The 72,089-nt window shown below is 46.8% G+C and overlaps 2 protein-coding genes across 2 annotated transcripts in view; both read right to left on the bottom strand.

The window, feature by feature from the left end:
• Positions 1–17,394: 17,394 nt before the first annotated feature.
• On the bottom strand, positions 17,395–59,442 carry Efnb2 (ephrin B2). Its single transcript, XM_021644822.2, has 5 exons — positions 58,675–59,442; positions 38,094–38,377; positions 23,017–23,109; positions 22,199–22,312; positions 17,395–20,907 (listed from the first exon to the last, which is right to left on the bottom strand). Exons 1-5 carry the CDS (start codon positions 58,797–58,799, stop codon positions 20,519–20,521), a joined length of 1,005 nt encoding a protein of 334 aa, XP_021500497.1. The 5' UTR covers positions 58,800–59,442; the 3' UTR covers positions 17,395–20,518.
• A 5,464-nt stretch (positions 59,443–64,906) lies between these two features.
• The window catches only part of Arglu1 (arginine and glutamate rich 1), a 16,890-nt gene continuing 9,707 nt past the window's right edge, over positions 64,907–72,089 (bottom strand). The window contains exon 4 of the mRNA XM_021644823.2: positions 64,907–65,756. Coding sequence (XP_021500498.1) covers positions 65,592–65,756 — 165 coding nt within the window. The 3' untranslated portion in view covers positions 64,907–65,591. The remainder of the gene's footprint in view (positions 65,757–72,089) is intronic.

Below are 72,089 nucleotides of genomic sequence, written 5' to 3' on the forward strand. Positions count from 1 at the left end.
GGCAGAGGTAGGCGGATCTCTGTGAGTTCAAGGCCAGCTTGCTCTACAAAGGGAGTCCAGGACAGCCAGGGCTCTGTTATACAGAGAAATCTTGTCTCAAAAAAAAAATCATTTAATTTAGTCTATGCGTGTGTGTGCATGCACATATATATACATGTGTGTGTGTGTGTGTGTGTGTAGATGTGTTGAATGTATATATGTGCAAGTGTGGATATATGTATGTGTGCACGAACCCTGTTATTGTTTATCATTAACGCGTGCTCATTAAAACTTTAAAGTTATCCTAACATATACATCACAGCCGTGCATCCCCAGCCTCGGCCTGGGGCAAAGAACTTTGAGCACCGTTCCTTATCATGATGAAGGAAAAAACAACCTTCCAGATTCAAGGGAAGGAGCATTTCCCACAGGCATGCAGGCCACACTCACGGGTGACTCTGGGACCTAATTCAGACATCAGGCTTTGTCCTTGTTGGTGCCAGCTCTTCACTGAGGCCCACCCACAGAAGGAATTACACACTGGGCACCACCCAGAGATTGTCACAGCCAGGACATGGGAGAAGTCACAGCCACTGAGCCACAAAGCAGCGTGGGGGCCTGGCCCAGGGAAGACACGGAGGCAGAACTCCGTCACCTCTCCAAGGACCTGCTGACACACAAGGCCAGCGGCAGAGTGGAGGTGACGGGGTAAGAGTGGGCAAGCAGCTGGGCCCTGCTCTCTGTGGCTCTTGCTGTCGTGCTGTGCGTGAATCTTATTTGGCTTGTAGACTGGAGAACTGGAACACGATACGATCAGAGAGGCCTGTCTCTGTCAGCCAGAGGCAAGCTTCCAGGGTCTCCCGGTGGGGTTGGAAGGGACTCAGGAGGAACCTCCCATGGAGTAAGGAGGGGAGAGTTCTGTCTTCAAGGGTACATTGGAAGCCATATGGCCTTATTGCTAGATGGCTTGTTCAGTCCAGATAAGAATTCTATCTAAGGCAGTGTGGTAGCACACCTTTGATTCCAGCACTTGGAAGGCAGAGGCAGGAAGCCTTCCCTGAGTTTGAGGGCAGCCTGGTCTACACAGTAAGTTCCAGATAAACCAGGGCTACATGAAAGAAAAAAAAATCCTATCTACCACAAAAACAATTTTTTAAAAGAGTGACAACATTGTCCCACAGCTCCTGGGTCCATCCCTGCATCCCAACAGTACTGTTGGTTTCAGATGGGTTATCCTCAAGGACCTCAGACAGAGAAGCACCTGATGTAAGAATTCTAACTATGTTCACTGCCACTTCCTGCACCCTGCTATTTTTAATCTCAACAGCTTCCCTTTCCTTCTGGTGTGCCAAAGATGGCTGCGCTCTCTCTCTCTCTCTCTCTCTCTCTCTCTCTCTCTCTCTCTCTCTCTCTCTCTCTCTCTCTCTGTTTGGTTTTATCTCATGTCAGCCCCAAACAATCCATCACTTTCCCAGGTTGTGTGCCAAAGTTCTTTAAGGTTTAGCAAGGAGTCGAGGCCCCTTTTAGCAAGGCCCTTGCTGCCTGTGTTCTCCTGCTCTATCTACAAGTGTTTTAACAGCGTGGTTATAGCCATTGACACAGGGTCGAGGGCTGGGGATTGAACATAGGGCCTCACACGTGCCGGCGAGCGTTCGACCACCGACGGACCTCACAGTCCTCTACTCTCCGTTATGAGGCATGTTTTTGCTTAGTTGGCCAGGCTGACCTTAAACCTAACTGATCCTCCCACACAGCCAGGATGATAGGTCAGGACCACCAGGCGTAGCCTCGCAAAAACATCGAAGCAAGACGCAAACCCTCAGTTTCTAGTCCGTCAGCCCTGTGCACTCAGCCACAGTAACACAGAGTGAGCCCTGTGCACTCAGTAAGTGAAATGGTGGAAACTTTCAGGTCCACAGTGGGCCACAGCCTTGGGGCACGGCGCATCCCGACAGTAGGAGGAGGGGATCGACAGAGGAAAGCAGGGTGGGTGAGGGAGCTGTAGAGGCCCAGGCACGTGTTCCACAGTCTGACACGCTTCCTCATCCCGGACGGCAACTTGAAAATCCCACCGCTTGGCCTGAATTGCTACATCAGCAGCATCAACGACTGCTTCCTTAGTCTCCACCACTGCCCCCCGCCCCCCAATGGCACGAGCACACTGCTATTTCCTGGCCGACTCACCAGAGGCATTACGTTTGTTTGTAACATGGATGCCACTTGATCACAACAGATCAAGACTTTGGCAAAACTTTGGAATGTCCCTGTAGGATGGGGCTGTAGCTCTGCAGTATGTCACCCGCGCAGCATCCACGAGGCCCTGCATTCTGTATCTGCCAGCACAATAAAAAAGAAACCCAGCAAGCAGAGAAGCAGCCCGCTGTGCTCACCGCTACTACACCGAAGAACATCTGGCTGAGTGAGTGGGAAAGAGGCAAGGGTCTTACATTACCACAAATATAGTATTTGATAAGCATGTTCGGGATAATTGGTTTTCTTTGAGAACAGTTTCAACATAGTTGGCTTTGGAATGTGCTATGCACTTGATTTCATGGATTTTAAGATATTATCTCCAGGAGGGAGGGGTCTACCCAAACTGCCGAGATGGTCCTTGACTGCCAAATGTATCAAGGGTTCCTTCTTGGCTGACTCACTGTGACACACTTTTCATAGAAGTAGCAAATGCTTCTACTTCCTAAAGGAGGATTGCCTCATTGAGCAGACACAGTTGCTCTTGAGGCTGAGGGTGGGTCCTGTAGTTCCTGGGGCAGCTTGGGTTCAACAGGCAGGCAGCCCTGCCAAGCTCTGAGTCATGTGTGCCCCAGGAGCTGGAAGGAGCAGGCGGGGCAGCCAGACCTACCTAGCGCACCGTGTGGGCTCCAGGCCAGCCCCACTCTCTCACCCTGGACTTTCATCCCTGCTCTGACTCAGCTTCCTGGGGTAACATGCCCACCCCCAGGCTCTTCTCCAGGAGCCACCTGGTTGACCAAACCCACTTGTCCTCACTTCCCAGTATCTTGACACAATCACACCCTCCCTGAGTCAGGTGGACTCAACGTGGGCTCCTTTGAAGCCACTGAAAACAACCTTGCTTCTACTCAGAGTAGGGCGTATCCGGTAGGATATTCTCAGGACAAGGCTGAGTGGCCATCTTTCCTCTTCTTGGCCGTAGGGGCTGTAGTCCAGGTGGCTAAGTCTGGGGAGTTACAGTTGGGACCCAGGCAGAGACACCCTTGTGACTGTGCGGTCACTATGGCTGCTGCCCAGGTTGGCCTAGTTGCTGCCAATATTCTTTGCACTGGCAGATTATGCAGGTAATAAACTGTCACCTGGGTCCTGGCGAAGATTAAGCTGAACTCCACCAGGGCCAATAACTTTTATATATTTGAATAATAATTTTTCATCCTGTCATGAAATGGCAGGTGAGAGCAAGCATCCATCTTCAGGTGTGGTTTTTAAACTTAAACAATCATATTTTAAAGCTATATATTTATGCAGTAACTAGCTCAGCTGCATGGGAAAGCTGTGACAATGGCAGGCACACAAGCCAACCACAGGCACTTTCGAACTTTTTTTTTAATACAGGGTTTCTCTGTGTACCCCTGGCTGTCCTGGACTCGCTCTGTAGACCAGGCTGGCCTTGAACTCACAGAGATCGGCCTGCCTCTGCCTCCCTAGGCTGGGATTAAAGGTGTGTGGAATTTGACCCACGGAGCCCCTGTCAACCCGGTAAGACTGGAACATTGTTCCTTTTATATTTATATGGACACAGCTGGATCAGAAGCTGGGATTTGCTATGACTGCAGAGTTGTTATATTTAGTTACTGCTTTATGTGCTTGTAGCAATGGTGACCACTGAAGCCCCTGTGGAAGTCAGAGCACACTTAAGGAAGTCCATCCTCTCCTTCCACCCTGTGTGTTCCAGGAATCAAACCCAGGTCGTCAGGCTTAGAGCATCACCTTTTCCCACTGAACCACCCAGCTGGCCCACAGGTTCTGACTTTAACAGGACAAAAACATGTTAAGTTTTTTTTAAAAGAGGATCTTAATAAAAGAGAGGCTTGGTGGCAGCTGTAGTCCCGGCACCTGAGTTAGCTTAAAGCTTGTCACCAATGGAGTGGCAATGTTTTCCGCTGCCAGGTGACACCTGATAGCGCGGCTCCGATCGAGAAGCCTGCAGCCGCTCTGCAGGGCCTCAGACTGCGGGTTCCAGCCTGCTGGAAAGGGGAGATCACTGTGAAATAAGTAAGTGCAATGGCTGGCTTAAAACACACAGACAGCAATCATTTATCGCGACTACACAAAGTACTGGATTATGCCACCCATATAACAATGTTTCATGCAGCTTTGGTTTCGGGTGCATGGTGTGTGTGTGTGTGTGTGTGTGTGTGTGTGTGTGTGTGTGTCCCATGCACACTGTATAAGACACAGTTAGGTTGTAATCATAACACGTGGTTGGGCTGTAATCACAGGAATTCTGCAAACATCTCCCCACCCGGCTGGGCAGGGCTGCATAGCTTTGGGCTTGGGTTAACTGACCCCACTGGACAATGAGGAACTGGTCCCTTAACCTTATCTAGAATAAATCTTATCTCCTAGCCTTTGAGCACAATGACAACCTGAAGCCAGGCTCCCTCCTGGTGCAATGTTGTCTTCCTGGCCAGACTAAAGCACAGACAAGGAGACCTGTAGCCCTCCCCTGGAACTGTGGACAGGAAGAGGAGGGCAGTAGCCCTCCCCTCCCCCTCCTGCACCCCTCCTTTGGGGCTCCACAGGCATCCATCTGGCCAGGAGTGACTTACCCTAACCCAGCTAAGAGGCACGGGCTGGCGGCGGCAGGCCTTCCCCTCCTCCTCTTGGGTTAGAATTCGAACATCTAGGGCTGGAGAGATGGCTCAGAGGTTAAGAGCACTGACTGCTCTTCCAAAGGTCCTGAGTTCAATTCCCAGCAACCACATGGTGGCTCACAACCATCCATAATGAGATCTGGTGCCCTCTTCTGTCATGCAGGTATACATGCAGGCAGAACTCTGTATACATAATAAATAAATAAATACATAAATAAACAAATAAATAGATAAATAAATAAATAAATCGAACACCTAGAGGGCTGGGCCGACCACCTCCCTATCTTTGTATCATTCACGACCAAATGTAGATCAGTAAACACTTGTGACATTTAAGAGACATTGCTTTGGTATGTACAGACATTTTCACATGCATTGTGTTTTATAGAGATGTGTTTTGACTAATACATAAAAGCATCAAAATTGTGAGTCTATATGAGGCAACAGGACATTTAGATGCTTAGATGCAGGCAAACATTGTATACTGGAAATAGTAACACACCAGGGGTACTTTGAATGAAATATAGTTTGAACAGAACCATAAAAAATAAAATTCTGTTACAGTTTCTTCATAGAAATGTACTAGAGGTTGGTACGTGTGTGAGCACAAAAGTGGTCTGAGGGAAAGAGACGCCTGCCAGTCAAGCCTCCTCTCAGTCTCACGTTGCAATGTGACCCTGATACTTTCTCCGGATCCGGAGACTTCTCAGGCTGTGCTGGACCCAGCAGGTGCCTGCCTGACCTCCAGCCCCAACCCTCTGTGCAAATAACTGGTTGACTGTGCGGTTTTGTTACCTATTATCATACAGTTTGGAATCATGACTCATTGGCAGAAAGTGTTCAAGGAAGCTGGGAGATAGGAGTTCCACTCCTGGTTACTGTACCACTGGCTGTTCAGAGTTCTTTCTAGAACCAAATTGCTGATGACACTCAACAGTCCCTGTGGGCACTAGTTTGTCTTTGCTGCACCACTCACCCTCACCAAATCTCTGCCATCGCTCTTGCCCTCACGCGAGTAACGGCTCTCCTTTAATCAGCCTGCGCTCTGTGAGGAGTCTACAACCACAAATTTGGGGAATTTGGGGATCAGTTTGCAAGGGCTGATTTATCAGAGCTGCTTTACAAGGAACTGGTTCCTTGGGAGTTGATGGAGAGTCTCTTCCTGGCTTGTAGAAGACTTCCTTCTGCCCTTTCTTTCTTCAGTCTCAGGAGGCACAGACTACCACCAACCCCACTTGGCACAGAAAATATTTAGCCTCCATGGTCTGGGAGAAAGCCCAAGGCCATGTAGCAAGATGGTCAGGTCAGAAGCTGTTTAACCTGCGGCTGTCACCTCTGAGCTACGCTGTCGGTCTAAGCTCTCCGGTCACCCAGAAGTCCAGAGCAGAGCCACTGTCTGCCAGCCCCACTTGAGAGCAGACTGTCCCCAGCCTCACACATGGGCTTCTCGTGTGCTCATACGACACATCAGCTACTGTTTTATTCTGCCCTCAGTGTCATCCTTTTGCACGGTGCTAAAGGATGATTTCCCAAATAGGATGGGATCGTGACCGTCATGCCAATGAGAAAAGGGGTTCTACTCAACTTTCATTGTGGTGCTGGAGATGGAAGCGAGGGCCTTATGAGCACCCTAGGGAAACCAGCCTGAGCTCTACCTCCAGCCCTACCTCAGTCTTCAATGACCGAACTAGTTAAATGCAACAACCAGTTTAAAGGAAGATACAACCAGGTGCATGCCTGTAATCCCAGCCCTCAGGAGGCTGAAGCAGAAGGATGGCTGTGAGTATGAGGCCAAACCAGGCTCCATCTAGAGACACTGTCTCAAAATAAATAAATAATAATGAGCGAGCGTGAAGGCCAGGCATATTTTTATATTAAGCACAGGGAAAAGAAAGCGGGGACACGAACACGGACACCCAGCTTTATCCACAGTGGGAGCAGGTCTGCCGAGTGCCTCCCTTGGATAAAGCCACTGCTAGCCTCAGACCCTGCTGTCGGGGGCTTACAGACTTTAGAGTTCTCAATAAAAAGTCACAGAATACATGAGCCATGTAGTCTGGAAGACCTGAGCCTGGGGATGACCCCTGAGTTTCCATCAGGAGAGCGGGACCCTGCTCCAAGCCGTTTACTCATGGGCTTGGTCAGCCACCACTCCAGCACCAAGTTGGAGCAATCCCTGGAGACTGCTGGCCCACAGGCTCCACCTGCATCTTACCTGGCCCTGGGTGAAGAGCTCTGACTTCCCTCTGCTAATGCCCAGCTTTCTACAGAAACACAAAATTCTCCTCCTACCAAAAGAACTGCTTGGAGTTTCGTGTGCTGTGTAAACAGGTGTGGAGCACATAAGGGGTCCATTTTAGGATAACAAGTGAAGGGAATCTGGGGAGCAGTTTGCAAGGGCTGATCTATCAGAGCCGCTTTACAAGGGAACTGGTTCCTTGGGAGTTGATGGCGAGTCTCTTCCTGGCTTGTAGAAGACTTCCTTCTGCCCTTTCTTTCTTTCTTTCTTTCTTTCTTTCTTTCTTTCTTTCTTTCTTTCTTTCTTTCTTTCTTTCTTTTTCTTCCTTTCTTCCTTTCTTTCTCCCTCCCTCCCTCCCTCCCTCCCTCCCACCCTTCCTTTCTTCTTTCTTTTGCATGTTTCATTTTTGTTACTGTTCTTGTTCGGGACAAAGTCTCACTCTGCAACTCAAGCTAGCTTGGAACTCACTGAAAGGCCTTACTGAACTCACTGAAACTCATCCAGAAAGGCCTCAGATTTGCAACAATCCTCCTGCCTCAGGCTCGACGTGTGGCCCGAGACAATTCTTTTTCATCTAGTATGGTGGCAGGAGGCACCACTCCCCACTTCCTGTCTGCCCTCCTGTGTCCTCACTTGTTCTCACTGTGTCAGGGTCTGCTCTAGAAGCTTCATTTCACCCCAGCGTCTTTGTAAATGCTCTGTGGATAACCAACCACGCTCTGGAAGCGCTCGGGGTCTGCTCAGATTTGAACATCTGAATTCGGGGTACACAGTCCAGCCCATAATTTGGTACAGGAGAATTTGCATACTCACTATTCTGTGAAGACGGCCAACTCTCTACTCACCTGTCAGGACAATCCTACCTTGGCTGTCACCAAAACAGATACACTGGCATTCACTACGGCTGGAAGCGGGTGGCTGTTGGTGGGCAGCTGGAGCCCTACCCTTAGCCTTTGTGCGTCACGCTCTCTTGCAACTGCTGACCTGTCTGCTGTACTCCCCAGGTGTGTGTCTTTACACTGTCATAGCTACTGTATCTACTGGTTTATTGTGCCAAACCAGGAAAAACCAGATCTTAGCGTGGGTGTGAGTCAGAGGCTTGTGAGTGTGGAGGAAATATTGGCACCAGCAGTCAGGAGTGTGGGAACACTTGCCCTTTCCACCCTGGGAAAGAAAAGCGAGAGTTGTTCCCCTGTCATGCAGCGTGTCAGAAGATTGTGTGTACAAATCACCATGCTGTCACTGAAGTCCACATGTCCACCAGACACATGAGGCTGTAAGAATCTACCTGCAACAACTGGCTGTCAAGAGTAAGGTCCCTTGTCAAGCCTGGCCTTGGGGTAAGCCTCTGGCCAGAAGGCCTTACGAGCTACTCTCTGGCTTGCTGGTTACCCGCGCTGTTATACTGACCTCTCAACAGCTCTTCAAGGTGGGTGTTGATGGGCCTAATTTCTCTCCCTGAAGAAAGCAAGGCTCCAACAGGTAAAATGGCTTTCTCGAGACATTATAACTAGTAAGTGCAGGCCAGAGCTTCTTCCTGAATCATTATCAACAGAAAAGGACCTTGGGGCCCTGGGTAGATGCTCTGTGGGCAAAATGACTGTTGATAAGCATCAAGGCTTGAGTTTAGAGCCCAGGACCCAAGGAAAAGCAGCATGTGGATGCTTGCACTTGTAAGCCCCAGTACAGGGGAGGCCCAGACAGCTGCATTCCTGGAGCTTATTAGCATATTAGCTGTCCAGCCTAGCCCGGCTCCAAGTTCAGTAGGACTTAGAGCTGTCTCAAAAAATAAAGAAAAATGGAAGACACGAGATAGGGAAAATCACTTGCGGAGACCTGAGGCCTTCACACACACGTACACACATGTACAGACACATTTAAAGACACGTGAACACATACACACAAGTATGCGCCACAGGGCATACATGTGAACACACACAATCATCCTGGGTGTGTCAGGAAAAGTGTCCCAGGGTGTCTCTGCTTTCCTTATGGAAGTCCTTCCCCTGTCAGATGCCCCAGCTTGGAGAAGGCTCTCCCGTGCAGCCTACTCACTAGAGATGCCTGAGAGGGGTGGGGCTGTACAGCCCTCAGGGGGCGGCATACCTCTAGATGCCTAGCACAGGGGGAGCCTGTGCTGGAGGGCCAAGGCTGCTCTTCCTCACAACAGGATTTTCCCCTAATGTGTTTGCACAGCACGCTGTGGAAGCCTCCTGCAGCTCACACCACAGAGAACCAGCCCTATGAGCTATCTCCCCACTGGTGGAAACTGCCAGGGAAGAAAGCAAAAGAGTCTGAGAGCAAACAGACACACTCTCCTCTCCCCTCCCTTATCATGAGCTGTTGATGGCCTGTGTTTGCCGAAATAATCAAAAGCTGCACCCACTTTCTCAAATCCTGTAAGGGAAAGAGGAAGAAAGAAAGAAGAAAGGAGGGGGATGGAGGACAGAATGGGGAGGGGGGAGGAATGTTCATGGTATGGAAATAAGAAAAGAAATGTTGCTTCTACTTCCTGTCCTCGGGAGCCATGGCCAAAGCTAGTCCAACATCTGGACAGATGAACAGAGCTCAAATGTTAGAGAGGTTTTACTGGCCAAAAGGCATATTTCTGTATTGACTTGCTATGAGCTGCTTTAGAAAGAACAAGAAAAACAGGGTGTTTAATTCCAGCTCAGTAAATTTCCTGAGTCACCTTTGCAAGCGTCCATCTCATTAGACAGATTCAGAGATGGTGGACCTGAGATAGCAACCAGGAAACCCAGGACAAAGCAACGTGTGAGAGATAGGGAAGGCGGGGAGGAGGTGGGGAGGAATAGAAGTTCCCAGGCGCTTAGGGACCCAGACGCTCCTGAGGCTGGGAGCATGGAAGAAAGCACCATGCTCCCTAGAGCAGCCCCTCTGCCTATGCCTGCCTGTTGAAGTCGTATTTATGTCTTGATGTCTCTTCTCAGGCCATTTGAAGTCTGAATTCATAAGCCAGGCCCCAGAGGCCAGTGAAACACAGAGCCAGAGCGTGTGGGTGTAAACAAAGTCAGGGTAAGGGTTAGGGTTGGGCTTGCGACTGGCCCAGGTTTGCCCCTGACAACATGGGAGAGTGTGTGCAGGGCAGTGTGGAAGGAGGGTGAAGTTCAAGTTCAGCCTCAGATCTGAATGGCTTGGAAAGACTATGATGGAATGTACAAACACATGTGTCCTTAACCCTGTTCCTCCTCCCAGCTGCTAAGTGAAATTATGTTAGCTCTTAAATCCTTTAATTGAAGAGATTGAGCCTTATTGAAAAGGAAACTATTCTCATGGGAGAAAAATCTCCAAGCTGTTATGGGTGGTTTATATGCCAACAACCTTCTATGGTTACTGGGGAAAAGCGCTGTGCCACACCCAGCCCAACCGAGCCAGAACCTGGCTCTCTCTCTCTCCCTCTCCCCCTTTCTCCAATTCTCCCTCTCTCTCTCCCCCCCTCTCTCTCTTTCTATTTTTCTTAGAAGCTTATAGCCAGTTATAATTCTTGGTCATTTATTTTCCTAAAATTTAATTTTTCCTAATAAAGAAAATTTATTACCAGGCTTGATGGCTTATACCTATAATTCCAGTACTCAGGTGGCTCAGGCAGGGAGACTGCACAAGTTCAAGGCCAGCCTGGGATACACAGTAAGTTCTAAGTCATCCTGGGCTTCATTCTATGGGAGGCACTGTCTCTAAAAACCAAACCACAGAATATTTTCCTTGGCTGGATATTCCTTTAGAAAATATCCCTACACGTTGCACAGCCTGATTCCTGCTTACACTGCAGCTCTGTCTTCTGGGCTCCCTGAGGCTCCCTGTCAGCTTCCTGCCATGTGTGGCAGAGACACACAACCAGTGATGACACAGTGGTGCCCCATGATCATCGTGGGCCTCTTGGCTTCTGGTGTAGCTGTTAACCTCTTTTTCTGGTTCCAGGTGTTGGTTCACATGGATTGAATCCCCACAAAGATGCGCTGAATGTGTGTAGAGTTGCCTGTGTGCATAGGATTTTGACCATTTGGGATTAGATAATACGTTAGGATTTCATCCCTGGGGAAGACTGGTTCTCCCTCTCTCATCTCACCAGAACTTCGTTGCCTGGAATTCTTTATCTGGGGTCAGGGCCCAGTGACCTCCTCCTTTTGTCAGCATGTCCTTTGGGATTGTCCTTGTTCAGGTCTTATTTAGGCAGGCTTATTGTTGAGGTATCTCAGGAGTAGCTTCTCTGTCCCTTCTAGAAAACACAATCTCACAGCAGATTTTTACAGAAAAAAATTTACTACCAAAATGAGTTTCATAGACTCAGTAGTTGTTCATATTATGAAATACATTTGGATGTCGGCCAGGTATAACTGACTTTGTGGTCCTTTGGGAACATTCCTTCTTCTGAGATACTAGAATGAGGGAAGAGTCAAAGTCTGGGTGTAAAACATGTAAGTGCACACACCTTACGTAAGTGTGCTAGAACACAGGCTATGCATTCATGCTTCATTGGTTATTGACGCAGTGAGTTGGTATTTAGACTTTTTTTTTACTTTTTCTTTTATTTGAAAGTTTTCAAAGTAAAGATAGAGAAACAGAGGCTAAATAACACAGGTCTAGGGTCATGGATAGCATCTTTCTACCATGCTGCCGGGGAGAGTCCAGAAACAGCCGTATTCCAGTGCCAGCACTGGATGCCTACAGCCAAAATCTCGAAGCACCCTAGCATACCCTGCTGACAGAGCTGCTGGAGGAATCTTTCAGGAAGGTGTTTGCTTCTTGCTTTAAGAAGTTGGGAGGCCCAGCTGGTCAACACACAGAGAATAATTGTCACCTCAGCCCCAAATGAAACCTCTATGTCATACTTTCCACAAGTCTCAAACATCAGGAAAGGTGGGGTGGAAAGATGACAAGAGCCACAGGTCAGAGAGGACTGGACTGGACCGGTGCCTTCCAGACACGACAGGATCTTTACATTCATGAACCTGAAGCAGCCATCATTGCCTACACAAGACCTGAACAGCATGCAGCCAATCAGCATCCTAGCATGGAGGGGAAAGCACTCACACACCCCCGTGCACCCCGGTCCCCTTTAATGAGGAACTGTTGACAGTTGGCGACTTTTGGGGAAAGGACCCTCCCACACTCCAGTGGATGCTCCCCAAGGGTATATCTGGAGCACAGGTTGAGCTCTGTGGAAGAGGGAGGGTGCTGGATCTGAGGAGTGCTGGACAAGAACAGAATACACTGTACATGGTTCTCAAAGAACTCAGGAAAACACGAGCAAAGCGAGAACTGATTGCACCACCAGGGCAGGTTTCTCCCATGGCTCCATCACGACCATCATCCCCACATCATCCCACATCATCCCACCATCCCAACCACAACCGCCACCACCATCCCCACCATCCTCACCACCATCTCCACCACCATTACCACCATCATCCCCACCACCGTCACCACCAGCACCACCACCGTCACCACCACCAATCACCATCATTACCACCATATCTGAATTGCTGGTGGTGTCACTTAAACAATTCGATAGTCATGTTTCACATATTTGTTTTTCTAGAATCTGTTCTTAGAGCTAAAGTGAGTCTGTAAAACATTGCAGTGAAAAGTCAAGTGACTTATCCACTCTCTCTGGGTCTTTGAGGAGATAGGTGAGTCAAGGCCAAAGTATGCTTCTGTCTGTTGCTTTCCCAGAAGACCCTCCAGGGAACAGCGGTCCCTCCCATTCGATAATGATCAGAGCATCTATGAGCGTGTTCACCATGTTTTACACAAACCCTTAATGTCTCCCTCTCTTTCAGCAAGTCCTACGGGGAGACCCTGAAGTATGGCTCAAGAGATGGATAAATCACAGCATCAGGGAGACGTGTCATACAGAGTTGGGTGTACCTTCCTCCTTGGAGGTGGTGGTCAGGCCTTCTCCCCCAAACAGGAAACAGTCTGTACAAATTCACTGTATATTCACTGCATAAATTCACTGCACAGTAACTATGATAAGCACCCTGAGCCCCTGGAAAATGGGTTGTCCTTGTCTTTTCCTCACACTGAGCAGTCTGTGTATGACTGAAGTTGTAATGAACACAGCCATTATTTTATTTAGGAATCGGTAGGTAATCCTGGTCTCTCCAGCTCTGCCTACCAGGAGAGAGGTATCACAGGGAGGAGCTTAGTAGGAGTAGTCACCCGGCTGCAAAGCTGGGTGGTCCAGGGCCAGGGAGCCACTGGGACACATCCCAGGTCTGTCTGTCTGTCTGTCTATCATCCCTCAATCTATCTATGCATCCATCCATCTATTCATTTATTTATTCTCTCTCTCTTTCTCACTCTTTTGAGCTTGGTACTATCGGTAGCAGACAGAACACTCTGTAGCCCTTTCCTCAGAACCAAGAAAATCCCAAGTGTAGCCAAGAAACACCCTTCTACATTCAGATCCACATTTATCATAGGCTGGAAATCAACTGCAAACTTTCTTATTTGCCCTTTAAGGCCAGAGGCAGGCTCTTAAGGCATACTCCTAAGACGTTTGAAAGAACAGAACAGCTGGACTAAATTTAGCATACTAACAGCCAGTTGGCATACATGTAATGAAAGATTTAAAAGGAAGGAGATCCAGCCACAGACAGAGAAGGAAGGGATGGATGGCAAGGAAGGCACTAATAGACAAATTCATTTTTTAAAGGATGCTGAAGGAATGTAAACACAGTGGTTACCAGCCTTCTCATTTCCTTTCTTTCCAGCATCTCGGATGCCTGATTGTTATTCATGGAAGTTGCTGACTGAACTTTGAATTGCCTAAGAGGAGGACGCCTGTCCTCATGTTGCATAGCCAGTATTCTGCACACTGCTGAGCGTATGATAAGGGTGATGAGTGCATGTTGTATGAGTGAACAGATTGGTGAGAGAGAGAGAGAGAGAGAGAGAGAGGGAGCGGTCACCATGCACAGGCTCCTAGACTTGGAGATAAGCAAAGGTCCACCACGTGGGTGGGTTAGTTTCCAGCGTCCTGGGACAGCTGACATGTATTCATCTGAGGATGAGCAAAGTGCTCCCCGCTAACCTGTTTCTACCTGTGCGCTAACAGCGCTGCTTTGTTTTTATTGTTTCATCAACTACCCCTCGAGTTAGGGTGTACCCTAGGCAGTCTCAGTGTGGGCACGAAAGAGCACATGACAGAGGCAGTCAGCCTCAGTGTGAGAGCAGCCAGAGCCGGGTCACACGACAGGGTTGCAGACATGGCTGGGGTCCAGCTTCGGAAAGTCTTCCCTCTCCAGCGTCAAGCCAGGCTTCCCCAAGGGTTATGAGTAAATCAGAGAAATGTGTGGTAATGGTCGGCATCTCACATCGTAAAGCATTACTATCATTATGATGTGTGTGTGTGTGTGTGTGCGCGCTTACGCTGTGTGCATGCTTCACTGCATGTGTGTGTGGAGGTCAGAAGATAACCTGTAGGAGTGAGTTCTCTCCTCCTACCTTGTGGGTTCTGGGGATCAAATTCAGGCCCTCAGTCTTGGCAAGTGCTGTTCCCCGCTGAGCTGTCTCACAGATTAACAGCTGAACACCTAAAAGAGCAAACATCGTCGTACCTGGGGACCCAGACAGTGCAGACCCATGGAGCTGGAGCCCTTCCCTCCATCCTTCTTTGTCCACTCCATGGACCCTAGAGTTACACAGTAATTCCAGCTCCTTAACTTCCTTCAATGGTGTTGCCTGGGTAAAGCCACCAAGCAGAAATAACAGGCCTGAAGAGAATTTTGTAGAGTTTAAAGATCCCAGTTGGTTTGAAGCAATTTTCTTTGAAGACATCTATCTCCTTAACTATTCTGGGACTTAGAAAAACAAAACAAAACAAAAACAGAGTTCTTATGCCTCTAACAATAAACACACACATATATCCAGACCTTCTAATCTCTTTATTTAAGAGTGAGTGGTGCTTAGGCAGCCAATAACAGCTCTGGTATTGACTAAATTGTCAGTGACACTGTTCTCTGTCGCAGACCGCAAACCAGAAGTACAAATAACAGAGCAGGTAAAGGGTGTGTTTTGGATACCATCATGAGAAGAAACAGTGAATTGAGCTCAGGTCTGCGAGGAGGAGATGGATCATGGTAGAAGTGACCACCACCACACCCTAAGGCTCGCAAAGCACCCTTCACCAAACAAGTGTGTTGCAGAAGGTCCCAAGGCATGGAGATGCAGCTTAGAGGCAGAGCATTTCCACACATTAAGTTTTGTGCCGATGGGGCAAGCTTTGTCTCTTGTGAGCCACCAGAATACCTTTTTGATAACCCAACCAAGAAGTCAGGCAGTTGTCCATTTTTTTTCACATGGCTGAAGTGACCACTCTGGATTTTATTACTGTTATTATTATGAATTATTATTTTTTCTGTTGCTAACTCTTTCAGCTGGCTCTGGAATCTGACAGAGCTGACCAGCATTTTCTCAAGAACCTTTGTCCGTTTCATTGAAAACCTCACCAGTGTTTGACTGAGAATCTCAGGTTTAAAAAAAAAAAAAAGAGAGAGAGAGAAAGAAAGAAAGAAAGAGTTGATAATGGTGATAGCTACTCTGAAAGCAGCCGCAGGCTGGGAGGTGGCTGGGGTTTTCAGACAGGGCAGAGAACACTGGCCTGTACCATTCTGTAAGATGCTCCTCAGAGCACAGCCTTCTCTCCAGCATAAGAGAGAAGCACACGGACTCCTCTCTTCACTGACCTGGCTAACTCAATGTGGAAAAACAGACAATAAATTGTCACTCGATTCCACTGTTTAGAAGCAAAGACTGCACACATTATAAAATTTATTTCTGTTTTAAAAGTTTGAAAATAACCTGAGATATCCCCTTCTCAGCGTCAAGAACGGAACGGCACGAAGTTCATGACATTCTTGAGCTGCTTCCTTCAATCTTTCTCACATTTGTTTCAGTTTTTCTAGGGGTTTTGACTTGAATGATTGTTATGTCACAACTTATTAATATATATCTTCTCTTCAACAGTCATTAAAATAACTAGAATTAAAAAAGGAGCGGGGAGCAACAACATTGTGGAGACTCCACATGGGCAGAGAGAGCCAAGTTGGAGAAGTGCTGTCATGAAACTTGCAACTAAGGAGCGGCAGGAGGAATCGACTAAGACCATGTGCCCCTGAGCGCTTTCTGCTGGTCTGTAACCCAGAACGTTTATTCACTTTGCATTCACTGCTGCCAGGCCTGGCCGGCCTGAAGGTTCACACTGGGTTTCCTTTGCTACCTCTTCAGGGGCTTTCACAACCTGGGGCTTTTCCCCTGCTGGGGCTGTGATCAGGAACACAGCAGTCAGGTCTGGGAAATCCTCTGGCTTCTTGATTCGCCTCAGGGAAACTTTCCTTTTCTTTTCTTTTTCCTCATCAAATTATGCCATTCGTTGGGCCAAGGATTAACTGAAGTGAGTTGGATATCAACTGATTTTAGCAATGGTGCTGACCCCTGTGGATTGGACTCCTGCTGCTTAAAAAGTTTTCATGGAGTGCAAAGCTTAAGATCCCAAAGCCCACAATAAGCCTGGGAAATACTCACGTGGTTGGAGGAGCATGTTAGGAATGTGTTATATGTGCTTTGTAAGTGTAGCTGTGTGTGTTTACTGTGTAGATGGCCATGTAGCCAGAGGCTGGCACCAGCTGCCTTCACGACTCACCACCTTTAGTTTTTGAAACAGGGTCTCTCACTGGACCCGAGGATCATTTATTTCATTAAACTGATTGCACAGTCTTTCCCCAGGAGGTTACAGGCCAACACAATCTGCTTTTACGTGGGTACCAAGGTACAGGGCATCAGATCTCATGTTTGTATGGCAGGGACATTCCTGGCGGGGATATCTCCCCAGACTCACGTTTTTAATCTCATTGCTGGCCTCTGGCTTGCCTTAATCCAGTTTTACAACACATGTTTTCCTCGAGGTAAAATTTTATGAAGAACATTAGACTTCCATGGTTATCTTGGGGTTACCCTGCCAAAGTGGTTGGCTGACATAAAAACGTAATCTACTTGCAATTAAGTCACAGAAAACATTACCCCTGTTTCCCAGGGTTCACTGTGTGGCTGGCCCTTCCCACTGCACAACACAGCTGCAGCCAGAGGCCTTTCCTGCATGGGATGTCGGGGCTCTATTCAATCTTTACTTGTAATGCAAGCATGACTTGTCTTGAGAAACAGGCATAAAAGGATCCAGGAGCAGAAATCTCTGCATAATTCTGAGTTTGGAAATAATAAAAGTGAGGAAATCAAAATACAGAACAGAAAATGAAAGAAAATAAAAGAAAAAAAAATAAAAAGGAAAGGAAAATACGTTGAAGGCGCTTTTTCCATAGGAAAAAAATATTTTATTTTATTTTTTTAAAGAACAAATTCAGTTTGAAACAGACGTGGAATGTGACTGCTCGGATCTCATTTTCTGGGGCTAACTGTCATGTGGAACTGAAGCAGATTAAAAACCTATGACAGGCTATTAAAATAAAACAAAGAAAAAAATATTTATAACTCAAGCATAATACTGTGTTACTTACAAACTGGACAATGAAATTAAATAAATATTCATGGTACATAATTACGGCACAAATATGCAGCAATTTGGCAACCTTTTATACCATTTTTTCCTCATTACAGTGCAAAGGGGGACGACACTGCCATTAAACAGGCTGTAGCTAAATACATTGCAAAATTCAGATTTTATACAAAACATCTTGCTTAGACTTTATAAAAAACCAACATTGCTCTATGTACACAATCTGGGTAAGAAAAGCCATTTCTGTCTTGTTTTTCATGTGTATTTTTATTAAAAAGGTGAATAAGGCTACTGTAACACCCCGAATCCATAGACAGTAAGATCTGAACCTATTTACAGAATCTTCACTTCAACATGATGGTGTGAGCTCCGAAGTCAGGTGACTAGGGACGATAATACAAGCAAGGCATTTACAGTAACTTTCCAAAGCTGAACCAACTCCAAATAAGGGGACAGTTGGTAGATTGTCATTTTCTGCACCAGACACAAAACAGACGCACAGGACACCTCTCGGTGGTTGCAGGTAACTCTTCATCCATTCATCTGATTTTTCACAGTTTAGCATAGAACCAAAATGTAGCCAGCTGATGACACAGACATTTGATTTCATTAAAATCAGATGGTTTCCCAGTCTCCCCTCCTCGTTCCTCTCCCCTTCCTAGAGTTAACTTTTGATGGCTTACAAGAAAATCTTGTATGAATGCACAGGAGAGGTTGGGGTGATGGAGAGAATTACATATGTACTGTGGCTGATCACCATGGCAACCCTCCACAGAAATATGATATAGATATATATAATATATATTGGAGATATATATTATACATATATGTACACACATGTACCACACACCCACTCACACATACACACATGTCGAACCAACATCATTTTCAGGTTTGGAGAGTAGGGAATAATTTCTGTGACAACTCAGTTTTGCAGGAACTCACTGGAGGTCTGAGAACCTTCAAATGATGTCGTTACAATTTTTTCCTCCTAATTCAAAAAGCAAAATGTTACCATAGTAACAGGACTCTGTTAAGGATGTCTATTTTGCATAGCACATAAAAAAAAAAGTAGGCTTCCTGCTTCCTGTTTATTCTTCTGGAAGGGCAGAGATGGGGCAGGAGAGGAGGAGGGACCTACAGCCTGACTTTCAGCTGTAACCCCTCAGTGTGGCCTGCGGGATTCTAGAGAACACTTCAGCCCATAAGGCAAGGGAACACCCAACACAGAAAATAAATGCCAGCACATCTTGTCACTGTCTAAACAGGCACAGTCACATTGATTTCCTGGTGTTTGGGGGCTGGCATTCCTAGTCTCAGTTCTGTGAGATGGCTGTGGGACCTTGTTATTTTCACCATTTGCTCTCATTCCTGATGCTATCCTCATTATTGGTACTTCTGGGAAGTAGCTATCCAATCTTTTACTTTTGAAAGCACTAAGCGCTGGGATCACGTTAATAGCCACAACAAATGAATTCCACATCTTCTGGTGTGTATTGTGTGTAATCTTAAAATATATATTAGTAAAAATCTTTCATTTTATATCCCTTGTGGTCTATACACCTATTATAAATATGTCCTATCTTCCTCCTTCCCTTGGACATCATAACTTACTTCCATCTTAAGGACTCTAAAAGGTGGGCCACATGTGCTCTGCTTTGACATGGAGCCGGGCGACAGCCTCCACGCCCGGACAGCACGGCCATAAACCAAAACCAAAGTGTAAGGCTCAATCAGGGAGTGGGGAGGGGCCCTTAAGGGGCCTGGGGTTCTGACCTACCTTTCCTAATGAGAATTCTCCAATACCCTCAGTGGTGATGGACTTACAGCCTGCTTGACCTTTGGCTTGTCAACTTCTAGGTCAGCTTTGGCTCTCTGCTATTCTCCTAAATGTTTTCCCTGTGTTTAATAAAACGTGGTAATATAGCAGCTGAGTCTGCTTAAAACATCTCCCAAAGCAGACGGGCTCTCCCGCAGCTCCAGGGCTGCGCTTTTTATTGCCAGTACCTCAACAGTCCCGCCCCGGTACCCGCCAGAGGCCTGCCCTCTCCTCTGTGCTCTAGCTGGTCCTTTCACAACAATGGCCCCTTTGTTCCCCAGGCAGGATCGGAGCTTGGATTCCCTGCTGCATAGCTGTGTGGTAGTGAGGGTTCCCCACACTCACCACGTCAGTCTCCTCAGTCTCCCGCCTGCCCCTCTCCTCTCAGAAAACACAAAGCACTATCATCTACTGTTCCCGGCTTGCTTCCCCACTGTATCCAGGGGCAGCAGCCTAGACCCGGTGGCAGCCGGCACCTCCTCGCTCCTCCACACCTCCCAAACTGCCCGGCTGCCCCAGCCTCCTGGCAAGCAGGGTTCTGTACCTAATACCCATCTAATTTGATCTTGGTGTAAAGGGTGGAGCTGGGGCTCTGTGGCGAGCGTCCCTTAACTAAGTGGTGCGCTGTGGAGTGAGGCTCGGGGAGGTGCCGCGGAGCCCTGGCAACAGGAGGGGTGAGTGAGCACTAAACACTAGAGATCTTTGAAAACCTTACTGAGCCCGAGGTCCGAGTGACAAGTCCAGTGCGCACGGCAGGAAGCATGGAGACAGAGGCTGGCCTGGCGCGCAGCCTTCTCCTAAGATGCTGCTGCCCATCCGTAGCCTACCGTGTCCTCCCTGGGCTCTGCAGGGGCCTGAGTGGCTGGGTGCATGGCTTGGAGGTCCGCGTGGGAACGCGGCAGTCCAAGTGGGGATCTCCTAGCAGTCTTCCAGCTTCCGGGGAGGGTCTGTGGTCCCCAAGGTCGAAAAGCTACAGACTACAAAACTGTCCAGCCCCAGGCTCTTCCAGGAGGCGTCCCGCCCCTGCAGCCAGGCTCAGGCAGTCCCTGCGCGCCCTACAACAAGGCGCGAGTTCCCTTGGGAGGCGCAGGTCTCAGGCCTCAGACCTTGTAGTAAATGTTGGCAGGACTCTGTGGGGGCATCTCCTGCACGATGTACACCGGGTGCCCATAGTCCCCGCTGACCTTCTCGTAGTGCGGGCAGAAGACGCTGTCCGCAGTCCTTAGCGGTATGATAACGTCACTGGGCTCCGAGCCATTGTTGTTGCCACCCCGCTTGGGCGTGGCCAGCGTGCTGAGCGACAGCGTGGCCGTGTGCTGGGGCGAGTGTTTCCGGTGCCGCCTGCGGTACTTGAGCAGCAGCACCACCAAAGTGATGATGATGACGATGAAGATGATGCACCCTGATGCGATCCCTGCGAATAAGGCCACTTCGGAACCCAGGAGATTGTTCCCGGAATGCCCCGCGCTGTTGCCATCGGTGCTGGAACCTGTGCAGGAGCAGTGAGAGCCAGTTACCGGGGTTCTGGGGTTACCCTGTTGCTTGCAGGGCCCTCAAAGTGCAATGACTAAGCATGGCAGCGCTCAGCCCGTCTGGTGAACTGGACAGAGCTCACCAGACCAGATAAAAGAGCCTCAAGGTCCACCACTCACACACCATTCCCAAACGCTTCCGGCTGTGTCACCTGGCGCAGCATGGCGAGACAGCCAGCCCCGGGCCTCCCTGGCCTCCCTCTGCACTTGCACCAGCAGGAAGAAAAGTACCTGCCACTCCAGTAGCCTTGTCCTGGCCTGCTCTTCCCTCACTCTAGAAACCGTGTGTCATGTGCCTCTTAAACGCCTGCCTCTGCAGAGAGCCCTGCCTACTAGCAGAGACGTGCCAGAGAGGAAGGAGTGATGGGGCCTGGGAAAGGGTTCAACTCGTAACTCGGTTGTATTATTTGATTTACACTTAAAATATATTTGGAAGGCAGCAGACGCTCTGGCTCTGAACAGACTGCTAACCCAAATGTTAGCACTAAAGAATTGCCTGGCACCATTGCCCTATCCATTTATCAATTTGTCACAAGAATTTGACACATCTTGTCATTGAAAGAGGGGGGGGAAAAAGCTTCCTTTCTTGACTCTTGGAAAGAGACAGAATATTACCATAGATCCAAATTCTCACCACCGCCAAACTAGCACAAGAATCCTTAACACAAAAGTGCTGATGTGTGTGCCTGCTATTCAGAAAGGACATCAATGAACCAGGACTGTTGGGAAAATGAACCCGTTTTATGTGGCGTGCTGAACTTTGGCCAGTGGGCCCCTTAATATTTTATTTTACACAGAGAATGTGAAGAGCATTAGGAACAGCCACCTGGAAAGTGAGCCATTAGGCAGCATTTTCTAAGATTCAGAAGAGGACTGGCAAAGCTCTTCGTGGATTAGGTGTAATTAGACAGGGATTAAGGCACAAATCATATCTACATTAACACCAGCTTTGGGATGGTGTCGACAGTGAGTATGATGTGCCATCACCAATGAAAACGCATCTGGTGGAGCATCACTGGTAACTGACACATCTGGCGAGCTCCGCAGTTGCGACTGTGAGACTTTGATGGGAAGGAATTAGCCTGTCTTATTGGCAGAGTTAATACCGACTCGCTGGGAGCAAAGATCACAGGCACCTATGCCTGCTAGACTCCCACCAGGGCAGAAGGGCTCAGGCTTCTCAGGGTTCCAAGAAAATGCACCCCATGGACACACACACACACACACACACACACACCACTGCTGTACCTGGATTTGGTTTCACAAAGGGGCTTGTTGTAGAACTTCTCCCATTTGTACCAGCTTCTAGCTCTGGACGTCTTGTTGGATCATTATGCCTGGTTGATCCAGCAGAACTTGCATCTATATGAAGAACAAGTGATTAATCATGGCACAGACATCTGACAATAGCTAGCTTCAGGAGTTGCACAGATATCTCAAGAGGCACGAATAGCAATGAACATAAGACTCTTTATGCAAAGCACTGTGAAGTACAAGAATATAATCTTCCTTTTTAATCAGAACGGTTATCCTAGTTATTTCGGAGGTTTAGATTGGGAGGCCATCTGTGGAAACTATAGGGATTCTTGCATTTGGCAGTCAAAGCATTGCAGATGACATTTCAATTTAACTGAGCAAGTTGATTGACTACTATACCGGTTTCTAATTAGAGGAATAATTCTTTCTCTCTGCACAATAGGTTATACTACATGAAAACAGGCTCTTTGGTTGTCCAGATTTGGAATGAAACAAAGACGCAGAGCCACTGTTTACACACTGGATATTTGATTTTTTTCAATCAAAGAGGTGCTCTGCATTGTAAAGAGAAACACAGGATCTGTGGCAACACATGGACACTCCTTCTCGCTGACCTGAGTTTTTAGAGGGATCTCCAGTAAGAAAAGCTGAATGTATCTCCTGGGGGATACTCTGCCAACAGTTCAAAGTGCAGAGAGGGGTCTGCCTTCAAAGCTGAAAGAGGAGTGACAGCGAGCATCCCCTGGTGCCAGGCTAGCTGGGGGAACACCAGGTCACAGTGGCATCACAGAGCAGCAGGTGATCTTTACCTTGTCCAACTTTCATGAGGATCTTCATGGCTCTTGTCTGGCACACCCCTCCCTCCTGGTTATCCAGGCCCTCCAAAGACCCATTTGATGTAGCTGATTAAAAATAAAATGGACAAAACAAAAAAATAAAGAAAAATCAGGAAATCAATAGGCCAAGGTTACATGAACATGAAATGTCTGAAAACAATTTGAAAAATAAGAATTCACTCTTTGTCACAACTTTTCTGAATGTATGGGATGCTGAAAGCGGAAAAGAAATAGAAAAATAAACAAAGAGAAATGGATCCTGGAAATGTTGCTGCATGTAGGCTACCTGCTTCTGTGCTTGAACAAACCCTCCCACTCACGTCTGATTTAGTGTGACTCTACAGGTGAAAGGAACAGTCCTCCAACATGCCCACAGACTGAGAGGGGACCAAGTCAGAAAGTGCAAAAGAGCCACCACGGTAATTTCAGAACTCGGCAATCATCTCCCAACACCTGCTTCCTCCACTCCAGACTTCCTGCTTCAAGAACAATTAACCTGCTGCTCCGCTTGTCAAGCATCCAAGCTCTGTAAACACCAGCAGGGGAGCCTTCTCGTACCCCCTCGCTCATCTCTCCAGACTGAAATATGCTGAAGAAGCATGCTAGAACTCAGGTCTCCGAGTCTGCCTTCCTACAACCGTGTAAATGCCAGCAAGTACGTGTTACTCACAACCCCCATGAGCCTCTTCAGCCAAGCCTTCTGCTGGTGAACGCTCCAGCTGTACAGAGGATTAGCACCCCCCCCATTCTAGGCCCTGTGACAACTTGGATACACCCCAGTAGGGGCGCCCATCTAGTCCCACATTTGCCAAATGGGTTCCCGTTCCCTTAACAGTGAGGGGCCAGAGGAAAGACCTCCCTTCTACCAACATTTTCCTGTCTTTTAAAGCAGCCATGTTCTGTCTACACACATTGCTGTTTGTCCTTAGGCCAGTGAAGTCTCTAAATGGCTTTGCAACTAAAGCTGCAAAGAGATGGGCTGTCAGGCCGGGTAATGAGGAGCAGGCTTTCAATTAGAGTTCAAGTCTGAGTGGGAGGAGAGGATGGAATGTGCCGGACACCGCTTCCCCTCGGGTTCAAGGGGCAAGGAGCAGAAGTGTTTCATATGCGTGTCTGAAACTTCAATCACCTTCTCCCTGACTATCAAAGTCCTGTCTGCTAACACTATCCTCGGAAAAGAATGACAAAGGGACAGGTGTTCTGGCAACTTCTTTCAACCTGGTTGTTTTCTTTTCCAAGCACACCATCACACAAAAACTTCTAAATACCTTCCTAGTAAAAGTTCACACTCATTGGGTATCTGAAAAACTGTGCAGAAATTTACTTCTGTCTGTGTTCTCGAATTATCAACTTCTACCCTCATTATTTCCCTAAAAACAAAGGCTGCCTCTTCTGCGTATAAATATCTCGCTGCTTATCTGAGAGTGTGCTTAATGTAGGCTCTCATACTCATATCTCAGTCTTTGCTGTTGCTGACACTTGAGTTTTTCCTGGGAAAACAGGTCATAGTTGCCATAATAACTTCACTGGGGAGGTGCAGTAAGCTAAACAGTATCCACTCGTAGACTGTGGAGAAAATGTTTGCCAGAGAAGTCAAAATGATCATGGAGAGAGACTGTGCTTCTGCAAAACTAAAAGGGCCTTTGTTGTTACTGTTTGCATTTGCCTCCTCTTCTTTCCCTTCAGCAAAAACATGGCTAAGCCCCAGGCCCCTCTCCTAAGGCTGCTCATGGTGTGGGCCGTCTCAGCACTGTCTCTGAAGTGGTGCCGGGCAATGCTGAGTCTTCAGGGATTGCTTAGAGTCATCTCACTTCACCTCTCAGGGATCAGGATGTCTCCGTACAGAAAAACACAGGAAAGCAATGTTTCATGAAATCACTTATCAAATGTTTAGTTTGGTAATTTGAGGACAGTACCAAGTTTTAGACTCACAAATGCATAAGGCACTTTGTGCTAAAGTGCATCCTATTGAAAACTAAGTGAACAACTTTTTTTTTTCCTTGCTGAAAGTTTCAACACTCATCTGACAAAGGACAGTGATAACTGAAAGCTGAGCAGGGGTCAGGAAGGATGACTTCAGGGGTCAGGGAGGACTATAGGGGCCAGGGAGGACTACAGATCTCTTTGGTTTGATCCTTAAGGGAAAAATAAGATTCAGACTGAGAGAAAGAAGAATCAAAAAGAAGGCAGGCTGGAAACTCCGCTGCCTGCAAGCACCTGTGGCTGCAGGGCCACTGCTGAATCCACCCAGCAGGGCTGTGAGCACAGGGGGCAGCATGCATATATATATATATATATATATATATATATATATATATATATATATAATTTTTTTTTAATTTGTAAGTCAGTGCCTCTTCTAAGTCAGAACTGTGCTGAGTTCCCCAGCTTTACCTCAAAGGATCTCCACCTCCAAAGGTGTAAAGATCTCTAAAGAAATTGTAAATTTCAACCCGTGTTTTAGCATCCAGAGACCACAGAACTGTGGGAGGGAGATAGAGTTGTGGAAAACGGAAACCACGTCATAGCTTTAAAGGCTGAAACTTTCTTCCCCCTTGATTAACCAAAAAAATGAAAGAAAAAAAACAGAGGTGGTGGGATACTGCGTCAGTCTGGTGGGGAGGGCGGAAAGGACTGGGCCAAAAAAGCTTTCTGATCAGGAACAGTCTTTCTTCTCCCTGCAAACTCAGCTGCCTTCCCTTTCAAGTTAGCCTCGAACTCGGAAGAGCCTGGGAAGGCCTCAGGACCAGCTGTTGGTGCACAGGGCAGACTGCATGATGTTCCGAGGGCCATGATGGAAGGTGTGGCGACATCCAACTTTGAATGCCAACTGATGGGATCAAGAGCCTTGCAGGGCAACTGTAACTCGTGTCTTTGAGTATGTCACATTCTCTTCCCAGACGGAGACCGCTGAGGGGTAGGACCTGCCCACAGGTAAGTATTAGCACCCGGGGTGCAGTCCCTCAGAGTGAGGACAGTGAGGACGGCAGCCGCCTGGCCCTTTCACTGCTTCCTGATCCTCTAGATGTAAGCGAGCAGTTTCATCCTGCTTGTCAAGTGACAAGGCACTTTCTGCTGCCACAGCAGCCTGTAACCCCGTAGACTGCAAGCCAGAAGGAGCCCCTCCTCCTGTAAGCTGCTGGGGCCACTTCAGCAGAAGTCACGGGTCCGGCTAGGATTGCTGTGTGATAACTCGTCATGGAAAAGATCCATTTTCAGATGTTCATCCCAACAGAAACCGCCAGGAGTGCCAAAGAGCAGACAAAAGCCTTATATGAGACACGAGCCTGAGACGGATGTGAATGTGACTTCAGGCAGGTTCTCAGCAGGTAAAATCACTCTCAGTCTGGAGGACCTGGCCCACGGCGTTGTGACTGCACCTCCTTCCCGGCCCCGAACTACTGCGACACCTCCCAAGATCAGGATGCTGGTGCCCTGGGCACCCCACATCAACCTAGACTGCAGGAGCTTCAGGAGGCCCAGCACTGACTTTAAAACACAGTAAGAAAATTGCTAATACTTGGAAATAAAATCTATTTCCATTTCATTAGATAGTTATGCAACTTTTTATATCATTCATTTGAATGTCCCAGGGAATTTTTAACTTAAAAATAAATGTTACCTATTATGCTTAGTTTTTCTTTGTATAACTCTACCAGCATTATCTAATGTGGCCACAATTATTGAGTCACCAGATGGATAAATTTGCATTGAATCACCAAGAGACAGGAAAAATAACACTGTTATACCTAAACTTTTATTTAGTTCCCAGACATTGTTCTCCCCTGGCCTAGCTGGGAGGAAACAGACTTTGTAAGATTAAACATTACTTGAAAAGTTTCTCCATCCAGTTGGGAGACAGGCTTAATAGAGACACAGGGGCATTTTACGGCTGGCTTTTACAAGCTTTTCCTTCCCAGGTCTAACTCTCCTAACTCAGCACTGCCACACTCTCCTGTCCCCTCCGCTGTGAGCAAAGGCCACTGCTCAGCAGAAAAGCACCCTGACCCGGCTGTTTGCCATGTCTGCAGTCCTAGACTTCAGAAGTCTAAGACGAGGACTGAGGGGTTGAAGCCAGTGCAGGAAGCATGGGAAGACTCCATCTCAGAACAAACAAACAACAAAGCAAATACACAGTTTGAGACGCTTGAGCTTCCGAGGACCTGCCGCTCTTACGGGGCAGTGGTGCTAGCTGTATGAGCGCAGAGAGAACTACAGGTGGGAATAGACAGCGCTGAAGATCCCGGATTCTCAGACCATCCGGTCGGGAGGAGCACTGAAATCCAACATGTCTTCGTGGCTGTAGCCGTTCTGCTCCAGCACCATGTAACAGGTGGCTACAGAGGCCAGTGAGTAAGACTGGGGTCCTCAGGTGGAGGGTGGAAGAGTCCACATGTGGGCCTTGTTCCCAAAGAGACTGGGGAAGAGAGGAGCCAAACATTCTAAGGTTCAGTACCATTCCGACAAAGGACACATCTTTGGGTTCTATGAACAAAGTAGTGGATGATTGCCTACACTATGTAGCCACACCATGGAAGACAGGTCAAGCTACTCTACGTGACCACGAGGGACTTGCAGATTGGCAGGCTTTGAAAGTAAATGTATCAATTAATCAAAGCAAGTTCACCAAAGAGACACATGATAAGTATACAGGGCCAGGAGAACCACAGAAGCTCTGTCCCTGTGTAGGGCTGACCTTGATGGATGTCTTTGATTAGCTAATAGTCAGCATTTTAGAAGAATCTCTGCCAACACCAAATTCTATCTGTACTGTCCTTTGCCCACCATGTATTATAGACTGGCCATGCTAAACTCTGCTTTCTTGGGTGAGACTCCCTACACACATACACACACACACACACACACACACACACACACACACACACACACCAAGCGCAGCGCAGACATCTGAAGAACTAGCAGGGGCTGAACTGGCAAATGGAATAAGCATCATCCAGAGAAACACAGGACTTCAAAGTCATTCCAACACACAGAACCAGACTGCAGTGTCCCCCACCAGAACTGCACCTCTAAGTGTCAACAGGAAAAAACAAAAAGAGAGAGACACGTAAGTTGGGAAGCAAGGATGCTGGTCAAGATACGGTTATTTCACATCAACATACAAGCTCGGGAGCTAGGAACTTTTTACTTAGTCTGGTATCAGTTTAAATTCCAAAAATATAATACAGATTCTGAGTATACACCACACAGATGGGATTCAGTCTCTAGAGCCCAAGTTAATGTGTTTTCATGCCTGGTTTAGCAAGGCCATTCTCAAAGATAACTGACATGCTACAGAAGCAGAAAAGTCCTAAACACAGAAATAATAATGTCCAGGAAAAGCCAAAAATCAATGCTTGTTTTTAAGAAGGACAGTGAGAAAATGGCTGAAACAAATATCAGTTCAAAGTACTTGGAAGAGAAAAAATTATTTTTTTCTTTTTTAAACTATTTTCCACTGTGGCTCCTGAGGGAAAGAGTGGAATGTATCTCCTTGATTTCCAAGGAGCTCACAGGAAACTGGCTAAACTGCAAGAGTGCAACCTCCCTTGTCTCAGAGCATCTCATTCCCTAATGCCAAGCTTTCTTGTCCTGAGCAAAAGCACCATGGTACAGTCGCTCACGCTGACTCATGAATAAACAAAAGCACACAGCAAAGCATTTTCAGAAAGAAACACTGATTCAACAGGACATAAAACAAATATAAACAAGAACTCAACCAAACGTGGCTCCTTGCTGTGCTGACGTTCACATTGGATCAACTCTCTTTGCAGGTAGGGGACTGTCCGTACTTAAACATCATAAACCAGCAGTGACGAAGGATGTGTGTGTTTCTCATCCAACGGAACAAGGACCCAAGTCACAGGAAGGATCACTCCCATTAACACTATGGTACTGTTACTGTATTTCAAAGTCTCCAAGCAACTAATCATGCACAGAGAATAATTGCCCCAGTAGTTTCCACATAATACAATAAATTTGCTTCTGCACTAGGCAGAATGACTTGGAACAAGTCAATCTAGGGAAAAACCACCACCAACAACAATAAACCAAACAAACCCTCACAACTTAGACATCCCATCTTCTCTCCCAGAATTAAAGAATGACAGAAGCCATGGACAGTGTACAAACAGGTAGGGTTTTCTGTGTGTGTTTTATTTTCTCTGAGCTCAAACATTCTATATGAACTATGATTGGATAGTTCATTGATCGCTCAGAAACAGAAGTATTTAAAAATGTAGCCATTTGGACATATCTTCTAGCAAGCTGTCTTTATATGGATATATGCTGGGAAGACTTTAATGGCATCCGCTAGTTGGCTACTTTCAGGCCCAAGGACACTGTATAGAGTTCTGTGTACAAGAGCCAGCATAGTAAACAAGGCTTGGACCTCAAAAGACAGCAATCCACTGGGAGGACAGCCACAATATCTAATGAGGAATGTCATAGCTGAAGCATAAGATTTATCATGGGTCACTCCAAAAGCCTGCCTTCCTTCCCTCCTCTTTCTTTTTAAATATTTATTTATTTAGCTTTTTAATTTTTCAAGATAGGGTTTCTCTGTGTAGCCTTGGCTGTCCTTGACTCACTTTGTAGACCAGGCTGGCCTTGAACTCACAGAGATCTGCCTGCCTCTGCCTTCCTGAGTGCTGGGATTATAGGAGTGCACCACTAACTTGTAAAACCTTTCAATCACTGAAAACTATACAGTGATTAAGTATGTGACCATCCTGGATGACCCAAAGAGTTAGTGACCTTCAATAAATAGTCCTCAAAAGTGAATGGCTCACAAAAGAATGAAACAGAAATACACGGCAGACACATGCATGTCTGTGCACCACATGCTTACAGAGAGAGAGAGTGTGTGCACATATATGAGAGGACACATCAAGAATAATAGGCTGCAGGCCGGGTGTGGTGGCACACACCTCTAATCCCAGCACTCAGGGGGCAGAAATAGCTAGATCTCATGAGTTAGCGGTTAACCGAGTCAACAGTGACTTTCAGGCTAGTCTGGGCTAAGAAGTGAGAAAGAAGCCCATCCACAATGCTCAGGACCAGAAATCTTTCAGATTGTGGGATCTTTTGGGATTGCAGGCATTTGCACAGAACTGCTAGCATCAAAAGTTTCTGTTTTGGACTCTGCATTTCAGTCCTGACACTATCCTAGAAAAGTGAAAGCAGTGCCGGAAATAAACTACCTTTTGGTCTTGCTTTAATTCAAGAGATGCTTAAATGTGAGAGATCAGTTATGAAGCTGTCTGGTTTTCCTCAAAATATTGCTTCTGCCAGGTCACTCTCTTGATTTTCAAAGAATTCTGTTGAGGAGAAATGTTGCTTTCTAGTCTAAGATTTTATTATAACTCTATGGTGATTTATACAGGCAGAATTTCTCGCTAGGTAAAATAATAATAGTAATAATAATAATGATATTTTTACTGTGACTTCATTTAAAACATACTTTTCTTATTCATATACTTCTAGGTGTTTTGTTATTGCTACAATTGAGTCATTAAAGTGAGGACAGTATAGTCAACAGGAAAGTAATAATTACCTCTACATAGAAGTCACCACTGACATGAGCTAAAACTACTAAGAGAATTGTGTTTTAAAAATAGGCTGTCAGATGACCATTTCAATAGTAAGGACTAAAGTCACATTTTTATAAAAAGAATGATATAATAGTTCTAAAGATAAAACATAATTCTCTATTCTGTAGTAACTTAAGACCCCAGATTTTTAAAACTCAAACTTCCTCTTCAGGACAGTGCTAACAGCTCATGAAAATATGCAGCTCAGGAGCCATGCGTAGTCTATTTGTAGCACATAACCCGTTCTCTACTCTCTGGCTTTTCAACAGTCTTCATCTTTGAAAAATACGTTTGTGGCAATATGGAAATATCTAGCTGGAAAAGGGTGGGAGTAAAAGGTTCATGGGCAGAGGGGACAGGGAAGGACATCCCACAATCCTCTTGCTCACTCGACTGTCACTAATTGCAGACAGTGATACTAATGACCCAGTAATTACAGAAAGAGCAGCAGGAAGTGAAAAACATCCATCCGAGTAGAGCTCCCGGCTATGGTAGCGAGCAGCTTGTGCAGGGGCTGAACTAGTGTCTGCCGCAGCTTAGGACAGAGCACTTCAGGAGGGGCAGCAACAGCTCAGACGGTCACGGCATTATTCGCTTTGGCCATTGAGAGACCAGCAGCAACCTGAGGAAGTGCCGTGTTTAAATCTGCTCTACATGTGCGCCTGACTCCATGCAGGACATGCTCTCTTCTTAAAGAATCCAGGGCAACTTCTTGCGTGTTTATTTCAATAAAAGAACAACTTCATTCCACACTTCTGCAGTGGGAACAGAAAAATCTGGGTTAATTCACTAATGCAAAGTGACTTTCAAAGCAGAGCTGCCATTCAGCAACACATAGCCTGGTTCCTCTGTAATGAGATCAATTATGCTCTTGCCCAGGGCTGGAGTCATCCATCAGTCCACCTTGCTTTCCGCCCACCATCTGTCTATCCACCACCACCCACCCACCGTCTCACCCACCACTCACATGTCCACCTGTCTACTTATCCACCATGCATCTGCCCGCTCACCGTCCTCCATCCATACATCCACGCACCCCATGCCCACCCATCTACTCACTCTCCACCATGCTCCAGTGTCCGACTGCCATGCGTGTGCTCTGCATATCTGTACACCATCATCACTATTAGTTTCCACGCATACTCACTTTGCTGCTATTGCACATACACCACACATCTCTGCATGTTCTCTTTACAGTGCACATGTGGCCCAGGAGCCATTGTTACATACTTACAATGGTGGCCTAAAGATTTGAAGGCCCAGCATTGGGTTTGGCCCCTGACATGTATAGTGTGCTAAGCCGCTAGCACTGTCTGGGCTCCCGCACAGCAATGAAATGTTTCTATCTCCTGTGCTGCTAGACTTGACAGTGAGACAGGCGTGAGGGCCACAGCACCTCCCCAAGGATCAAGCACAACTAGACTCAGTTAGAGCTATAGGAATGATTCTGAGCCCCTTAAGAACTATATAAATCAGTTTTCCTCAAAGTAATCTTCCCCCTTCCAAAATGTCTGTCTCTGCCTCTTCGCTATTTTTTTAAGTATTTATATTGCTTTAAAATTTTATCTTCACAATGAATATTTAAGAGCTGTTAAGAAAGAAACGTGTCCTCTTTTATGCAGTAGGTCTCCAGCATTGTTCAATTATTTATATATCTGTGTGAACCGTTAACAAGCTATAAATACAAGGGTAGAGATATAAGGATGAGTTTTATGAAATAATAAAGACAGCTTTATTTTGAATAATTCCTGGATAACTTCTCAGCTGTGTTAAATCCTTTATCTCTCATCTTACTTATTGTGCATAGATGGTGTTTATTCTTCCTCAATTGTTGCTTCTCACTCTGCAAATCCGTTTTCTTATTGCTGGCTACTTTCAGAGCAGAGGTGGTACTGTCTGCTCTCCCCGAGACCTGCTATCCCCATTTCCCAGGAGATGCCAGTAACTGATCAGAGTCCCACCACTGGTAGCCTCATCTTCCGGACACCCGGCTAGCATCCAGGTGGCTGTGACTCTGCTAGACTCAGGAACCTCGAGTGTCTCAGTGCAGTCCCAAGATAGACAGGAGCAAAGCTGACCTCTTTTTTTACCTTGTATTCAGCATGGCTCCTCCTGATTCCTGAGGGAGGCTTCCCAAAGATGGCACCCATGAAGAAACCCTAGCATGGTGACTGATGAAGAAATCTGTGTGTGCTAGGGAACCAGAGCACATGAGATGCAGGTGAACTGGAAATAAGGACCACAGTTGTAGGTGTGTCCAGGCTCCTCCCTGTCTGAGCCTTCAGGGTCTGTCATGGAACCTGCTAGCAAGTTCAGACAATTCCAGAACAAATCACCCACAAATGCATGCTTCTTAGTCAAGCAAAAAAAAGGACTTAAATGATAGTCAAAGAAGACAAAGTGGCAAGATCTAATGAGTAGAGCAACCCAGGATAGCTGGGTTTCGGCAACTCCCTGTGGTTTTGTTTAAGCCCAGGCTATGAACCAAGGATTCTTTCTGGACCCATCCTTCCCAGGTGGGCCATCTTGCCATGGACCCCAGTTTTGCCTCCCACCTCCAGCTTCTCAATTCTCCCTGTTCCAATGTTAACTTGTGCTTGGTCGCTTGGTCGGTGGCCACACACGGACACCATATTTTTCCTCATGGGAACTCACGTCTGCTCCATGAGAAGTGTTCTCATGATGTCCGTTCTAAGGAAGAGAAGACCGAGGCAGAAAGGTAGCTTGAGTTACTTGTCTATTGGCACACGAAGCCCAGGATGGCCAGACTCGAGACTCACAGCTCCCATGCCAACCTGCGTTTCTAAGTGTGGTGTATACTCTGCCTTCTACTGTAAAGTCTCTGGCAACATCCCATCGCAAAAAGAACAGCTATGGAGAAAATGTGTTTGGAGGCCTGAACTCAGCAACTGGGCGCAATGAAGGAACCAAACACAAATGTTTGCCAGCTAGGCAGGGGACAGGAAGGCAGAAGGCAGTTTCTGTATCACTAAAGTTATCTGGTATCTAATGAAGGGGGTGTGCGGCTGCTGTACAACCACACATAGATAACCCATTAAATAAACTCCATAATCTCTTTACGGCTGTCATGTGTTCTCACATGTTCTAAAAACTATCTTCATGTCAAGGGGCATCTGAAAGCTGCTCTGGCGTGAGTGCTTCCACAGAGAGACAGTACAGGACACCTAGGACGCGTTTAGTGTAACTTGCCCACTCATCGCCCAAAATGAGCAAATCAAAGCCAGAAAAAAAATGCAGCACATGTTCAACCAAAATAAAGAACAAACTATTGTTTTGCTTCTTTAATATTGTTACCTGGTTTTTGTTTGTGCAAATGAAGAACAGGGGGATTTTCAGACCCCATGGTCATAACATCCTCATAATTTCTTTTTATTTTGTAATTTTTATTTATCTTTTACTCTAAAGTGGAATGTATGCTTAAAATAATTTCAACAGTGTACGTGGGGCCTTCCAGTTCTGCACACTCCCATTAAAGAAGTCTAAGAAACAGAGGCTCCCCAGACAGGATGGCTTATCAAGGCAGGCTGGATGGAGAGCTGACTTCAAGTAGGCTCTCCCCAAACTCAGAAACAATCAAATAATCTTTAGAAATGGTAACTTCTAGACAATGCTAGAAGACTATGACCTGCTTATGGATATACAATAAAACAATATTGAAAAGCAATGGCAAGGGGCAGCGGGAAGTCTTTAGGCAGCCCTGTGGGGCCCCTGGGCACCAGAGTTGTAACAGGATTCCCTAGCTTCCAACCTCACTCACATAGTCATTCTGTGTAGAGTTTGCAAGGTTTCCTCTCAGCTTGGGCACCAGCCCACAGCACCTGCCTCAGGACAGTTTCAAGGCCTACACAAGGAGCTTGCTGCCTCAGTTAGCCCTGAGATGCGTGGGCAGAAATGAGGGTTGGGCACTCAGAATGGACTCCTTCCTAACACAGACTGGACGGCTTGTTTATAAGAAGATAGCCAACAGTCAACTTCTTTGGTAAATGGATAAAATCATGTGTCATTATTTCATAAACAATTAAATGAAGAGACACAATAAAAATAACTGCCAGCTCCGTTAATAGTAAGACCCAGCTCCGTTTTTAAGGTCCTTAAGGATCTGGATGTAACGAAGAGCATGGGCATTTTCAGACTACTTGGTCACAACGTCTTTACATCACTTGTGATTAGAAGAGCTGATTATGCAAATTAAGCCCAAGGCTAATTACTGAAATAGGCCGCTTGAAAAGTCAATTCTAAACATGAAGAAACCCCATATATACCATTTTGCCACATGTCAAAGCAAACAATCACCATGCAGGAGGATTAATGAGGGTCCTATCATTCCACAGTGTCTCTTCGTAAGGGAATTCAGTGGAGATGTGGTGGGTATAAAACATATCCCAATCAAACATCAGTGTTTACTGTCAAACCCACAGATGCAGGGAATTTAAGTTATTTAACATTACAAATCAAATGAAAAATCCTTGTGAAAAAGCTGGGACCAGTCTGTGCTGGCTTTAGCTGGGAAGTATTGGTGACCCCGCAGAGGGTCTGTAAGTCTGACCTTCAGTTTGGACAACAGTGATAAAAGAATGTTCTAGAGAAGGAAATGAAAGTCACTTCCCCATTAAGCTCAGGCAACAGACATAAGATGTAAGGCTCCGGAGTCTGGGGAGACAGCTGACATCGGCAGAGCCACGCGTATGTCCCCACCGGGGCATGCCCCCTCCCCCCAGGATGGAAACCAACATTTCATGCTCCTGATACTGCCTGAGGTGAAAGCGCTGGCCAGCCAGACGCTGACTTGGAGTCAGCACCTCAAACACTGTCATTATTTGCTATCTCAAAGTGAACCAACCCTTTGTAGTATTAAAAATACACTTGTGGACATGAGCATTTCCTATCGTGCTACCCGGCCCTCTTCATTAATGTTCCAGGATAAAGATGATGTCTACACACTTTCCTCTGAAAAAAGAAGAAATGTGACTGCGAGTGTGTGTGTGTGTGTGTGTGTGTGTGTGTGTGTGTGTGTCTCCTGCACACACCTGTTTGATAGGAAAATTGGTGACTTTCCCAAGTTCCTTAGCTGTTTTGGTGCTATTCTAAAATTTGATCTTACCTTTCCCCTCCTTTCAAGGGAACTTGTAAGGCAGTGGACAGTGCTTTGGGGCGGGTGAGGACCAGGCTTCTGCATGTTGATATCTATCTGAATGCGCTCTTGTGCCTGTGATGTAGGGAAGCCTTTTGACTTTGCAGCAAGCAGCACTGGGCTTCCTGGAAAGGTCCTGAGCCACTCTCAGGCCTGGAGACACCATGTCAGAAGCAGCATTCCCACAATACCTCACTGCTTGCAACAGAACAGCCAAGGCTCTTTAAAGATGGTTTCTAGTTATTGAATGTATAAAGAATCTTGTGTGTAGGGTGGACTGGCTTTCAGGCTGAGAGCATCTTGAATTACAAGCCACCCTATGCTCTGACACGGCAAGTCCTAACTCTTAAGGACAGTTCTGAGGGCCAGAGTAGTGAGAAGCATATTCAAATCCTGTTAACGCGGCCTAATGAGTTCTCCAAAAACAAACAAACAGACAGATTGCCATTATTGGGCAGATTGCTACTTTAACTACAGATTAAAGTGTGTGTGCAAGTCCAAACCAACCTCGCCCACGCTGCTGCGGCGCGGTGATGACAGGCTGACTGCGGTGCGCTAGGGCATGCTGGTAAACCACTCATTTCCCTGCGCTTTGCGTATATTATTTCAAATGAAAGGTTAAACCTTTAACGTGTTTACCAGGCTCCCACTTGCCCTAGGTAGGAGGCTGGGATTTTCAACGCCATCTTTCTGCAGTCTAAGCTTATGGTCACGGAGGCCTGTGGGTACCCCCAACCCAATGCGGAACCCTAGGTTTCCTTTGGCAGCATTCAGTCAGGGTTGGGCATCTCCCTTCTTGGGAACAGCTGATCTCTTTGAGCCTTTCTTTTTCCATTCATCTGGAGCAGCAGCCTTCCGAAGAGGACAGTTTCATCGCTACAAAAGTCATGCTAGCTCATGGCATCCAGTAAGTCTTTCTTCAGATGGGTGTGTTCCCAAACGCTTAGCCGCCATTATTTTGACCTTGTAACTACTTCATATCTTCAAGGAGGGCCCTATTGTCTTACCACCCCATCTGCCCTGCTCCATCTTAGAATGCTTTTATTTCCATTTTATGGTAATTATTCCATTAACTATCTAACTTCCCACTTTGTCCTTTTCTGTTACTCTTAGAAATCTATTCTCTACATATCATGTTAGCTTCAAAGACTCTGTTCTGAGTCTCTGCGGCATCTGAAGCAACCAACAAGATAATTAATGCCCATGACCACCTTTGCTTTAATTACTAATGTAAAAAACATACACCAAGGAACACTAGATGAATGTGCAGTAAGTTGCTGCTTCCGTAGTGTACAGAGCAGGATGTAACTGGAGAGAGCCAGTGGCCAACTGCGCCATGAGGAGCTGAAGTCGGGAAAGACTGAAGAGTGTGTCCCGAAGGCTGGGGACGTAGCTCAGTGGTCCCACACCCGCCTACATGTGTCACAGATTTCGTCCTAAACACTACAATTTAAAACAACAACAAAGCCCACAAAGGGTACCCCTTTAAACCAGACAAACTAACCAGAAGCCATTGTTGGAATCACGTGAGCAGCTGTCTCTGTATACCAGACTTCACTGTACCAAGACACATGACACTGGGGACACACCTGCCTGGAGCTAACTTTCATGTGTGTGCAACAGGCATGTGTCGCCATGGGCTTAGCTCACAAGCGCACTTCCGATGTACCTCAGTGGATAGCTCTCCTCTGCTCCTGAAGGAAGGCCACATCACTGTGACAGATACGGTGGTGGTATTCAGGCAGCACACTTATGCTTGCCTCTTTTTAATCAGGGTGTAGCATGACCACCCAGACCAGCACTTGTCTGTAAGCCCCATGCTTCTAGGTTCTGAGCTCCCCCACCACTCCCCCATCTAGACTGATATTTTGGCGAATGGTACCACTGTTACCCTCTGCTCTACCAAGTCCTGGCTCTGAAGCACAATTCTTAGAACAGAATGCACACTAAATGGATGAGTGGATGGATGGATGGATGGATGGATGGACAGAGAGAAAAAGCATTACACAGATTTACCTATCAAAACCTCACCAAAGGTCCTTAAGGATGGTTTTGTTAGTGATGCTGAGGCCCTGCGTATAGTCTACTTATTTTAACACCGTAAGAATCCTGGCAGGTTCACCCTGCTGAGTATATTTACTTAATACTGTTACTACAGGGTCCCGACTTTCAATTATTTTTGTAAAAAATGAACAAAGCTTCTCAACAAATTATTTACCATGGTAATTTAAAGAAAACAAAAATGAATACAAACCTAGTTAGCTTATTCTAATGTCTACAAAATGAAGACAGAGAACTATACTTACATATGATGTAATAATCTTTGTTCTTCTGAAACTCCAGGCCCCAGAGGTTAGGGCTGAATTCTTGAAACTTGATGGTGAATTTCACATCTTGGTCTGGTCTGGCACAGTTGAGCAGGGGGGTATTCTCCTTCTTAATAGTGCATCTGTCTGCTTGGTCCTTATCAACCATATAAACTTTATAATATTCATACTGGCCAACAGTTTTAGAGTCCACCTTGGGGCAAATAATATCCAATTTGTCTCCTATCTGTGGGTATAGTACCAGGCCTTGTCCGGGTAGAAATCTAAAAAAGCATAAAAGAAAAGCCACTGAGTTGATAAAAGTGAACTTCCTTAAAGACAATCATCAAAAGAGCCAGGTGTTAACCAATCACCCCCAACCACGACATCACATCATTGTACTGATTCACCAATGGTGTCTTCCGGGTACAAATTAACCCAAAAAACAAAAGGATGAAGTCTCCTTCCTTTGAGCCATCAGGCCTGCTGACACTTGGTTCTCACCCCCGCCCTTGTAATATTCCAATTCTCTTCTGTGCAACTTTACAGCAACCCTTGCCCGGCGGTGAATCAGAACTTTCCGCCTGTTTGTTATTTTTTTAACCATTGGCATCGAGATTTATTGGGCATGCCAGAGAGATCCCATCAACTCCAGGAACAGCGCATGCTCAGAGCCTTTGTTGTCCTGGTAGTTTCCATGTGCTGTTGATGTTAATTAACAGACAAGTTTCATCAAGAATGTTTCAAATTACTTATCATAATTAGTCAGTCACTGATCAAACAATGGGTTTTTTATTACACAGAACAAAAGAAATGTCTTACAAACCCATAAAGGATAACCAGAAATAATTAGTGTCGTATTGATTCAGCTGCAGGATGAAGAGCCCGCTCCTTGTGAGGACAAGTACCCTCCTTGCTCTACAAATCTTGCTTTTCCCCTCCCTTGAGATTATTTGCTCCAATTAATTTTCGAAGCAAATCTTTAGAATGAAGACTACTGATACAAAACCCCTTGGATGCTCCCAGCTAAAAGCTCTCCTCCTTCCCTTTCTTGCTGGCCATGCTGCTGAAAGATCTTCCCTAATGGGGAGTTTCTCTGATACACTGAAACAAGAGCTTCCTAATGAAAGTCCTTCTGCAAGTGCTAACAGTAACAACACACTCAGAGAGCGCCAAGCTTGCAGGCTCATTAAGATACTAAAGCTCCAGAACAAAGCATGGCCTCCCAGTCCTTCCAGCCTCGCATGATCTAGCCAGAGAGACCCACCAGCCATGAGGACCCTTCAGGCCAGGATGCAACAACAGGTGAGGAAAGCATGAGGAGGCTTCTGAAGTTCAAATCCACACCAACTAAGGTGATTTATCTAATAAGTCGCCAGTTGTCAGCGAGTGTATTATGTGGTTACAAAGTAGCAGATAGCACAATTCATTGTAGACTCATTCAAAACTGATACTTTAATTTTTTTATTTTGTACATGTATACAATATATCTTTGTCTTACCCATGCTCTACTCCCTCCCTCCATGTCCCACTGTACAAAAAACAGTGGCTGCACATGCAAAAACTAATAATAATAATAATAATAATAATAATAATAATAATAATGAGAGCAACAACAACTTCCTGAAACTTCATTTGTTTGTTTATTTTTTGTTTTTCAAGACAGGGTTTCTCTGTGTAGTCCTGGCTTTCCTGGAACTCACTCACTCTGTAGACCAGGCTGGCCTGGAACTCAGAGATCCACCTGCCTCTGCCTCCCAAGTGCTGGAGGCATGTGCTACCATACCTGGATTCACTAATATTTCCTCAAGGTTCTTGATTGTGCACACACACAAATGCATATGCACAAGGTTGCTTGTTACTTCCTGGGTGGTATTATACAACCTCAAAGTCAAGGGAGTTCGCTGATGCTAGGTTTGTTTTTTTTTTATTGTTGTTTATTTAATTACATTAGTCCCTCTAGCAAGAACATGTGATATTTACTGTTCACTCAATTAAAAACAAAAATGGAATAGGGAAGATGGCTCAGTGGATAAAGGTGCTTGTAACTAAGCCTACTGACTTGGGTTCAATCCCAGGGACTACATGGTGGCCAACCCCTCCCTGCCACCCCCGACTTGTACAGTGCAACTCACAGGCACATAGCCCTCCCTGGAAATATGGAAGAGGACCTTTTTAAAGTGGTGAACACGGTCCATTTGGAATGAAATCTTTCTGTGAAGCAGAGCCCAACATGAATGTATACAATGGTGACAAATGTAAAGCATCTGCGTGTATGCTGCTGAAGGATTCGCTAGAGCTTCTGGCTGGCGAACTGAGATGTTACTGAGGCCTCTTTGGCATTTTTTCCAATTCTCAGGAGAATGTAAAAACACAACCTTAGGGACTAAAGGGCTCCCCAGGGGAACCTTTACAACCCATTCCCTCTAGGCAGTTTCTTCTTGCTGGATAAAACACAACTCAGTTCCATGAGGCCTGAACATTACTCATTCCTTCCTCTCCCCAAAGTGATTCTGGAGTGTCCTGTGGCTTCAGCAGGACAAGGAGGGGTCAAGAGGTACTATGCTAAATTGTTCACCTTCCTGATTCTTGTCCTCTTATGCCTAGTCCTCGGCCTTTAAAAGACATAGTTAAGGCTTACACAAACTGACAGGCAAATATATGGGTTAATTCCTACCTGAGGTTTTCATCCAGCTTCACGCTTTCCCCCTCCTGAAACTGTTTGTACTTGGTGTGGCTGGCACAGTGGCCACCATGGAAGTACTAGCAAGGCTTGGTACACATCTATAGAAAAACAGAAGCCTGTCCCTCAGGCCAGTCCTGTCACCTACAGTGAGAGGCGGTAGTTCCAGGCCTCCAGAGCCAGGGCTCATTCTAACTGAGGGCCACCTCATCTACCCATTCAGTCTCTTACGGGCAGCACACCATGCCCTTCTGATCTGAAAGCCTCAGGAACACTCCTCCACCCATGCCATAGCATCCCTATGTCCGAAGTCTGGCTTATTAAGTTCTCTCTTCATTCAAACTTCCCCCAAGGTCTCTGTAAGGATTGTTCTCTCTCTCACTGCTTAACCAAGGCATCACAGGTGGCTGGCTCCCTCTACTCAGATAAGTCACTTCCCAACAGTCACTTCAGCCACCAGGTCACCAGTCCCAGTCCCAAGCCTGGTGCTGATGAGCTGAGGTCAGGAGCATAGGGCACATCAGCCAGGGTGGCCTCAGGAATTGCTGTGGTTTTGAAAATATTTTCAGCAGAAACAAATCACATAACTAATTTAATGCATTTTTGATTCATCTTACAAATCAGCCCTGATGTTTACTTTTAATTCAGGGTTCACAGTTTGATGATGAAGCATCATGGGAACCTGTGAATGCACACCTGGAGGGCTGGAACCTCACGTTTTTACTTCATGTATATGATGTGTGGTTCAGGCCAAACCTACTGTTCCTAAAGCTTCAATGAAGAACGAAATGGTAACATCAAAACAGAACTTGAACCTTTGCCTCTGAAAAGTTGCTCTTCCAAGTGTTTCTTCCACTGACTGTCCACAGTAATTTCTAAACCCGGCTGTCCGGGTCTCCACAGCTTTCAACCCCCCCCCCACACACACACACAAACACAAACACACACACACTTGCTTGAAGCACAAGGCAGCTACCATTTGCATCCAGGGCCGAAAATCGCAAAACCACGAGCAGCCTGAAGCAGAGTTGAGCCTTGCTTCCTGCGCCTCTTACCCCAGAGTCTAAGCCACGGGCAAACAGCTTGTAGAAGTACAGGTAAAGCCCTTCTCTGTTCCTGCTGAATCATATTGGTATCTAAATCTGGTTTTGTGAAATACATGCTTTTCTAAATGAAGCTTCTTGCAGATAAGTTATGAAGTTAAGGGGAATGGAGAGAAAATCAATATACACTCAGCCTTGCAAGAACTCCACAGAGCTAAAGAAACCTAGCTGCCTGCCCTGCCCTGCACACACGGTTGGGCAACCAGGACCTTCTGAGGTGGCCACCTGGCAACCATCCCTTGCCCTAGGAGGCTATAAAACCTATTATAAACGACCCAGGAAACAGAACTCTACTTTTGAAGATACTTTTTGAGAGGGGCTAATACGTCAGAGCATATACACACCTCATACACATCTGCACCTCGACTCTCTGGCAAACTCAATGAGAATAGATGGACGAGGGGGTGGCCACGAGAAAATGTCTAAAATGTGACAACAACCGGCTGATGTTAAATTGCTAGTGGGGGCCCACGGTGCAAGTCACACTCTGCAACCAAAACCAGCCGTCACCCACAGCACCTGTACAGAGGGGTCCTTGTTCAATGACAGGAGTGGGCATTCAAGGACCCAGACAATGTCACTGGTCTACCTAGGAGGACAGAGGCAGGCTCTCCGTCTCTGTGCTGGCTACTGAGCACTAGCAGTAGGCTGTTAGCCTGCTAGGAGCACTCAGCACCCCAGGGCAGCATGGGCACTGACTCCCAAGTCCATTTACTTTCCCTAGGGAGTCCCTGGGGAACACTGGGCAGACACACCCTCCTCTGGTTTTCCCCAGTCAATCATTTCCAAGCAAATGATAGATTCCATGACTTTGACTCAGAGAGAGAGAGAGAGAGAGAGAATGGAACTAGGCTAAAACAGGCAACTCTGAAGTAAGGTTTCTGAAGCCGGAGGCCTGATGTAAAATGATTTGATGCCAGAACCTATCTTTACCTGTGGGTTGCCTATCGATTTAACTCAAGTTCCAAAAGTCCTTTGCCAAACTAGATGCTAACAAAATGTTTTACACAGCATACTTTGAGTAACTCTAATGACCTATGTTAGACATTAATATTTAGCAGTCTAAATTGATCCCTAATAATTTAAATGAGACATCTCAACTTCATACTTCTCATTGTAAAAACCTCTATTAACATCACACGACTTAATATTCTTTAAGGTATGTTAAGCCGAGAACATAGAAGGATTAACGAGGAGCAGAGGAGAAAGCCCACGTCTGCATGTGAAGCCAGGCTTCTTTTTAATGCTGATATAATGCACAGGAAGCAGTGATGGAGCTTGAAGTCTCCACAGGTCACGTCACCAGGGGCCTGGGATCAGACGGAGGCATCTGTTGCCGGATCTGTCCCTGATCTGTGCCACAAGAGAGGAGACACTTCCGAGCAAGTGAGCTGAGGACCTCAAGTTCCGTCTCTCTCTCTCTCTCTCTCTCCTGAGGGAGATCCCCATTTTCCCTGATCCTCCTTTAGTGTCCACATCATGGACCTCACGGCCTCATGACTTCATGTGTTTCCTCGAGACGTTACAGCACAGCCACTTAGCTGATGCTGTTTGTGAAGGCAACAGTAAGCACAAAGAAATGGCCGGTTTCTGTGTCTGGTGAGCTAGGCCAGGGTGAGCCCCTCCAGACAGGACAGGGCATCTGAGGAATGACAAGCCACAGCTGCTGATGACAAAATGTCAGCCGTTACCTAACAGGACTCACGCAGAAAAACCAATTTAGCTATTTCCTGTTTGTGCACCATTACGTCAGGTCCACGAATCTGTGAAGTGTGGCCCCAGAGGTCACAGGGCAGGTGCTGCATCCGGGTCACAGCCACAGAAACCTGTAAGTGCCCCTGGTGGAGGAACACTGCACAGTCAGACTCATAAGCGAATACCGTGCCTCCCACTGAGAACGCTGACCTTCCTTCCACTTGGAGCGACATCGATCGTAATTGCAGACTTTGCAACATCATTTTGGTCCGTCACAGACTGCACACGGAAAGGTCCATGCCACAGCCATCTGAGTGTGAACACACACGGAAAGGTCCATGCCACAGCCATCTGAGTGTGAACACACACGGAAAGGTCCATGCCACAGCCATCTGAGTGTGAACACACACAGAAAGGTCCATGCCACAGCCATCTGAGTGTGAACACACACGGACAGGTCCATGCCACAACCGTCTGAGTGTGAACACACACGGAAAGGTCCATGCCACAACCATCTGAGTGTGAACACACACGGAAAGGTCCATGCCACAACCGTCTGAGTGTGAACACCGCACCATTCCTACCGTATCACACCCACTTAGAGACATGTTCCTTGAAGACGACCCACTGCTGGGTTCGCCAGCACCACGTAGGGTACAGATTACTTGCTCCAGCTGAGAACAGACACATCTGTAAACCATGTGGCTTCGTGGGACAGACCACAGAGACCAACACACTCAAGCGACTGCGCCACCGACAGTTCCCTGTAACCGTTTGGGCCCAGGGTGACATTTGAATGTCTGTGGGTGTCTCACCAGTAAACACTGACCTTGTGAGCAGACTGACCATGATTTTTAAATGTGCAGCTTCAAAAACAAAAACTGCTGAGCCAGGAGGCGCAGGCCTGTACTCCCAGCCACGCAGGGGGCAAGAGGATCTCAGTCCCGAGGCCTGTCTACACTACAGGGTGAGTTCAAGGCCAGGCTGGGCAACTCAGTGAGACCGTGTTTCAAAATACAAAGCCCATAAGGAGCTGAAAAGATAGCTTAGTGTCCAGGTGCCTGCCCATTGTGTATGAGGCTAGGTTTTATCCCCAGAATGCCGAAGTCCAGACAACAAACAAACATAAAGACCTCAACCGTTTTTATGAACTATCTTTCTTAGCTCTGATTTTGAAAGCATTTTAAATGTTTTTGAAGGCTTATAGATATTTTAACTTTCTCAGAAAGCACAGGGTGACACTGTGGCCTACACATTAGCCAGTTCCCTAGTCCACAAATACAGAACAGACATTTATCCAAACAGATTAAAAATTAGAGATAAATAGTTAGATTTCATCACTGAGCAAATCAGGAAGTGGGCTGACATTTTTAAGGGGCTAGCTTTACAAACCGGGTCATCCTAGAAAGAAAAAAAAAATCCAACCTGAAATCACACTAATCCACTAGATTATTCCTAAACCAGGGATCAAAGGGAGGCATCATGAACACTTGGAATTTGTCACATTTTGGGAAACTTACTCTTTTCCACACAATGCTTGTATTGTTATTTTAACGTGGGGGTAAAGGCTACAGAGGAGAAGCAGTGTGTGAGCTGGCACTGAAGCCCCTCAGGATCGTCTGTGGCCTCAGCTCTGCAATGTCTGTGCTGTTCATCTGCAGCTAGGCTAGCAGCACACAGCAGACAGCAATTCCTTTCTGGAATGTTCCATGCAGTTGGAAATATAAATACTCCCAAGAATGGCTTCGCATCATGAGTGTGTGAACATGACATAAACAGGCGGAATATCCAGTCTTGTATACTTGCATTTACTGCTAGTAGCTGCTGTAGCTTCATCAGCTGCTCTAGAAGTGCCCCGAACAGAAGGGCTGGTTAGAAGATGAATAAGTAAAAAAGTAACACCCAAGAAAGAAGCTGCAATAGCTTCCAGAAGAAATTCTCAGGAAACATTTTTCCCCTTTTTAGTGAACAGCACTTTACTGCCCCCTTTGGCACTTTAACATCAGAACAAGTTTCTACACAGGCTTATTCTGAAACCAGGGAAAGAGTGGGGTGTAGGGAGCTATAAGGTGTCAGGTTCACACAGAACTAGGTTACCAGATACCATGCTTAGAGTAGCAAGTAATTACCCTGAAACTTCTAGCAAGCACACCCCTATCTTCTTAGTGGCTTCAAACCTCCAAGAAGCAGGTAGTAATTGGAGGCTTTAACTGACATTTTCTGCTTTAATTCGAATGTGTGTGTGTCTTGGAACAGTGGCCTGCTTTCACAGGTGCCCCTTTCTTTCATTTTTTCTAAAACAAATACTCTGTGCAACTTGAACCCGATTTATTCAAGGATAAGAAAAGGGGCCTAAACGCAGGCTGCACAATTGGGCACCATTAAAGTGTTCCAAACGAGAGATGGCGAGGGGAGGGCTGTGCATCTCAAACTCTGCACCAACCACAAGCCAAACCTTTTCAACAGCCGAAAGACGAGAAGAGCAGAAACTCAAGCGCCTGGAGAGCTTGCAGCCCCAAGAACCAGTTGAGCAACTCCACCAGGTGAGGAGCAGAGCTGAGCATGAGGGAAAGGGGCTGACCCAGCTATCAAGAGCTGAGAAGGCAAGAGCGTTCCTTCTCCTGGCCCCATGACCTCAACCTGCACTCCACAGACAGACAGCCACGGGGGACACTTCCTTCAAACTCATCCTTTCCCCATGTCTTCCTTCAATTATCAAACAAGTCAAAATGAGGTTACATTTCACAGCTTACATTGCTGAACTGCTGCATGAAAACTGATGCCTTTTGATGTTAATCTTTTTTTTTTTTTTGTTATCTGTGATATGACGCTAAAAAAAAAAAACCCTTTGGTGTCCAAAGTAAAGTTCCTTTTGTAATGCTCAAAGATGATATTCTCACAGTTTAAACTGCTTTTTTCCTCTCCCAGGAAAAAAAGTTCAAGTGTTTATTTCAGTTTCATCCATGCAATGCTTGTCACTGTCAGAACGCCCTCTCTCCACAAAGGGGCACACCTGTCACAGGCTGAGGTGGAAACGTAGTCTCTATTAGTCATCTTCAAGTCAGACCAAAGCTGGGAGATGCAGATGCCACAGTTGTTTTGTTTTTCTTTCACAAGTTAACAGAGGCCATTTAAATCTGCGATGGAATTAGGAACAAAAGCAGGTCCCCGTTTATGTAACTGACCAAGGGCATTCTCGCCCATGCTACACCCCCACCCCTCACTGAGAAGGGAAAATATTCACGAAATTCTGTGGCCTGCCAAGGCTCGAGCGTGGAGCTGGAGGGCTGAGGGCGTGTGGTGAGCAGGGAAGAGGAGTGAGGGGGCATGCCAGATTGCCTGCTGGCAAGCCAACCGGGCCAGCTCCAGGATTGAAACTGGGATTTCCTAACCGCAGTGACAAGAGGCCTTGCAGCCTTCTTTCCCAACTGGAATTTGTTAGCACCTGTACGGTCATGTTCCCAGCTGTGCTTTTAGCAAGACTCTATAAAGGAAGGTGGAACCCATGTTATTTATAGGCCAGGCTCTAGAGAGAAAGATGGCTCTCAGAGAGAAAAGGTCCAAAGGGCACCGCCAGCTGGTTCTCTCTTGTTTCAGAGCCATTTGCTCATTTACCTGAGTGATGAAGTCACAGGGATGAAAGGCACATGTAGATTTAATGAGGAATGGATGGTTTGCCTCCTCATCACCCCAAGATGAGGAGACAAGGCATCCTAGAGTAGCCCTGCACACCGTCCCTTCAGCCCTCTACCCCTCACATCCCCACCTTCATGCATTTCTTTCTTCATTTCAAAGTCTTTGTGGAGAGCAATTCACTCTTGTCTGAGACGAAGCCCACACTTTGCTGAAGTGTCCAGTAAACAGAAACTCTTCTACCATGTGTCTGCCTCGTCTCTTCCCTACATATCAGCACTCAGACAGGGGACTCTGCAACACAAGTAGGAGTAAGCCCAGACACAGACAGACAGACAGACCAAAGGAAGGGATCATGACTCTCGGCTTTGTGGGCCTGAGAGGGAGTCTCCTTGACAGGCGAGACCGAAGGGATCATGACTCTCAGCTTTGTGGGCCTGAGAGGGAGTCTCCTTGACAGGCAGACCGAAGGGATCATGACTCTCGGCTTTGTGGGCCTGAGAGGGAGTCACCCTGACAGGCTTCATAAGCCTCGCAAACAACAGTTTGCAAGGCTATGTGCAAAAGCTTTACAAGCCCCTTAAATGGCAGCTTCCCAGCATTTCCTCCTTCAAGGCTCCAGGGGAGGGGTCAGGCGCAGGTCTCTGAGGGTGTGGTTAGAGTTATCTGGCTCCTGTCATGGCCAGTGGAGAAGGGGAGGAGGAGAGGGGAAGAAAAACCTATTACCAAACTGCCTCCACCAGGAATGAGGAGTGGAACTGGCACAGACTGAGCCGCGTCACACGATGGAAATGCGAGCGAATGGGCTTTGCTATACCTCTCTTCCCCGGCCCAAACACAGAACAGTCGGGAGTCACTCCAGCAGGCTGGCACCGAAGGAGAGTCCCAGGCAGGGCGGAGCTGAGAGGACGCCATGCCAGGCGCCTTCCAGCCTCAGCTCCAAGAGAGCTGAAGACTCGGTTGCTCTGTCTGGTAGTTTGTTCTGCGGTGTGCAGACTGGGATTGAAGAAGACGCACACCCAGGGGCCACACCGTGAGGTCCAGAGAACCCCAGGCCCACCAATACTCACTGCCTGGCTCCCTTAAACAAACTGCTCCAAACTTGCAGAACATCAAAAGCCAGATGGGCTGAAGTGAATGAATCCACAGGCGAGAAGCCAGACTCCCCGTTTGCTGTAGAAATAGGCCTGGACTTGATTTGAGTCTTCTCAGCTCTGACAAGCTGGAAGCTGGCACAGCTCCCAAAATCCAAAATAAAATGGCATTTAATTGTGACTAGACTCTAAAAAAGATGTCATACTATCTCCTTAGCTTAACACACACTCAGCAGCAAACTGGAGGTGACCCTGGAAAACTGACTTTCCCCCAGGGGCAAGTGACCAATCATTTAAATTCTTAAAAGGAAAATGTTGATAGTCAAAGGAGTCACACACAATAAATGCATTGATATTACATGCCATAAAAACTGCCTAGTCACCCTTCAGACAAGCTGATGACGACTCTGTTCTAGAGGTGTGACCCTGCTAGGTCTGAGCTTCAAAGGGTCCCTTCAGAGCAGTCTAGTAGCATAAAAGTTCAAACGAACAGTGGAAGATCGCATTCAACACTTCTCCCCCTTGTGTGGACTGCTTTGGGCAAAGATGCACTGAAGTTACCCACAGCCAACTTCTCATGCAGCATAGGAGAACTGAGCAGCCAGATGATGACAGCAAATCTACACCTCAGTTCAAATCCACACCTTAGCTGCCTAGGACCCTGGGTAACTCAGTTAACCAATTTGGCTCCAGCTTCCCCCACTAGTACTAAAAGGATAGTGAGAATGTTTCCCATTGGTGGCTGCAAGAATGTTTAATGAGTATGTGCCCAGTGCTTGGAGCAGCGGCTGGAATGTGTCCGTGCTGTACACAACTGCTGTTATATAAAATGGGACCCAACAGGAAGTGACAGTTCTAAGTGCAAAAAAGACCACACTGCCCATCCCCGAATCCAGGATGGATTCATGTATTCACTCAAGGACAGACATTTCCCTAGAATGCACACAGTGGGTTTACACAGAGACCGCTCCCAGGACACAGGTAAACAGTTGACCAGGAGTGTCCAGGGCTCGTGTTCTAAGAAAGAACTGGTGGGGGAAGAGAGAGAGAAGGTACAGCATGGCAGTAGGTGGAGAACTAAAAGGTGCTTCGTGGGCTAGAAAGTCTTGAAGAACCAGTAAAAATGACAAGCAAGCAAAACCAAACATCAACGCTTAGTGTTAGCCTTCAGTAGTCAGGTGCTTCCACTTTTTTCTTTGTATGTGCAGAGTACTCAGTCGACATGCAATGAATTTTATTAACAGTTGACGCTTACTGGTTTGTTGTGGCAAGCTCAGAACTAGGTGCTTAACACACGTTTAATCCCGACTCCTCTTTTATTACTCTCAGTACTACTGCGTGACTGTCTTTAATTTAAACCTGGACAAATGGGCAACAATGAAGGACACTGTTCTAAACTGCACAGTGAATAAATGGATAAGCAAGGATTGGCTCACACAGGTGGACTCCGAAGCCGGTGCTCTTGAGCAAGCCCAGCCACCATCCCGGTGAAATCAATTACCTGACCTGCCCGAGATGACACTCACTTTTAAAACAATGGGTATTGATAGCCTCCACATCAGAAATTCTGCTGGAATCAATGAATTGTTATCTCACAGCGTTTGTTTGACTCTGGGCTCCAGCCATTGAGAGGCACAGAACACACGATAGACACTATTCTAGGTTGAAACAAGACCACTCTGGCTCTAACACACTCCTGCCTCTCAGCCGTCCACCATGACTTCAATAAGAGACGCTGCTGTCTTTAAAAACTCATGGTTCTTCTCACCTGGACCTCTCTCCCACCCAGAACTGGCCATCTTTTGTTCTTTCCCTGTCCCCTCCCTCTACATACAATGCATGGCATCCCAGCATGGAATATTTGTTTCTACTTGGCATTCAAAATTCAAAGAAAGAACAACCGTAGCACACATCTTTAATCCCTGCACCAGGAGGCAGAGGCAGGAGGATCTCTGAGTTAAAGGCCAGCCTCGTCTACAGAGTAAGTTCCAGGATAGCCAGCTTTACACAGAGAAACCCTGTCTCAAGAAAACAAAATCCAAAACAAAAAACATATCAAGGAAAGAGATTTATTTTTCTGCCATGGTTTTATTCTCAGAGTAATAAACCTGGCAATTAGTCAACACTTATTTAATGAATTAATCAAGTTACCACTGCCAATTGTTGTCTGCCGTTGTGACTTTGAAAAGGAAGAACAGAAGTCAAGGCAAAGGCCAAACTTCCTCAGGGGTCCTAAGCAGCCTTTGAACATAGTAAGATTGCTAGATTCTATTCCACAAAAGGCTGACCCAAGGCAACAGTTCTCCAAATATGGTTTCCCACCAGCAACAGCTGGAAACATCCAGGAGCTTGCTAAAGTGTGTGTCCCCCACCCCCACCTTAGGCCTCCAGAATCAGAAACTCTAGGGTGAGTCCAAAAACCAGTTCTCACAAGCCCCAAAGGCAACTTTGATACCCCTGAGTTCAGAAGCATTGGGTCTGGAAGATGGATCCCAGACCTGACAGCAGGTAGTAAAAACAAAGGCAGCCAACAGCATAAACCTGGGCTGCGCCTGCCCATCCCACAAATACTGGATGCCCACAGGATCAGAAGTGAGTTAACTGTTGAAATGAGGCAATGTCTACCCTTGCCTAGATCTGAGGGAGGTGAACACTTGAGCAAGCCAGGAAGCTGCCCGTGTTCTACACAGACCCCTGGAGTTCACTGCCAGGCCTGTAGGATTTCAAGGAAGGCTGGAAAGAGACTGTTTGGTCTGCATCAAACAGAAGATGATGCAACTAGAAGAATCCTCCTCCTTCCTACTGATCTGTTTCTCACAGAAAGAGGAGACTCAAGGCCTACAAGAGCTTGTTTGAAACCTAAAAGTATCCAAATACTTTTAAGTATTTGGAAAATGTTAAGTGGAAAATGGCATTTTCTAACTTCTTTAGCTAGATACATTTTGGATTGGAGATTTACCTGATTTACCCTGCTCCAATCAATCATTAGGCAATGCTGACTGAGGCTGAACTTTTCCCCCTAAGTAGGGAAAAAGGCAAGGACTGAAGAAGGGCTCATTCTGGCGCTGTGACCAACCACACTGTGCCTCGGGCTCATGTGCTGTCCCATGAGCAGATGGAAGAGGTCATCTCAAAGACATCTTTGCCTCTGAAGGAAAGAAACTCCATGAGATACAGAGCAGAGGGACCAGCCCAGCCACAAGCTGCCCTGCAGCACACATACCTCATCACTCCCCTTCCACACAGATTTGCTGAGCCTAGCTGGGTGTCCAGGAAAGGTCTTGGTGGGGTAGGGACTACAGAGTTGGAGAAGCACCATCAGTATTGTGGTTAAAGTTAGACACAACTGAATTTTAGGAGAAAACAAACTGGATTTTAAAAATCATTCTGGGCAGAATCTATTAATAATACTGGTTTAAAAAAAAAAAAAAAAAAAACAACAACTATCTTCTGAAAGTGTAGCTAACCGGTGGCTCACCCACAGCACTGGGAAAGTCTGCCTGGGTATTTCCAACTCTTCTCCGCTCCGACTGCAGAGGATGAAAGGTCTGAACTCTACCTTCTTCAGTAGCACCCGTCTGCTCCTCCAGTTGTTTAGAGGACTGCTCCAGGCAGAAAGAGCCTGGTTTCTGGAAGAGAGCTTTTTCCCACGATGGTTTTACATTTTGAAATCAGCAAGGATGTATCGCAGACCCAGACTACTCTACACTAGAATTACATATCTGAATTTGTACATGGGAGGAAAATATCTGAATGGCTCCTACTGACTCCATGTTGCAAATCTTGGAATGCTGCTACATTGGGAACACTGGTCACCTGCAACGCATCACCACTTCCTCAGTACTTCCCTGGGCTCCCCTCCTTACAGAGCAGACTTTTAAAACGTGTCACACAGGTATGCACCACAGAATGGAGGGCCCAGAGAGCAGTGAAGAGCTCACGCCTGGACAGTTGGTAAACAGATGCGGGGCTGGCTCTCCAGCATAGCTCTTTAATCACTTTAACCCTGTTCCTAACGGAAAGCTTCAGGCCAAGGCATTCAGCATCTCCCTTTGTCATTTGCCTGCCATAAATATGCGCCAGTCTGCGTGTGAAAAGCTGAAGGAGGCGGCAAGCTTGCTGGACATTTATCATTCTCTGTTCCCTGCTAACAAGCAAATACTTTAGCTGAATGGGCCATTAGCAATCATTGTCAAATGGAGAATGAAAGGTGCTAGGATGTGACCAGCTTGTAAATTAGGGGTGTCCCTCCTCTTTGATGAATCTCGACAAATGAGCGGATCTTTTGGTATAGATTCAGAATTGAGATGGAGAGGAAGGCACAAAGTGGCAGGCGTTTGGGCTCGGCAACAGTGATGTCTCTCAGAGTTCTCACAGCGGTGAGAAAACAGACCACAAAAGGAGGCTCTCCACAGCCCCAAACTATGATCCAGCATGGGGACGAGAAAAAAAAAGTCAACAAAATGGGTCTAAAAAGAACAGTTAAGGTTTAGTGGTGGTCGTTGTCCTGTGTGCAGGTTTAGAAGAGGACTTCTGTCTAGAACCCTCATGTTCCCGTGGAACAGTCCCCAGACCCCATGTGTAAATCATCCCCAAGACTCACTCCTAGAAGAAAGCCCCTTGTCCAAGACGCCAAAAGATGACGGTAAAGCAAATATTTCCTTTCTGGTGGTGTGAACAGATTGTGGTTGTCAGGGCCCCTGTACCTGACCCACACCCAGTCAGTGGCTCACGCTGTTCAGTGACGAGAACGGAAAGTGGAAGCACTGAAGTTCAGTGCCCTCACAAGGCCAAGGGACAGAGGGCCAACACCACCAAGAGTCTCTGTTTCTGTCAGCGCAATCACTTTTACAATCCTGTCATTCCTACCAGGGAGCTCATCCCATCCAACTCAAAGATTACCAGTCCCAGTGGTCAGGAAAGCCAGGAACCTCTGGGAATGCAAGGCTCTCTAGTTTTGACATATTAGATGGATTATCTGCATTAAACTAAATTCCACCCCTTTTAATACTGTCACCTGTTATTTTTTCTTTTTCTTAAATTTCCCCAGGGAAGAAAAAGACCAACCCCACAGAAGAGCTGGAGTCCCAGGTAAGGGCCATCGGCCCAAACTTTCCTTTCTCTCTTCCTCAGCAATGCTAAGAGGTTAAGAAGGGGGGGGGTGTCTCTGAAATCAAAAGGCCTCTGTTTTCTTTTCAGATAATTCAAGCCCTACCTATGCCCCTCTGGTCTCTGTTGCTGCCCAGCAGGTCTCTGCCTGAAGCGCAAATAGATGAAGGCCAGGGCGGCGAAGGGCAGTTAATCCTACAGAATGGCCGCCGTCAGGCCAGGAGTTAAGCGGGGGGGGGGGGGGGGGGGGGGGGGAGCTTCCAGGCCCGAGGGACTGCAGCGGGTTGTGAGCTTTAATCAGCCTCCATCCCAGTCTATAAAAGGCTGTCAATGAACGCTACCTTGGCCGTGTTATCTCCCACCAATGAGCAAGAACTGTACAATTCCTTCTCGGCTTCAGCCACCCCGGACCACAAGTGGAGCGTTCATGATTCTTAATCCCGGTTCCCAAGTCTGTGTGGCTCTCACATAATGCCCAATAGCCTGGAGCAAGGGCCTTCGCCCCACACCCCTTTCAGGGACGTGTCATTTCTAACATCAAGCTAATCTATATGTTGCCATGGCTTCCCCTTTATCTGCCTTTACATCTTATGAACTGCATGGATTTACCACATTATTTTTATCTGAAAGACAGAAAATGGTGGTTTTATTGCCATACAATCAGATTACTGCCGCTAGCTTCTCTATGCCTTTTTACCATACTTCAATCAAAAGGGATCAGTTTCTTTATGCTCTGCCCCTGATTTACTTTACATCTGTAAAGACGTAGTCTGGGTTGTAATCCCCTTATTAACTATGACCAGCGTTGATTTGCCTAAAAATAAAAGCAAATTGTGTCAGACCCTTTCACTTTGTTTTTGATTCCGAACTACAAAATGGATTACTAAAGAAATCTTCAGAGTTCACACGGCTGGTATAGTGCTGAATTTAAAATGAGAATTAAACAAGTTAAACAGGGGAGCCATGTCAACGGTTTGCGTCTCCCATCATGGGAGAAGGGCTGACTGCTTGCTTTTGTATTCTTCGGCTTTATAGAGACAATGAAGCCACAGGAGTTTTTCCAAGCTGTTCCGAACGCGTCTCATTTGCTATCCTTCCTTTTCGGCTGTTCTCATTCCTCCCGGCCCCCTTCTAATCCGCCCCTTTAAGGGGGGGAGGGGCCCTACCTACAGAGAGCTAACTCCTCTCCACAAGCTTATAGTTCTACAGGATCTGCATATTTTAATCAAAATATTTTAAGCAGTCCAACACTTCTCTTTAACAAAGGGCGAGCTCACAAGCAAATCTACACAGATGTGTAAGTGACCTGAAAAACAGGTTCTTTATGTCAGCAGCAGAGGCAGGCAGGGACCGGAGACATTCTAGTCATCTTTCGGAGAAGGGGCTTCTTGTCGTCCAGTTTGTAATTGGATATTTTTAAGAATAAAGTTTTCTTTACAATGTTAAGGAACTGTTGTACCTAAGGAACAATTCTCTTCCCGGGGTCTGCAGCCTACATTCCCTGCTCCCTGACACTCCCACTGGTATGACGCTGCCCTGCAGTCGGGCTTGGATCTGGAATAAGTCTCCCATTTGGCGACTGTCTTCTGAAACGCCGCTTCCAAGTTAGGTGTCAGATCAAGCTCCTGGGAGCACCGAAAAATTTCAGCTCAAGATTCCAAAGCTGGTCTTAAGGTTATCCTGTGGGCCCAGCGACAGGATCCGCCCCAGTAAGTGCAAGGGAGTTCTAGGAAAGCTGATTAAATCCACCAGCTCTCCAGCAGACTGGGGAACCCGCTCCAACATGTGGCTTTTAGGCGGCCCTTGGGGTGGCTAATTCACCTATCTTCAGGCTCCAGCCACTGAGTCCGAACTGCAGTGGAATATTGTGGGCATTTGCATTTCTTTGCACTGATAGGACAAGTGTCAACAGCTAAGCTTTGTCAAAGATTTAGAAGCAAGTGCCCAGCAAATCACCTCAGCCGCAGCCCTCCTTTCTGGGGCTGGAAGCGATAATTGCTGAGGTTAAGGAGTCCGGTCCTGGGACACATGGCTCCCAGGTTCTCATCTGAAAAGGCCGCCACATCCGTCTTTGTGTTCTGCCTGGCTCAGCTGTGGAACAAGGACAGCCGCTACCTATAGTTCATCATTCTGACAAAACGTGAGGAATGTGGATGTGAAACAGTACCAACTCCAACCTTGGTGCTTTGTGTTTTTTCTCTCTATATTAAACCCGACAAGATTAACCCAAATGCAAACTGTGGAGCACAGTTCAAGGGGCTATTCAATCAAGGCCGAATCTGCATTTGTTTATCTACAAAAATAGGAATTTCAGACACAATAGAAGGTAGGCTGGCGTATACGTGTTATTGAACGGTTATTTAAACAGTCCTATCCATTGTGCTTTAGTTTATCAATTTGACAGGCCAGTATTTATTCAGAGCCTGACTAGGGAGAGGCCTGTGTGTTACAGGTTATCTGGATATTATCCAGCCATTCTTTGGCATCAAGTCAATCAATTTCAGGAATTCAGTATTTTGTGTGGAAAAAAAAATACATAGGAAAAGCATAATGCTTTGTAAAGCAACTAGTATGTAAAACACTCGAATAAAATCTCCAGACATGAATTAGTACTTGAACAAAAATTTCAAGGGTGTAATGTATTCTAGGATGCTATGCCAGTGTAGAGCTGAGATCCTAAAGTGGAACTATTATTCTTCAGAACAACAACAACAGGCCCAGACCGCACTGTACTTTGGCAAAAACACTAGGCTGGGAGGGGGTTCCACCGCAGTGTTAATTAGAAATGATCGCTGGGCTTTGCCGTTCTTTCCAGAACTTAAAAACAGTTGAAAAAGGACCTAAACAGTGCCAGCCTGGACAGATACAATGTGGCTAATCTAACAGGGCAGCCGCCTAATCTTTGAGTACACAGAACTTCTGATTATTACATAAACTCTCGAGGATGGAATGGCAGGCGATGTGATTAAAGTGGTTACGGAGACTCCAGTGTACAGAGGATCTTCTGGGCCCTGTGTGCACACAGCTGCTGCTTGCTCCCTGTGCAGACCACCTGCTAAAAAGGCTGACCCCTGAAGGAAGCGAACCTAATTACCGACGCCTGTTTCATGACAAGCGCCTGGTCCCACAGTCCATGCAAAGAGAAGTGAAGCTCCCAAGCATCTGACTACCTACCTACCTGCCACAGCCTACCCACAGAAACTTTTCTCTGGCAAAGTGAACTAGGGAGGCAATCCCAGGCACCGAAAACTAACAAGCTCTTTTGTATTACTCCTCTCAGGAAGAAATCTTTCTGTTCTCACAGATAGCATTTAGCCAAATGCTCCCCAAAGGCTTCCCAGCCACCCTCAGAAAAATCCTAAGGCATTTTACTGTGGAGGCCAGCAGCCCGGTACAGGGAGGCTTGCTCCTCCAAGCTGCAGGCCCCCAGCACCATTCCATGCACGTGTGGCCAGAGCTCACAAAACTATACTGTTAAAGATTAAAAGCCATTCCCTCCCCTAACACCCTACAAACGGAAGATGTTATGCTCTGCATGCTAGCCATGTATGATATTGGGGGGGGGGGGTTGTTTGTATTAAACAAGTCGGTATTTCTAATCCTCCCCACTGCACACCCAGGTATAACGCTCACTAAGAACACAAAAGATATTTATGTTGCTCGGAATGAGTTCGCGAGAATTTCTTTAAGCTAGATTTAAATATAAATATTAAACCCGGACAGGGAACAACAACAACAACAACAACAATAAAAAGAAGATTCGGCCTCCCAAAGAGAGGCTGTGAGTGAAAGTGCGAAGTGGAGAGCGCCAGGCAGCCCGGAGGGGGAGGGGCGCCCGGCGCTCGCATTCGGCAGGGAAGGGTGACCTCTGTAGGCGCGGCGAGCCTCAGCAGCCACCTCCAGGGCCCGGTCCGGGCGGCGACGGCTGCCGCGCAAGGTCCCAGCCCGGCGCCTTCTGGCACCACTAGATCCCGTGTGGTTGCAAAGATGCCACGCCAGAAGAGCAAACACAACTCCTTACGTTAAAAAACAAAAAACAACAGCAACAAAAAATTCTCCGGCAGATCAGAGCACACCAGAGGTCGGCGCAGTAACTTTGAAACAAGGGCCTCTGATTCGGCTCCCCTTTCCAGGGGGAGCATGTTTGTCAATTATGTTGGTGAATTTGAAATTTACTGCCACTTTCAAGAGAGTAGACGCAATTCTTTGCTTATGAGGTAATTTCTAAAACAGTTCGTTCACCTCTACTCTGCACTCCAATTAGGCCATTGATTTTGCTTCTAATCTGAAAGGTTTGCCTCCAGCCAGAGCCCGGCCGCGTCTCCACACTGGTCTAGGGCTGAGTCCAGAATTCCGCACGGCGCCTTCTGGCCACGGTTGGAAAACGAGGTGAGAGGCAGCACCCAGACGCGGTTGCCGCGGCCATTGCTGCGTACACCGAGGGATGGCGACGTTCCTAACCCTGGGAGCGCACCCGGGGGGCCCGGACCTGAAAGTTAGTATCCGGCCTGGCTTTCTCCGGGCGGTGTGCTTTGCTAAAAACAGGTCTAATTAACAGACTCCCGAGTCCCCAAGTGTGCTGGCCGTGGCGTTGACCAGGGAGGGCCCTTAGCTTGGCCAAAAGGCTTCGTTAAAACTGAGCCAGCTACGAGGACCGCGCGGGAGCTAGGCCACCAGCTCCGACGTGAAAGGAGAGGCCGCCGGAGTTCTCCAGCCGATCTAGCGAGGTCCCCGCGCGCGTCCCGGCTAGCGAGAGCGCGGAGGCCCGCCGACTCCGGGATGCCACGGGCCCAGTGCCCCCTCCCCAAAGGGACGCTCCACCTCCCCAGCCCCTCAGCTCCGGTCGCCTTCCCGCTGCCCCCACCCCCAACCCCCCTCAGCGCAGCATCTCTCGCCCGTCTCCGGAGCCCGCCAGTCCCTGCGCGCTAGCCCGGTTTGTGACCACGTCCTCCGTCCTCGAGAAAGAAGGGAGGGCTGGATAGAGCCATCAGACACCTTTCCCCGCACGCCACCCCAGCCTCCAGGGCTTTGCGTCCCCTAGGGCGCTTGAGGTTGGAGCCCCGGAAAGAGAACCCTTGGAACCCGCGCGCTCAAGCCCATCCAGACCCCACCTAGAGAAATGTGGCGGGGTTGCGGGTGGAGGCCAGGACCCCCAGGTTCTAAAACCAGGCTCCGAGGCCTCCTCCCACCCGGAGCATTCGGCGCACCCCCGGGCGCCGGCCGGGGACACGGGGAAAAAGGGAAGGACCGTAGACGCCACTTACTTGGAGTTCGAGGAATTCCAGTAGATAGGCTCTAAAACTATCGATCTGGAGATCGCAGTTCTGCACAAAACCATCAAAAGTCCCCAACAGTACTTCCACACGGAGTCCCTCCTGGACCGGGCCATGGCCACGGCCAAGCCGCTCCCAGTTCGGCGCACTCCGGGACGCGAAGGGACCGGCGGCGGGCCGCGACCCAATCCTCCGGGGCAGCCGCGCCGCGCCGCTCCAGCGGTGGCCGAGGCCAGGTGCGCTCGGCGGCCTGCGCGGCGCTCAGCGCGCGGGGTGGGGCCGAGGGCGCGGGGCGCGGCGGCTCGGCGGACTCGGGGCTCCGGGGCGCCGCGCCGGACGCAGCTGGGACGGCCGGCTCCCGTGCGGCTCCAGGGTGCCGGGCCGGCCGCGGAGGGCGGGCGCGGCGAGGGCGCTGGGCCGGGATGGAGGCCCGCGGCGGGGAGGCGCGTCGGTGCCGGGCGGCGGGTGCTGCTCCCCGAGAGGGGCCGCTTGATTATAGATCCAGGGCAGCGGGCAGCGGCCCGGGCGCGCGGGCGCCGCGTCGGCGCGGTTCCATGTCCCGGAACGCAGAGAGAGAAGAGGGGACGCCTCCTGAATCTTCGCAGCTCGCGGCCCGCCGGGCAGGCAGGAGGGCACCGGGACTCCCCTCCCGGCGCCGGACGCGCGCGGGCCTTTGTGTGCGGGGAGGGCGCCGGGACCCGCTCTGCGCGCAGCTCCGCGATCTCACCGGCGCCTCGGTGCCCGCCGCGGAGAGTCAGCGCGCCCGGCGCGCTGTCAGAGCGCTATAAACGCGGGGCCCCGCCCAGGCGCGCGCAGCCCATTGGCCCGCCGCGCCGCGAGCGCGCGCTGATTGGGCGGCACGTCCATCCGTCCGGCCCTGGGCTCCGGGAGGTAGGGCGCCGCTGACAGGTGAGCCCCGCCCCCGCGATGAGCCGCGCAGGGCGCCGCGGACCGCGCGCGAGGGGCCTCCGGAGGCTCAGGGCGCAGGGCCGGCGGTCGCCGAGCCACTCGTGTCCGCGACCCCCGGTGGCCTCGCCCGGCGAGCGAGCGTTCTAGGCCCTAGCTCTCTCGCTTGCGTAGAGCGAGGCTTGGCGACTGCAGCGTTCCTCCGCGCGACGCTCCCCTCCCCCGCCCAGCGTGCGGCCACCCGGCCCTTCGTGGATTCCTTCGAGTGTCTGGCCGAGGGCCTCCTCGCTTTGATCCTAGCACCAAGCGATCGGGCCCCGGCCCGGCGCCAGTCCGAACAGACGGCGCGAAGCAGCGGGAGCCTTGCGCCCCCGAGACCCCGCGTCCCGCTGAGCGCCTCGAGCCCATCTCGGCCTGCCCGCTCCCTCTCTGGCCCTCTCCCCAAGTCCCCTTCCCGGATTCCTGCCACCGACGAGAACCGCGCCTCCAAAGCTCCACTGCCAGCGTCTGCGTGGACTTTCCTAGCTCCCGGGAGAGCCCGCGACCCCAGTGGCCTGGAAGTTAGGGGTGACCCGGGCGACTATCAGTCAGGGCAGAAGTGGCAGCAGCTCTTCGATTCTCGGGTGCTTGCCCTGGACGGGTTTTGAGAAACTGCACCACGTTGGCGACTTCTACGGACCCACAGCGCCCACTAGCGCCCACTATTGCCCCGCTGTGTTTCAGAACAAGCCTACCCGGACCAGCCTCCTAAGGAATGGATCCAGATGCTCCTTAGTCAAAAACACTGGCTTAGGGTGCCCACGGCAGGGAGAGCACAGCAGATGGAGGGAACCTTGCGGTCCGCGGCCCGACAGAAGCTAACACGCCTGTTCCTAAACGCTGTCCGCCTATACCACAATTTCTTCACATGGAACCAGGGAGTTCTCACACCTATTTCTTTAAACACAAGTCCCTCTTGCTGATATACTAGAAGGTATATACAACGTAACACCTGGTTTAGTTAGTGTCTGGGCCTTTTTTCTTCCCACTTTCATCCTTCTTTAAAACAAAAATCGGAGCTTTTAGAAAGTGCTTACTTTCAAAAACCTTAACTGTAAGTTACTGTATACTGCAACTAGGGTTGGTGTGGAAAATCTTGGCTACGACCAAAACACGGAAACACCCCAAGTATGGAATGACTCACTCTCCCAAATACAGCTTTGAAGGGAAAACCTTTCCGGTAATTACTGCTTTTAAGAAAGCCTGCAATATGAGTGGGGGCGGGGTACTAAGGTGGGACTCACCCTAGGCTATACAAGGGCTACTTGCGCGCCCGCGCGCGCGCACACACACCCTACACCTGGGAATAATTCTTTTCGACTTCCTGACAATTCTCAAGACTGAAAAACTGGCAGGAGTTGCTGCTATTTGACCTTTACGGAAAAGGGGAGGAAAAAAAAATCTCATTTTAAAAGATTTCACTTAAGGAATTCATAGAGATCTAGTGTGAAGTTAAAGTGGTGTGAAGTCATGGTCTAACGGAGGTTCAGTATGTTAGGAAATTTAAGTTGTGACCTCTTAGCTCCCTTACATCCTCTCTGGTAAACTAAAGGAAATTCGTCTGAAAATAACCCCGCTTCCAAAAATACCATTTTCAGTAAGCCAGATATTCTAACACCCAAAGCATTTCACCTTGGGGACAATGTAAATACATTTAATTTTTTAAATTACACACATAATATTCCTATTGTGTGACTTTATACAGGGACAGGAACTGAAGCGGAGTAAGCAGACGCCTTAACATCCTGGTCCTCAAGTGCTTATCCGGTCATTTTGGGAATTAAAACATAGCCTCAAGCCGTTCATATCTAATGTTACACGTGTCATTATCCCAGACAGAAATGTCACAGGGTTGTGTACAAAATACACTTGTACAAAGAAACTCTAAAGCCTGGCCACACCAAGCACACGGTGATGTCTGACCAGGTTTCATTTTACAAGTAGATGTAAAACTCCAAGCCAGGGGACAACAAAGCACCTCTGCTCAGGAGGCTACTGATCTCAGTCAGCAAGGACTGAGGACTTCAAAACTAAACCTGTTACAAAATACAATAGAGGGAGGCAGCAAAGCTGAGTTTCAGAAAGAGCGACCAGCAAAAAGCACGCACTACAGTAACGCTAACCAGCTTGGCCTTCACTGTTCTGCCAAGTAACCGCATTGGAGGATCCTACTCATTGCCTCTTGGGTTTGGAGGGAAAGTGGGGATCACACGCCCTAGAAACAGGCTGTAGAGGTGGGCTGGCCCTAGCTCAGCCTCTTCCTTTCCATCATCCTCCGATACAGTGAGGACACTCAACAGCGCAGACCGAGTCTCCTAATGTGAACCGAGGTCTATAGGCCCTAGGAAGGTCCACCCACCAAATGGGTCAGGTATTTTGGTGGACACAGACCAACTAGTTTGCCTTACTCTACAGTCTCTGTTTTTATAAACTGATTAGACATTTGCACAGGAACACATGAAGCCCAACGCCACTGTTTCTTACCTACAATCACTGAAGGCAGTGGCAAGGTAACAGGAAGAGCTTCTACAAAAAGCCTGCAAATGCTTTTGCCCTTAGAGCATGCTACAAAACGCCCAAGAGACCTTAGAATCAACCAGTCCTGTACTTCATTCCTTATCTGCCAACTAATCCAAAGAGTCATTTGCTAGGAAATGAGAACCAGGCCCACCCACCTCAATAGTGAGGGAGCCCAGAATGTACGGACATATTTAACAGAACAATCTGGCTGTGTGAAATTGCTGGGTCATCAACATGCACTGATCCTTAATTTACTGGTTTCTAAAGCATGAAGAATACAATCATTCCCACATCCTCTGACCAATAATCTGAGAATTGGGGTAATGTTTGTCGATTCAGTGATGGATGACGGGGGGGGGGGGGGGGGAACACCATCACATAAAGAAAAAAAGCACCGGATTTGCTCTAACAGATGGTGGCTGTTGGGAGGCTCTAACTACCTTGAATCCCCTGGACTCCACTGTACACAACACAGGAGGGAGAGCAGCCCAATCCTGCCAGCAAATGACAACAGACTACAGGACTGTGCTGTTGGGTAGGACTCAGCCAATGCAAGCCTCCATCACGGAGGTCTCTCACCAGGACAAACCAATTCTAAAACAGGTGGCCAAGGAACCAAGACCAGTTAAATGGCAGTCCAACAAATGGGAAAGTAAAATGCCCACTGCTGGGGAGCACGTCTCTGCCTCTGCCCTTCAGTAATACTTCCAGGTCCACTCCATCCAGTGAGTAAGCCAAGTGTTCACAATCCTACTGGTGCAGGTGCTGGGTCCTGTCTTCAGCATCTCATGGCCAACTACACCTGTGCACTGCTGGCTCTCGGTGGAAATCAAAAGAACTGCAGACCACTCAATACCAAAAGCTTGAGCTAACAGCAGCATGGAAAATGTTAACAAACCGAGGATCCTTAATAAAGCATGAATCACAGGCATTAAGTAAAATGGTGCACAAGTCCATGTTTATCTTACTCAAAAAAATTATTAGCAATATATAATCACTAATATTTCAAGTACTTTATCTAAAAGTGGCCACACCCCCACACCCCCACACCGGAAGGCTCGCAAAGGACACACACTATCAGTACAATCAAGTACCGAGTCACTATGGGAGCAGCAATAGGTTCATTTCCTACATCCTAAGGGAAACTAAAGCAGTCCTCACACTGGGTTCCCGTCCCCTATTGGAAGCATTAAAGACTCCTCACACCAAGCTAATTTAAAGGTTTAGTTTATACAGTTGAGAATTCTGCAAACTCCACAATATTAATAGCATTAACTACAAATTTTAAATACTATAATAAAAATAAACAGTCAATAGTTATTTCGATAAAGCATCAAGATTTTCAAATAACTCAAGAAAACAAAACTGAATTAAAGGCGTAGTTAGTTACTTAGGAAACACCTGAACTGCTAATAGTTTGGGGGAAATCTCAACTTTTATAATGGGTACACAAAAGCAGTAGAACAAATGAAGAAAACAAGCTACTACATTGTTGTAGCACAGTAAAAGATGGGTGCGTGTTATTAGCGACGACATCCTCTTCCCTGTAGCCTGGCAGTTAAGCAGCTACTAAGCACAGGGACATTTTGGTTCCTAGGAGTCTCCAACAGCAAACATGGAGCTGCATCACCAAGCCACGGTGATTCTTTCTGAAACGTAATGTTAGAATAAAAGGCACAGAGGGCTGATCTCAAGCTTTGAAGACCAGGCTACTCTTCAGATACAACGCTCAGAACACCAGTGAACAAAATCAACTTTTAAATGGACACTTCCAAAACCCTGAATATGCAACCGAGGAACAGGAATCTGAATTCAAGAGTTACATTACAAGAATAAAGTACAGGAACCAGAAAATAATTTGGGCAAACTCATATTGAGATTAAGTTTTATAATCTACTCAGGTAAATGAAGTGAATGTGTATTTAGATACTATGGCATTCTGTTGACTAAAACTTTCTCACTATACCTCATACCTACTTAAAACTCTGTATTTGAAGATATTTAAAATGATTTCACTCTTCTTTACCACATGAAGAGTTGAACTAAAGCATTTTGCAGAGCATGCAAACACAAAATAACCTACCAGCTATTCGTGTCAACCAACATTTCCAATGGCAAGGACGAGCTGACTGTCTCCGGCCACTATGCTGCACCTATGCACCTCAGACACTATTTTACAGACTTTCCTGGAGTGTTTTAACACTAGCAAACTTCAATAAATAAAACATTAACCGAGGCATATTCTATCTGCATAAAACCCAGGATTGTATGTAAGTTTGTTTCCACATGCAAAAATACCCAAACAAAGCCTAAACCCAAAAACCTACTGAATTTAAATGTTTAACCCCAAAAAACATGCAAGGGTGAAGATTATTTTAGTGTTTTAAACATATAAAGCATGGTTCTAGCTGATGGTCCACCCTCTCTGAAAGTAACTTAATATTCCATCAACTTTAAAAACGTATTTTCCAGTGTTTGTTTTTTTTTTTTAAAGTATAATCTGTGGCAATAATACTTATTTTCTTTAACAGAGGCACAGGATTAGGATTTTCAAAAGATAATAGTTGATGTTATAATTATCAGCATAAAGTAGTGTCTGTAGAAATAGGCAGTAGGTACTAATTCACAAGTATATTTAATGTACACAGAAACCCTGTAAAAAGTATATGCCAGAGGAGATCTAGCACAGTTCTAAGGCTTCTAAAAGTAAACCACCCTTTAGACTTAACACAACTTAAAAAAAATTGCTTAAAACATATGAATTTAAGACTTTACTTTATTCAGCAAAATTATTTATTTACAGTGGGGAATGCTGGTTTGATTTTGTCAATGAAAGAAACAAAAGTCCAACAAAGACAATACTGCACTGCAGGTATTTCTGTAGCAGGTGACCAACTGTTTCCTTACCTGTTCTCAGGAACATCAAGAGCCGCAGCACCACAAGGACACTGCTTAACAACACACCACTCAGGTCCAGGAAAACCCTGGGGATTTTGCAATGCAATCACCAACTTTTTCTTTTTTTATAAATGTATAAAAAAACAAAAAGTCAGCAAAACCAGCATTATGACGTAGTAAACAGAGTATAACTCTGAAGTCAGTGGTCAGTGAACACCTTACCAGACCAGCTAGTCACCAAGTGACCTGCTCTTCAGCAGACCCAACCAGTACAGAATCCCAACAGGTGCAAAATACACCACTTTAGGACAGCAATGATCTGATAAGGATTTGACTTAATGGAAAAAAAGAGGGAAAATAAAGGGATTGCAGAGCATAGCCCCTATTAGAACAGCTAACTTTCCAGATTTTCCAAATAAAAAAAAAAACCAAAAAAAAAAACAAAAACAAAAAAAAAAAAAAAACACTTCAACATGAAGCTACAATACGAAGTTGTTTTTTTTTTTTCTTTCATTTTTCTTTGTAAAAAGTTCAGAGTTTGCCATTCAATCCTGGGTTTTTAATGAGAAGGACAGTTTTGGCCTGGACTTCCCCTTGCCCAGTATAATTTTTTGTTCTTCTTTTTGTTGACGCTGTCGTTCTTGTTCTAGTTTCATCCTTTCCTCATGAATCTTTCTTTGTTCTTCAACAATTCTCAATTGTTCTTCAGCCTGAAAGTTAAAATGAGAAATGAGAGCTGTCATTTCCTTCTCTCAGTACCTTTTGGCTACCAGGTGACAACCTACAAACCTATATAAATAGAAGCCAGCAGAGGAAAAATAATTTAACAAAGAATAATTATTCCTATATATTTTCTCTATTTCATTTATAAAAAAATGAACCCTACGGACTTCATGTCTTAAGCAGACTCAATTCTGTCTTTATACCATCAAGATTAACAGTTATCCAAAGCCCTGGGTATGTTATCTACCTATTACTGTATTTATAATTAGACTGACATATACAAGAATTGTAATTAAAAATCCAACTGTGCTCCTAGGTAAGTCAATAGTAAGCAAGATTTAACTGGGTAGTGGTAGCTCTCTGTGTTTGAGGCCAGCTGCTCTACAGACAGAGTTCCAGGACAATCAGGACTACAAAGAAAACCCATTTCAAAAATAAAATGAATTGTTCTAAGAGCCAATTTCTCAGAAAGAAAAAATTTAGCAAAGGTTTTGACCTAGCTGATTATAAAATCTAATTTCAAATCAACTGCAGAGTTAAGAGCATCTTCAATCTCAAGCAACTGACTTGCCTCCGGATTCCTCTAGACAATTCCCTTTTCCACCATGAAAAGCAATTCTCAACCCCCTCCCATCAGGACTCTCCTCTCACCTCCTGGCTTCCTGTGGGCCTAACACTACTCTTCTCCCAAAGGACATAAGGCATCTAGCTGGTCATTGTGGACATTACAGTGGGTAGAAGACAGGGGCAGTGCCATCACAGCTTGCATAACAGGTATCACCCACCTCTCACCTCAACAGTGTCATTAGTAAGAAAGCCTTGAAATGTCTCCATCAGATGATCCCATTTTCCCTCTCTGACTGACCTAAACCATGCATTGTCCTTTGAGCCTTTCCATTTCCATTTGAAGTTACAATTGAAATCACTGCTTCTGCCTTATTTACTGAAAGCTGTTTTTAAGGTAGTTTATAACTAAACAATAACTTACTGTTATTTGAAAACAACCTTCTCTCTCAAGTCCACACACTGTCAGACAAAACAGCGCCATTCTCCAATCATCATCACTCCTCTGGTCTCATTTTAGTTTTTAAATAAAACGCAGAGCCGGGCACGGCGGTGCACACCTGCACTCCCAGCACTCAGGGAGGCAGAGACAGGTGGATTGCTGTGAGTTCTGAGGACAGCCTGGTCCTGACCCAGGACAGTCAAGGCTTCACAAAAAAATTCTGTCTCTAAAACCCAAACCAAACAAACAAAAAGGCTAAAATCCTACCTACTCAGAAATTCATTCAAGTCATCATTCTTCCCTAGTTTACTAATGATCACAAAAACAAAGGAATGATGTGTCTGGAGCTGGAAGATGGCTCTGTGGATCAAACCCGGGATGAGGACGACACTTCGGATGCCCTGAAACACACATAAATGCCAAGCAGGTGTGGCAGTCTCTCTGCAGCAAGCTGCCTAGGTGAAAACTGGTGAGCTCCCAACTCATCATGTAAAGAAGATGACATCCTTGTTAATGTCAGATCTAAAAACGCCATGCCCACTAGCCACATCAAATAAATCACGTACTTGGAGTGCCAGCACTAGAGACTGAGCCCAGGTGTGTTGTGGTAAAGGCTTTTTCCACGTGTGCATGAACTCGGGAAACCTTTGGCAATTTAATCACCCAGGCTTAATTAATCCTACCTAACTTGATCCTAGTAAACCATCAGACTCCTGTGTCAAAAGAACAGCCTCAATCCATGAAAAGTCTTTAAAATCACAGATATAATTTTTGATCCCATCCGTGTGTGACTGATACGCTTTCTTACTGAAAAGCAGCTAGAGTCAAGGCTGCCTTTATAATATATCTACTCAACTATTTCGGTTTCTGAAATATTCTAAAAATATATCTGTAAACAAGGAAAATGTGTAATTACTATTTATAAGTCAGAGACATGATGTGTTTTTCCTCGAGCACTTCTTCACCTTGCTTTTGGGACCACTGCTCAACCGGGAATGGAGCTGGAAGTCTGGGCTACCATGCCACGGCAAGCTACCCAAGCTACCGTACCAAGGATCCTCTCTGTCCCCGCCTACCCAGGCTGGATTACAAACATGTGCTGCAGGACAGGAGTCCCTGGAATCACACTTAAAACAGCTCTTTTCTGATTGAGCAACCTTGGAGCCCCATTCCTGGTTCTACAAAGGTATTTATTGTAACAGTTTAGAAAGAAAGCAATGAGGGCTAAATAATGTATAAAAATCTGTAAGACAGTACTGAATACTTACAAGAAAACAAAACAGGAGGGGGGATGCTGGTGGTGGCTGGAGAGACCAGCTCAGCAGTTAAGAGCAGAAGTTACTTTTCCAGAGGACCAAGACTGAATTCCCAGCACCTATATGGCGGCTCACAACCACCTGTAACTCTAGCCCCAGAGGATCTGATACTCTCTTCTGTTCTCCTTGGTCAGTAGTGAAGACACATTTCAGGCAACCCCCTCCCCCACATAAATAGAGTATCTTTTTAAAGCAACATAAAGCAGAACTAGGGAGAGGACTCTGGAGGTAAAGTGCCTGCTGTGTAAGATCTCCAGCACCTGTGTGGGAGGGAAGCCAGAGGATCTGAGGCTCACTGGGCGGTCTACCTGAAATGGTTAGCACCAGGTTCATTAGTGAGCTTGTCTCAGAACGACAGGAAAGAGGCTTGCCCACGACACTCAGGGTCTACCTCTGCTCCCCTGTGCGCTCTACAACAGGAAAGAGGCTTGCCCACGACACTCAGGGTCTACCTCTGCTCCCCTGTGCGCTCTGTGTGCACTCACGCGTGCACGTACAAACCCACAGGAACATGTAACACTTGAAATCTAGAGAATCTCAAAAAAAATTCAGAGAAAGTGAAAACAGGGACCTACACACCCTGACACAGAAAAGGGCAGACTAGCAAACAGCCATATTTATATATACATGAACATGAACTTCAAGAACTATGAGAAAACAAGCAGAACTATAACTGAGTGCTTCCTTTCAAGGTGGACAATGGAAAGCAGACAAATGAGATAAGACAGCAGGACTCAACTTCACTTAATAACAAAAACAAAAGACTTTAAATGTGATCCCATTACACAAGCAAAAATTCCATAGCACAAATTTTACTCTAGCAAACCACAGTGTTCAAGTCCCAGCCTCAGATGGTCCACAGCATTAAGATGCACACAAAACTGTTGCACAGGGACTGCCTCGTCTTTGGTATAGTCTGGCAAGAGAATAAATCTCAAGGGCTAAAAGCTCAGACAAGCCTTTACTTTTCAGTGGATTAATGCATAAACCCAGCAGGCAAGCACCCTCACACGCATTCACAATTGATCTTTATGCTAGTGCAGCTAGCTTCACATTCCCCCATTCGGTTTTTTGGGGTTGTGTCTTCAGGATGTCTCTGCATAGCTTTGGCTGTCCTGGACTTGCCCCTGCCTCCCTTAGTGCTGGATTACAGGTGTGCAGTACCACGCCCAGCTAGCTCCACATTTCTTGACAAATGGACTCCTCAAACACAAATCAGGGTGAGCTCTCAAATTAGATGAGCTCTCCCTTCTAATACCCAGGCTCCCCAATGACGGAATGTTAGTCTATCATCTATTCTATCTGGGAGCCATGCCAGCGGCTTGGGAGCCATGCCAATGGCTCCGCACCCGTGCCTTAAGAGTGGCTAGTGAAAAGGACACAAAACTAAAAGAATTTGCCTCAGTATAGGGCCTGGGATTTTCTGCACCATCGAGTTTACCAGAGCCTACCTATGCAACATAATTAGCATTCTCCTTTTTGGACTGTCTAAACTCTGTAACAATATAAAGGAAGGAACACTTTTTATTGGTGATGATTTAAGTGACAGAAAGAAAGAATGGAAAACTGCACCAACAGGTCATACCGCTGCTCAGAAATACGGACGTCTAGCATTTTACACCCTCTAAAGGCTCTTATTAGCTCTGCTATTTGTAATTCTAATTCCTGAACTTACTTTCCTCCCTGGAACATACATACTAATTTTTACCTTGTTATGACTAAAGCAATGTTTTAGAAGAAATCAGTGCCATGCATGGGACGGTGCATCTAGCTCTTAGGGACACAAGGATCATGAACTCCAGGTCTTCCTCAGCTACAAGACCCTGCCTCAAAACATAAAAACCTTTAAAATTTAATGTGCTGCACAAACTTTAGTACACTTCTAAGTTTTCATGTATAAGATTTAAAAAGAAAACAGAATGTAGGTAGGCACGGGGTACCAGCCTACACATGGGCCCCTAAGTCATCCTGACTCTACTCTTCCTCTGGAGCATCACTCATGCCATCTAAAAAGAACTGCTTCTACAACTTTCCAATTTTATAGATTTATAACTTCTTGAACCAATTCTAAACTCCAATCCTGGATAACTTAGGAGATCTTACATTGCCTAAAATGAGGGTTAGGTGTGGGATTTGACGAACAGTCTCACAGCTGCAGGCACTGCTCTGTAACACTGACAAGAAAAATGAGGCCGCCAGAGTTTTCTTTTGACTTTATTCTAGCATTTTCATAGTAAGAGCTGGAGATGGCTCAGCAGTGAACAAGCATTTGCTCTTACTTAACTCCTGTGGAGGACCCAGGTTCAATCCCCAGCACCCAGATGATTTTTCACAACCACTTATTTTTTTAAGTAATTTTTCTTTTTTTATATTAATCACAGGTTATTTATTTTGTATCCCAGCCACAGTCACAACCCTTCATAAATTTAGTTCCAAGGACGTACATTCTCTTCTGACCCCAGGTACCAAGCATACATGTCATGCACTTATATGCACATAAAAGAAAGTGGGTAAGTCTAATAAAAATTAAAATAAAAGATACAATTCCACATTAAAAAGAACAAACTCTAAACTGTATATGCCCCAAATTCCTTCTCTTAGGGGAACATTGAGTATATTGTTACTCATGCCCCTCTAAGTGACTGCAGGTTTCCTTTGGTGACTAGAGCTCCCTGGCACTGGTTCCCTGGCACATTCATATTCAGCAGTTCTTCCTCTTCTTGCTCCCTCTATGCCCCATCTGGCAAGTTGATAAATTCTCTCTTAGCATCTAGCCACTACTTTGTCGATATAAACCCATCTTCTCACATTCTGTTTCTGTTCAAGCCATTATACAGTATCAGCACCGGTACCTAAACATCTGCTTTTCAACTGTTTTTCCAAGCCACACCTCAGTGTTTTCTCACCACCCCTCACAGCCACATCTAAACTCTTCAGGTAGCAACATGCCTGTAATGCTGCATACAAGAGGTGGAGGACAAGGGTCATCAGAAGTTCAATTCCAGCCTGGGATACAGAGAAAGTCTAAGTACTAACGAAGCCTGGGCTACAAGGCTGAGATCCACCTCAAAAAGAGAAAAACTAAAACAGAAAACTCTGCTTCCTCCTCATGATTCATATTCTTTAGCACAATACCTAACATTTCACAGGCACAGCCTACAAAACCTGGAAAAAGCATTAAAAAAATTTTTTTTAATGTTTCTTTCTTAAAAAAAAAAAAAAAAGCAAGCTGGGCTAGGGAGATGGCTCGGTGTGGCTGCAGAGCACTGGGGGTAAAGGATGCTGGAGTCCATCTCTAGCACCCATGTTAATGTGAGTCCCGGGGGTATGAACCCATCTGAAACTGGCGGCCTGGAACTGAGGGCAAGGACAGACAGAGAGCTGTGGCCAGCCACCCTGCTGAGGTGTAAGTTCCAGATTCAGTGAGACCCACCTCCAAAGTGAAAGTGACTGAGGAAAACCGCCTACACCAACTTCCGGCCTCCATACTTGTACGTATGTACAGCACATGTGCACACACATTCACAAACACACAGAGAAAACTAAAATTCTGCAGTAGTAACTCTCAGCTGTCACTTCAAGTTCACAAACTAAGAGTGTGCTCATTGAAGCCGGCCACATTTGGATTTTGTGACTTATAATCACAAATGTACGTTGGTGTATGGTCTTATAGAGCAAAACCTATCTTGACACATCATTTGGATTAGCTACACGAGCAGGGACCAACTAGCCCTCTGTGTTCTTCTGAAGAGCCAAGTTTTTAAGGAGAAATTAAGTGAAGTTTACAACCTGCTCCTGCCCTAAACAGCACCTCTTAGCAGCAATACTCTTCTTGGTTCAGCTCAGACTTTCCTAGAACCTCTCATGGGCTGTGCCTACACTCATGGGCACTAGCTTTCTTGGGGTTCTGAACTACTTATTTTCAGTCTCTCCTTACATTGGCTGGTTAGTTTCGTCTATGTACCTTTATTTAGATTAGAATTAGAAATAAGCAATAG

Source organism: Meriones unguiculatus, chromosome 4, assembly GCF_030254825.1.
Source record: "Meriones unguiculatus strain TT.TT164.6M chromosome 4, Bangor_MerUng_6.1, whole genome shotgun sequence".
Lineage (NCBI taxonomy): Eukaryota > Metazoa > Chordata > Mammalia > Rodentia > Muridae > Meriones > Meriones unguiculatus.

Coding starts and splice junctions, on each gene's coding strand:
- Efnb2 (XM_021644822.2), bottom strand. CDS start 58,799: ATGGCCCGGTCCAGGAGGGACTCCGTGTGGAAGTACTGTTGGGGACTT. Junction 38,378..58,674: donor TGGAATTCCTCGAACTCCAA/GTAAGTGGCGTC, acceptor ATGCTTTTTTAG/ATTTCTACCCGGACAAGGCC. Junction 20,908..22,198: donor CTTTGTGAAACCAAATCCAG/GTACAGCAGTGG, acceptor GCTCCTGCACAG/GTTCCAGCACCGATGGCAAC.